This window comes from Myxocyprinus asiaticus, chromosome 34, assembly GCF_019703515.2.
Source record: "Myxocyprinus asiaticus isolate MX2 ecotype Aquarium Trade chromosome 34, UBuf_Myxa_2, whole genome shotgun sequence".
NCBI classification, from domain to species: Eukaryota; Metazoa; Chordata; class Actinopteri; order Cypriniformes; family Catostomidae; genus Myxocyprinus; species Myxocyprinus asiaticus.
The window spans coordinates 14186381-14258469 of NC_059377.1; the positions used below are offsets into that span (position 1 = coordinate 14186381).

Below are 72089 nucleotides of genomic sequence, written 5' to 3' on the forward strand. Positions count from 1 at the left end.
AAGCATACACAAACTGTACCACTTGTATCCGAGGCTGTTTGTTCCTCATCATGGTATGGGGCCTATTCTGCATTTAGTTTTAAAACTGTGAGTGACAGATGTTGGATTATACTGGACTGATAATTTCTCAAAGATGCATTCTTATGATTATTTAAATATAAACTTAAAGCATCTTAAAGGTGCTCTCATTCATCTTTTGTTGCACTGGCCGATGCCTCGGATGTTTGGACTTATACTGAAACCTAATGGCTTGTGTGTAGCATCACACAAAAGCGTAAAAACAAGTTATTCACAATAAGCCACAATTAATATATTTGGCGAATGAAAGTGTCCAATAATAAGCAAGTAATATTCGGCTGGTCATGTGATCTTAATATGTTGGTGCCATGAGGCGACACACTTCATATACAACCCCATTTCCGAAAAAGTTTGGACAATATGAAAAATGCTAATAAAAGCAAAAAGGAGTGATTTGTAAATTATATTCACCCTTTGCTATTTTGAAAGCACGACAACTACACAGTATATTAAGGTTTTCCTTTTGAATTTCATTGTTTTTTTTTTTTAAATGTTCAGTCATTTCAAATCAGATGATTGCAACACACTCCAAAACAGTTGGGATAGTCGAGTATTTACCACTGTGAAACCACCATTTCTTCTAATAACACTTATTAAGCATTTGGGCACTGAAGACATGTTTAAAAAGTGGAATTTTCCCCCATTCATCCATTATGTAAGTATTTAGCTGCACAATTGTATGGGGTCTTCGACTGCAGGCAGGCCAATCTAGCACCCACACTCTCTGCTTACACAGCCATGCACTTGTAATCCAGGCAGTATGTGGTTTGAACTTGTCCTGCTGGAAAATGCAGGGACATCCCTGGAAAAGATGGTGCAGGATATGTTGCTCCCAAATTTTTACATATCTGTCTGCATTCATGGTGTTGTCACAGATGTGCGAGTTACCCATGCCATGGGCACTGACACACCCCTGGCCCATACAGACACTGGCTTTTGGACCTGTTGCTAATAACAGCTTGGATGGTCCTTTTCCTCTTTGTCCTGGATAACACGATGGCTTTGTTTTTCAAAAACTTTTTGAAATGTGGACTCTTCAGACCCAAAAACACAGTTCTACTGTTTTACTTTCCATCTAAGATGAGACCAAGCCCAGAGAAGTCGGCAGCACTTCTGGACAGTGTTGATGTAGGGCTTCTGCTTTCCATAATAAAGTCTTAATTTGCATCTGTGGATGCAGCGGTGAGTGGTGTTAACTAACAAAGGTTTACTGAAGTTATCCCAAATCCATGTTCATGATATCCGTTTCAGACGAATTACGTTTTTTAAGACAGTGACGTCTGAGGGATCAGAGATCACTCACAATCAAATGGTTTTCGTCTTGTCCTTTACGCACAGAGATTTGACCAGATTCCTTGAATCTTTTAACTATATTGTGCACTGTAGAGGGTGAAATGCCCCAAATCCTTCCAATTTGTTTTTGGGGAACATTGTTCTCAAAGTGTTGGATTATTTGCTGAAGCATCTGTTGCCAAATTAACAATTCTTGAACGATCCTTGCTCTTGAAGGACTAGGCTATTTTTGTACAGTACTATGACACAATTGCCTCACTTGTTTAACATCTCCTGTTTCACATCGCCTTGTTATTTCAACTCATCAAACTGTTATTTGTCTTAAATTGCCCCTGTCTCAACTTTTTTGGAGTGCTGCAATCCTCTGATTTGACATTACTGTACATTAAAAAACTAGGAAATTCACAAAGTAAAGCATCATATAATTTGTAGTTGTAGAGCTTTTAATATAGAAAAGGGTGAATATAATTTACAAATCACTCCTTTTTGTTTTTATTAGCTTTTTTCATACTGTCCCAATTTTTTTGGAATTGGGGTTGTAAAAAATAATCAGCTTTTATAAGGCTAAAGATATGACTAAGGGTTCATCTATTTAAAGCATGTTTTGATATTTTTATTCAATTCTTTATATATGTTAGGGACCGTTCAGACCGAAAAAGAAAAAGCTAGGCGCAATGCAATGAATAGAACAGAACACTGGTGTATCAACACATGATTTTAAAAGCTGATGTTCATTTTAACCTAATACAGCTTCTAAATACGCCACACTCAAAGTCGGATGGTCAAAGTCTTCCGTCCGGTGCATGTTTACCAGTCTTGGACAAGTTACTTAAAAAAGTAATCCACTAAAAATTACTAATATTTTCTCTGAAATTTTAATAAGATTACTTTGCCTGTTACTTCATCAAAAAGTAATTATTTAACTAATTACTTTTAAGTTACTTTCTAAAACACTTCACAGAAACGTTTTAGTTTTCCCCCTTAAATAAAAAAAAAAAGATATATTTCCTCCTTGTTCATTCACCCTTCAGCTATCACAGAAATGCAAACAATCATACATATGAACGTATTAATACATGTTTTAAATATATTTTACATAAATAATATTTTAGAAAAATTAAAGAATTACTTGTAACCACTGATCTATAACTGTAACCCAAGTAATGTACTTAAAATGAATTACCTTACTTGAAAGTCAGTAACTAATCTGTTTACAAGAATTTAAAATGTAATGTTACACTACTTTTTTACTTAAAAGTAATTTGATTACAGTAACGTATTACTTTGTTATCAGATTACACCCAACACTGATGTTTACAAAAACAACAGCGCAGACAAATGTATAAATTAAATTGGTGTGAACGACCTCTTAATTGTTCTTAATGTGGAAAAAATTACTGAGTGCATCTTTAAGTAACTTAAATCTAATGATTGATAGGTCTTGATAATACTCCAAATAAATATCTAATTTATATTTGTTGGCTATTAAATCCTGATGGTCATTATATTCTTATGCTTTCAACTCCAAAATGGGAGAAATCCTGTCTTAAGTTTTGAACCAGTGACAGATCTTGGATCATTACTTTTTACTCTTCAAGAATGCATACTTGTTGCTTCAATTATAAACTTGTAGCTTATGTCTTAATGTCTTAAGACATTTTCCATGATCACAAACTTTAGTTTCCTTAGTTTTCCAAGAATGAGCATGCTAATGGTTGATACATCTTAATAATACTCCAACAAATTCACAATTTCGGTTTGCTAGGTATTATTTTACTTTTCTACTCCACAATGAGAGAAAATATTATGCTCTTTTAAGCATTTAGACATAGTTTTTGACTACCTTTGGTTCTTAAAATAACAAGCTTCTTTTCTTCAAATTAGTTTAGCTAACCATGTTGCTGTGTTCATGTCTGTTTTAGTCTACATCATAAAACAAGCATCAGAACCCCGTCCAGCACTTTCTAACACATAACACAAATGCGAGAGCACAAAATGTGATTACACATTTCCTAAATCTCTCCAACTGTGTGGCTTGCAAAAGCCATCCCAAGTGCCACTAAGAGGAGAATTATGCTCTTCAATAAGCAGCAAATGAGCTGCGTCTCTGAAATCCAGACGTTTTGCTCTCTTTCTTTGGAGATTTCACTTTGAAAGGACTGAAAAAGAGGATAAGCTTGGATTGCGGGAGGGGAGTACATTGCTCATTTTGAAATGTGAAATTGGGATCCTGATTGCATTACGCTCTTTAATAAGGGTCGACTGCTGGCTTTCAATTTTTGAGGGCACCATATTAGCAGATTTTTAGATTATGTTCGGAATGGCGTACTACCATACTACTTTTACTATTTCTGCAGTATTCAGTATGCACTGTACAAAAAAATAAAAATAAAAAGCCTATATTAGGACTATTAAAATATTTTGCATTGTGAAATTATTTCCATGACAATTAAGCACATAATGCATTTTATTTTTTTGGATTTTCCAAAAAAAGTCACCCTTCTACATTTTCCAAAATGTGCTGTATACAACAAAGCACACTACGTGTATGAATGAATCAGAATAATATTATTTAATGCAGCTGAGACACTGAAACAAACAAAATAATTAAAAAAAAAGGCAAAGTAACTATATTTATTTCTGAGATAACTAGATACCTGTTGCTAAATTAAGCATGCAATGCAATGAAGTCACACGACAATGGTATAACATACTAACGGTAGAAACATCATTGCATACCTTCTGCTTCGAATACGATTTTTTTTAAAAAAATAGGCCAAGTATGCAGTATACGATGTATGCTAATATTCCATTCCAAACATAGCCCATATCTCTTCAACGTGGTACTTGTGTCTATTTCTTATGAAATAGTCTTTGTTTCAAGTGGAAGTGCTTCCAGTTAACTGAATAGAAAACACCTTGCTGGTCCTCTCTGGTACAAGCCAGTACTCAGACCCAACCTCCTTCCTTGCCTTCTGTTCTTTTATGTAAGCTGCTTAGACAGAATATTGATATCAGCCATTTTTCACCCAGCAGTCTGCCTGCTCTCTCCCCCATGCCCAAGGTTAATTAGCAGTCATTAAAGAAGAAATATCGCTTTCCTCCGCTGATAAGAATGAAAAATGAGGGTGCAGATGATGACTTAGATGGCTGCAGAATGAGAGGACAGTCCGTTAGGGTGTCACCATGGTGATAGAGATGAGGAGCTAATGGTTACCAATGCAGTATGTTTAATTGTGCTGAGATTCCTTCAGGTTGCTCTCAACACGGTTAATCAGGGCCGCATTAAAGCACGGGCTAACCTGGGCTTAAGATCAGGGCCCCAAACTCATAGGGGGCCCTCATTCGTGATGTCCACCGCCACCATATTCTCCACCCTCGAACATCACAGGAGGAGTGCATATAAGGCTTTCAGTGGAAATTCTGATAAGGATGCAGAGACATTGCGCAACAGCAGCTGGCACGCAGAGGGGTAATTACTGGCACGCGAGCAATATGAGAGAGAGGAGTATGTCCCTCACGCACCTGCATGCCCATCCACCTCTTGATGTAATCCCTCCTTGTGATCACCTAGCATGTTTATGAGGCTATGTAATGAATGAAATGCCAAACTATAAAAGTGTGACGAGACTAACCAAAAGACGCTCTAATCAACAGACGAGTGCAGCGCTTGCAAAGAATTCGCGCATCATAAGCCGGTGATAGGCTATTGAAAACGCACTATCAGTGTTTGAGATTTTAAATTCATATTCACACTTTTTAAACCACAATGATAGGGACTCTAAAAAATGCATTGGCTTATTAAGGGAAAGAAGCAAACACAAACACACAAAGTGGGGAATCTGATTCAAAATCTAAATCAAACATAGAAATACATTTTCAGGATATTGAAAAATTAAACATTAAATGAATTAGAAATATTTAGGATTCCACAATTTGTAGATCACTAAAATCAAGCAAATTTATGATATTAACAGTCTTAACAGGTCAGGTTTTCTTGCTTTGAAGAAGCACACAAGATCCTCTGTGGAACATTCATACATCATGCTTGTATAACATGAATAATCGGGTTTTCCACAAACTTTTACTCAAACTGTTATGCTTATAATGTAATTTGGAATAAAAATAAACAGAATTAAATTAGAAAAATACAAATAAAAAATAAAAAAGCATTTTCATGGGAGTACTCAAACATGTGGATTATGGGGCGAGGGTCGGCACAATGATTAACAAGGGGAAAAAATGGCATTAACAGGGAAAGGACAATTAAAAATGGACAAGAATTGTAAAAATTGTAAAATTCTAAATTGTAACAAAATCAAAATGGATGTTATTCCCTGGTCTAACACAAGTTCAAATAATAACGGTCTGTCAACTGATACAGTACCTTAATGCGGCCCTGCGGTTGATTAACAGTGCAATCCATCTAAACAATGAGTATATAAGCGGCGACCTAACCTGGGTAGGGTTGCACCAGCTGTGCGTAAGTTCTCACGTAAGTTCACACTAAGGGCTTAGTAACTACTAGTTAGTTTGTAACTAAGTCAGCGCTTAATTTGGTTGCACCACCTGTTCTTAATGCAAGACTTAACTAGTAGGTTGTAAGCTCTCCGTAAAGTAATGCGTAGTTGCATAATATGACGTTACCTGTATTGATCCAATCAGCAGCCTTCAAATTTGTACACAGAAGTGTTAAAAAGCCATGCATTTCAGTTTGATCTTGTTACGGTTGATGTTTAAACCTTGTTTGCTCACGTAACTGTCAGCTGTAATAAATTCTATCCCCATTGAAATACGATACATAATAAAACAAGATTTCATTAATGGTATATGTAGCCTATGTAAATAACAATATTTAATTATGTATCTAAAACGAATAAGGGACAATAAATAAATAATTACTTACACAACAGGCTGGAAAAACAGACATTTATTCATTTAACTATCTTATATTAATATATATCGTAAATATTGAAACTTGACACCGTCTCCACTGCTCATTGTGTACTTATATAGGTTGGTTTTAAGATGAATGGGAGAGGCTTTATTCTTATGATAAAATACTTTAACAGTCTTATACACATCCTGGAGAAATGCGTACGGTCTGTAATGGGCTGTTGCAATGTCACTGTGGCTAATGTATTGAACTCAGATCATGTAGAGTCCCAAATGACCAATGGCTGTCACATGCGGAAATCAATGCTTTCTGGACCTCTGACCTGCATTCCCCCAATTCTTTTTTCTTGACACCTGTGAACTAATTCAGTTTGCCCTAGAGTATAGCTGATAAGGACACTAGTCCCTTTCACATCAGCACTCTAATGGACAAGCTCATCTGACAGACAGTTTGCTGTCAAACAGTTCCCTTGATTTAACGTACTGTTTGCTTAAACTGTCAAAAATAAAATTTGCATGCTCAGAACAACCCATTTTACTTCCCAATGTGACGAATGCAATACAGGACTTGAATTTATCTGTAAGGAATTGATTGGATTGTGAACAGTGGTATCTGAGATCAACATATTGATTTTTATGACCACTAAAGATTATTTTTGTTTTAGTATAACTGATATTCTGAACTGATTTTTGATTATCATTTTACTTCTGCCTTTTGACACAGTAGTAACTAAATAATTATTAGACTACAGCAATAATTTTTTTTTAAAAAACAACATAAAATGCATTATGAGTTTATTATTATTATTATTATTATGCTAACACTTTACAATAAGTTTTTATTTTCTGTTTGTTAACATAGTAAATACATTAGGTTTTATGAACTAACAATGAATAATATATTTTTATACAGCATTTATTTAATTATTTATTTTATGAATCTTGGTTATGTTAATTAATTAAAATTGTTAATTAATGTTAGTCCATAATGCATTAACTAATGTTAAAATAACATGTGTTCAATAAAAACAAAAAGTGGATGTATATGTTGAAAATAACATTAACCAAGATTAATAAGTGCTGTAAATGTATTGATCAACTTTAGTTAATGTGTAGATCATTAATGTAAATGAATATAACCTTATTGTAAAGTGTTACCGTTATTAATAATTTCACTTAAAATGCTATGTTTCAACTTTGAACTTGATTTTATTTGTGAACAATTGATTGGACCAAGAAAGTTAGTCTCTATATGACAGGTGGCTTATGGGGATGAGTTGAAAAAAATATATGGTTTGTAAAGTCAGCTGAAAAGGAAAGTCTTTTTAGAGGCACAGCAGTTTATTACATTTTGAGAAGAAATTATGAAAAAACACATTTTTATTCTTTGAAATAACCGATTAATTGTTCATGATAAGACCAGGTTTTAAGAAAGTAAATAGGGTTGATTTTGATTTCATGTTGACTTGTAAGATTAAGGGTTTTAGAGTAGAAAAAGGCACCCAACTCTACTTTGTAGCAACACATTAAAGCGATAAATAGAATAGTCATACTCATAAAGAATATGCAAATGAATGTAATATGAGGACAAGAACCATCACTGTACAGTAATGTGCTCAGTAGAGACGGCAAGCTGTTGAATCACTTGAGACACACAAGCGATTAAACACATTTTCTATCACTATTATAATATGAAGATCTTCATCAACCAATGAGTTTGCAGTTCAGTCTGAGCGGTGTGATTTGGCCGCAGGTGGGTAAATGAGACGCGGCCAGTGTGGTCCATCGTTTGTTCTGTTAATGTTTTCCTGAATGCCCTGAGAGCGAAAGTGCTTAGAAGAAAGATTCCACTGCACCAATTAAACAACACCAAAGTGTCTGGACAGTTTCTGATTGGCTGGATATTGGATTAAAAAGGGAAGGGACTGCATAACCAGTGTTGGGTGGTAAATTACTCAAAAGTTGAGTCCACTATGAATTACTATTCTTTAAAATTATAATCAGATTACACTACTCATTACTTCATGGAAAATAATCACATTACTAATTACTTTTACTTTACGTTACTTTCTAAAACCCCTAACACTTTTCACAGAAAAGTGTTTTTTATGCTCAACGAATTCAAAATAATGCATTTTTTTATTTTTCCTCTTCGTCTATTGTTGTAGGCAAGCAAAAGACTCAGCACCACACTGTCACAGAAACAGAAACGATGCACATACTAACATAGTTATGTTTTTAATGTATTACACGTAAATATTATTATAGAAATGGGTTACGTATGTACAGTAATGTAATTGTAACATAATTGAAAGTAAATGTAATCTGATTACAAGAATTTAAAATGTTTAAATTCTTTCCAATAGTTTTTGACTTAAAAGTATTTAGATAACAGTAAATAATTACTTTGTAATCATGTTACACCCAACACTGTGCATAATATTTTGAAGAACCACATAGTGGAAAGAAATCAAAACTGGAGGTATGGTGAAAGTGGGAACCAAATAAAAGAGAAAGAGATAAGGGGTATGGAGAGAAGGTATGAAACAGATGGAACGATAGTGGAATGAAATGTAGTATCGTCGTCCCTGTCAGTGACAGAGGTTCAATGATAGTCCTGATCCTGTTTCAGAGCTGATTACGGTGGTGAGCTCAGAAAAGCACTACCCCCCCCACCCCCTCTACCCCCCAAAACACACCATTCTGCTTTATTTAGGACATGCCATATTGGGGTGACAGGTTTCTCCTTATCTCTGTGAAGCTACACAGGAGCCAAAGACACCCCAGGTGGCAAGTTGCCTCTGGTCTTCCACCTCACAGTGGAGTTTGAGTCCTTTAGCTGAGGTACACTTTCAAGGCTGGAGCTGTGGATCGAAACGCAATGACTCGCTTTAAACTTCTAAAACTTCCAGTGTGGCAGCTCTGGAGTTCATTTGTCCACTTTGTCCTCAAGTTTGTGTCAATGTCCAAAACACACAAGCACCAAAGAGTTCATGTTGGTTGATGGGAGTCCTAAAAGGTCGTTTGATTGAAGATGAAAGGTGGGCTTCATGACTTTGTTATTTGATGGCTTACTTGTTTTGTCTCAGAGCACTTTTGGGAAGACAAAACAAAAAGAGAGTTGAAAGAAAATGTATTTGCATTTCCCGAAGGAAACAGCAGTGCTTGCAAGACAGCAGAAGCTTTTAGACTTTGGTCCAAAAGGTTTCAGACTTTGGTCCTGTGTAAACGAAGTGCAAAACCTAGTGAGCTGCCTTTGTAGACAGCATTTTAAGGTGTTATAGGCGTGCTCCTGGTTTAATTAGCCTCCCTTCCAAGTTATTTTGTTTTGGACGAATTCTAAGGCTGGATCACGAAATCTGACTGCAAAATTACATCTAAGATTGCGGACATAGCAAGGGAAATGTCAATTGTAATTTACTTATATAGAAATTAAAAAGTATCAACAAAAATCATCAATATGAGGTCATGAAAATTATGTGACTGTGGCCACATTTTTGCTAAATGTTATTACGTGGCTTTTTACAAGTATCGCGGCACTTCCAAGGTTAAATGTCCACTGTGTGGCTCTAAAAGCGAGTTAAATGTTCTCCCAAACAGATGAATTTTAAGGTTAATGCTCCATGACAGTGTTTCTCAATCCTTACCTGGAGTACCACTAACGCTACACATTTTGTATGTCTCCCTTATTTGACACACTCAATTCAGATCACTCTACTAATTAGCTAATCAACAGAATCAATTAGACAAAATGGGTAGTGTTAGTGGCAGGTCAGAAATTAAATGTTACAAATAATGTTCAGCGAAATTCAAATAAAGATCGCGATACAGGAAAAACAGGAACTTGTTGTGGGGGCATTTGTTTCCATCTTATTTAGAATTTCGGGTACATTTTTGTCAATTTCGATGGCATTTTTGCCCTGAGCCCCCATTAAATTCCGACCACAGTTAGAGGAAAGGATTACGTAACACTGCTCTATGGAGTTTTAAACCAACAAAACCTACCTCCCTACCCTAAACCTGACCGATAGTGTCATAAAAAGCAAATGTAATTTGAAAAACGCAATTGCTGAAGCAACAAAGTCATTTTGTGGTGCTTCTATGACACTTTAGGCTCATGTGTAGACTCACATTCTCTTCAGGACTCATGCCCCAGTCCTTGCTTCTGAAGTGAAATGCTCTATCAGTTGAGCTTCTGTGCAATTAGGATCACACTCGTATAAGCTTCTGGACATAGCTGATTATGTAATGCAAACAGTAAAGCTCTGTTCACACCGCCAGTGTCATTTCATGGTGCGATACGTACAAGCCACAAAAACAAAAAAAAACAAAAAAAACATTTAGCAAAAATTTAGATATAGTAACGTGGTTCTATGAAACCAGGATGATAAAAAATATTAATTAGTGTATTTCCTTATCACACTCTTATCTTACATGCTAAAGGCAAATTTTTCAGTCTCAGTAAAGTCTTACGTGCTATTCACATGAGGAGTGCTATTTGCATGACACATTTGTTGCTGTCAATGAAGAGCATTCCAAATCAGTCACTTATAAGGCTCTATTTCAGTTATGATGCTGTCATATAAGGCGGTAGGTTTTCAAATAGAGCCAGCATCGCAACAGTGTAAAGAAGGCTATAAAAGCTTACATTTAAATTTAAGTCTGTATGTTAAGCGGTTTGGGCTGGTTTGGGTATTGCACAAGTTTAATACCTTGGGTTAGGGATTTGGAAAAAACCCTTAACAGATTGTTTGAGGAATATCTATACAGTGCTGCCGTGCAAGCAGTGTAATAAAAGTTTTCAGTGTTTAAAGCATTAACAACTTGAGAATAGTGAGTAGGGCGATTTGTTTTACAAATGCAAACAATGCAAAGGAATAGTTCACCCAAAAATTAGAATTCTGTTATGTTTACTCACCCTCATGTCGTTCCAAATCTGTATGGCTTTCTTTCTTATGCGGAACACAATAGGAGAAGTTTTAATGAATGGCTTACACGTTATATTCAAGGCATACGATAGGTATTAGGGAGAAACACCTGAAACTGTAATTTTTCAGTGAAAATATTGACGTCTGTTGCACTTTCATGAGCGTTATTACAGCAGCTTGTGGTGTCATGCAAGAATTTTGTTTAGCACTAAAAACAACTCATGTTCTCAAGCGAACATGCCTGTCCCAAGACAGAAGGCTTTAGTGTTCCAAATTTGACAGAATTTTTATTTTGGGGTGAACTTAACCATACAAATTCTATGAATTCAGCTATCCAGCTTAAAAATAGCCAAATTCATGTATTTTGAACATTTCATTTCAAATAAAACAGGCACATAAAAATGAACATACCTGTCCTGAGGCTAAAGCCTTTTATTGCCGACAGGGGAAGGCGTAATTAGACCTTGCTGCGCAGTAGTCCCCCCGTAGGGTGCTCTGGGGTACTGCACTCTGACGAGTTCTTGGCTTTGTCCTTGTTATTGTTGGGCTCATTGTCTTTGATGATGTCATACTGGCGACAGAAGAGAGCTATCACACCTGTGTGCAAATGGGCGTAAGAAAGTTAGAGAAAGAGGGTTCAGAGAGTTGAAGACAGAAGTAGAGAGAGTGGTAGTGATGGATGGGACAATGTTGGAAGGAAGAGAGGAAAAGGTTTGATGATGGATTGCGCTGTGTTTCTGCCCCAAATAATAACATACCAATTAAAGCTTGGCTAGAACAGTATGATGAGCATCTCTGTGGCCTTGAGTTTAAGCTGTGGTACAACTGTCCTGTTTGATGATTTATTCTCTAGTCTTCTCAAAGGCTAGATGTGGATTATAAAACAGATAAGTAAGACCCCCAAGGCCCAATTCTAACATTAGAAACTCTCGCTTGCTTCCCTTCTCAACTGAACACATCCCTACAAAGATGAAACCTTCAGACCCTCTATATCGGTAAACATTTTATAGTAACTTCCTTTACAAATTTTTACATCAAAAGCAGATCATTGCAAATAGTTAGAAATGTCATGAAACTATTTTTTCATATATACACTCACTTAACACTTTATTAGGAACACCTGTACACCTAAATATTCATGTGATTATCTAATCAGCCAATCATGTGGCAGCAGTGCAATGCATAAAATCATTCAGATACGGGTCAGGAGCTTCAGTTAATGTTCACATCAACCATCAGAATGGGGAAAAATGTGATCTCAGTGATTTTGAACATGGCATGATTGTTGGTGCCAGACGGGCTGGTTTGAATATTTCTGTAACTGCTGATCTCCTGGGATTTTCATGCACAACAGTCTCTAGAGCAGTGGTTCCCAACGCTGTTCCTGGAGGCCCCCCTACACTGCACATTTTGTGTATCTCCCTTATCTGACACACCCAATTTAGGTTGTGGAGTCTCTACTAACAAGCTAATGAGTTGAATCAGGTGTGTTTGATTAGGGAGATATCCAAAATGTGTAGTGTTGGGGGGCCTCCATGAACAGGGTTGGGAACCACTGCTCTAAAGTTTACTCAGAATGGTGACAAAAACAAAAAACATCCAGTGAGCGGCAATCCTGCAGACAGAAATGCCTTGTTGATGAGAGAGGTCAATGGAGAATGGCCAGACTGGTTCGAGCTGACAGCAAGGCTACGGTAACTCAGATAATCACTGTGTACAATTGTAGTGAGCAGAATAGCATATCAGAATGTATAACACGTCGAACCTTGAGGCAGATGGTCTACAAAAGTAGAAGACCACACCGGGCACTTAATTAGGACCATCATGTTCCTATTAAAGTGCTAAGTGAGTGTATATTCATACACTCATACAGTGACCATTGAAAACACCTTTGCCACAGCCTAAGCATAACATAAGCTTAGCAACCACCCAGAATATTTTAGCAACCACATGGCATATTTCAATGTGCACAAACTACTGATGTGTTAAGCATTATAAAAATCTTTGGTAATGACTTATTAAATGTACATTTTTATAAAGTATGAAAAAAAGCAAAGAAACAATATTTTTCCATTAATTTGGTCCAAATTCTTATCATTCCTATCAACTAATCAGACTTTAAGGTTAGCTTTAAGTATAGCCCTAGGGCTGGTGTTGGCGTTGGGGCTTAAACAACATTCTTATCACCCTATCTCGATCTGATTTTAGGGGTATTTAATGGTTTGGGTTGGGGTTAGAGATAAGGTTAGGACTATGTTTGTTGGACAAGAATGTTGTTCCAGGTCCAACAAAATTCAGGAGCCTACATGGCAACATAATGGACATTAGTTAGATACAGTCAGTATCACCTACAAACTGGTCGATCATTAGTCTTTGGTCTTTGCATATAAAATTCTTACCTGCCCACATAACGAGAACCACGACAATGATGATGAGCTCCCCAGCCCTGAGCTGGGCAGCCTGGCCAACCTCCTCCATTGTTACTTCATCTTTGTGGAGCAGAATTGAACAAATACGGTTATAGGCCACATATTTTCAAAGCCAAAAAACATACAGTATAAACTGTGATCCAAAAGTCTGAGACCATATTGAAAATGTGGGACTCAGAATCCAAGTTAAACATGGAAATGGATAGAAACAAAAATGAACAGAAAACAGAAATGAACAGAAAAAAAAACAACAACAACAACAACAACAACAAAAAAAAACACATTATGACAGAAAACAATTACAAATTATTTAAGGTTCTGCATGATTTCTAGGTCATTTATCAAATAAGCACATTTGTGACACTGGCCATGTTAACTCTATTGTACAAATAGTAAGATTTTCTTTGCTCTTTCACAAATGATTCACAAATCATGATAACATGGATCATCAGGTTTGACACAAACTTGTGGAGTCAGCTCGAGTATATGATGCCATTAAAGGGGCACTCAAAAAATTATACTGATAATATAATTTATAATGAAAAGTATTAAATTATATATAAAGCATTTTCACTAGTTGTCTCAGACTTTTGGACCCTACTGTATTTCCAGTACTTCTGCAATTATCAAAGAACAGGCACTATGACAACATACAAACCACACTGAAATTATTCCAGAAATTAAATTAGTGTTTGAATATCTAGTTTTTTTATGAATAACATTTTTATTTAAACACAGAAAATCAAAACATAAATACACAGAATCAACTTTTAACACCCACTACCACCCCTCCACATCCCTAACCCCACCCTGACCCTCAACAAACACCCCTGTGGTCATACATAAGCACATACACAAGAAACAAAACAACTAATAATAATAATAATAATAATAATAATAATAATATATATCACACACACATTAATAACTACCCCTCTCTCTCCACTGATCCACCCCGAGACCCCTCCAAGAACGCCAAGTATCTACCCCAATTCCCAACAAACATCCAAATTCCCCAGACTTCTATATGACCCCTCTTCTAAAGCTGCCACCCTCCCCATCTCCGAGCACCACTCCTGAAATGGGGGCGCTCCAGCCGACTTCCAACGACCATAACACTGGATAGAACTCAATCCTCCACATGTTTATTCCCCACATTGATGACCTCCCCATCTCCCAAAATACAGAGTTTGGGGCAAAACTAAACACTAGTGCCCAAGACGACACATATAAAACTCTGAACCCTCAACCAAAACCCTTGAATCTTTACACACACCCCAAAAACATGGGTTGTGTCTCCATCCTCTGATTGGCATCACCAGCAGGTGGGTGTGTCTTTAAGACCAAGCATATACAATCTAGAGGGGGTCAAATAGAATCTATGTAAAATCTTGAATTGCATAAGGCGAACCCTTGCATCTCTAAATACAAACTTGACATTTTTTAGAATCCTAGCCCACACTCCCTCCTCCAATACCAAGTTTAAATCTTTCTCCCATAATCTCTTGACAGAAGTTAGAGCTCCATCCCCCAGACTCTGAATTAACAGGGAGTAATATGCTGATGTCTCATGACCTTTTCCAAAAGCAGTAATCACCTCTCCCAGAGTATCTGCCGCTTTAGGGGGGTGTATGCAACTACCAAAATCAATACGGATCAGGTGGTGCAGCTGTAAATACCTATAGAACTAAGATCTGGGAATCCCAAAATGTTGAACCAAATTTTCAAAAGATCTCAACACTCCACTCTCATATAGGTCACCAAGTGTAGTAACCCCCCTCACAATCCAATCTGACCAGCAGAACGGGGACTTATCAATACATAATTGGGTTCAGCCATATGCTTGAGGCAACATTAAAATAAATGTCAGAATTAAACACTCTGGACAGTTTAGTCTTTACCGAGTGCAAATGCGAGATAACGGGGTGTGACTTAACTTCTCAGATTAGTTTAATAGAAAGGCTTTGCAATGGCGAAATGGGACAAGAACTTCCTATTCAATACAAAACCAGGGAGGGGCTCTTTCAGGTGGAATCGACCAATGAGTCAAATTTCTGAGACTGAATGCATAATAATAAAACTAAATCTTGGTAGGCCTAGCCCACCTTTGTCATTCGGCCTATGTAACTTATTAAAATGTAATCTAGGATGCTTACCATCCCAAATGAAGGTCTTCCCTATGCTATCAAATTGTTTGAAATAAGACAGGGGCACATCTACAGGGAGAAATTGTAGCAGGTAGTCAAATTTTGGAATACAATTCATTTTAATAACATTAACCTTCCCAATCGTAGATAAATGTAATAAGGCCAACCTGCCCACATAGCTCGAAACATTAACTAACTAAATAAGACAAATTTGCTGGGAATAAAATGCCCAAATACTTAATGCCCTGTTTGGGCCACTGGAAGGCACCCGGCTGGAAAGCTGTTACTGAGCAGTACGCTGTTGCAGCGAAAGCTTCGGATTTAGACCAATTAACTTTGTATCCTGAGAATTTAGAAAAGGAATTCATAATTCTGTGGAGGCAAGACATAGATCTAGTGGGGTCGGAGACGAATAATAAAATATAATCTGCGTAAAGCAAAAACTTATGTGCCACACCTCCCGCCACCACCCCTGGACAATCATCTTCCCTTCTTATTGCGGCTGCTAATGGTTCCAGGGCAAGACAGAACAATAATGGGGAAAGAGGGCAACCCTGCCGAGTGCCCCTATTCAGAGTAAAATAATCTGAATTTAATCCATTTGTTTGTACCGCCGCTACAGGGTGTCTATAAAGTAACATAATCCATCCAATAAAAGTATTCCCGAACCAATTTATTTCCAAAATCTTAAAAAGATAATTCCATTCTACCATACCAAATGCCTTTTCAGCATCAAGTGAGATGGCCATGACCGGAGTCTAATCATTCGCCACTGACCACATGATATTGATGAGATGCCTAATGTTGTCAGAAGAGCTGCGGCCCCGAATAAACTCTACCTGATTTATACGTATAAGAGATGTCATAACTTTAGTTAATCGGTTAGCCAAAATTTTTGACAATATTTTAATGTCTAGCTGTATCAAGGAAATTGGATGATAACTCTTACACTCAATGGGATCTTTGTCTTTTTTAACAATCAGACTGATCTGGGACATAATTCTGTATAAACTTCTAACAAAAATGGAGCCAGTTCCATAGCATAAGATCTAAAAAACTCAGTGGCAAATCCATCTGGCCCCGGAGCCTTGCCTATAGGCAAGGCCTTAATTACCTCACCAAGCTCCTCCAAGTTTATCTCAGAATCAAGAGAATTTTTTTTGCTCAGTCATCAGTTTAGGGAGTTCTAAAGGTTCCACAAAATTTCTAATATCCTCATCAGTAGATGAAGATGTGGAACTATAGAGAGCAAGATAGATCCCTGCTTTGTCCCCCGACTCAAAGTATGACTGTCTTGCCCTGAATAACCAAAACTACACCGTCCATGACAAAATAGTATTATATCTGTATTTCAATTGGGTCAATTCTCTGAGGCCATCAGACGACATACGGCGCTTCAGCTCTGCCTTGGCACTTTTAATATTCCCTTCCAACTCCATGAGTTCTCGTGCTTTGGATTTTTTGATGAATGAGGAATACTGTATGATCCGACTCCTAAGAACCGCCTTAAGTGCCTCCCAAGCCATGCCCACAGAGGATACTGAGGACCAGTTGGTCTCCATATAAACATTGATTTCAGCCTTTAACATTTGTTGGAAATCAGGATTTTGCAAAAGGGATACATTAAAGCACCAACTATATGATTTCTTTTTCTCCATATGTGGCAACACCTCTAAACTCATCAGGGCGTGATCTGAGACTAAGATGTTTCCAATTGAACAATCTACAACTGATGAAATGAGGGACTTATATATAATTTAAAAAAATCTATTCTAGAATAATTCTTATGGACTGATGAAAAAAATGTATAGTCCCTCCCAGATGGGTTTAAAAGTCTCCAAATATCTGTAAGACCAAATTTTTTACACATCCTATGAAGCATCAATGTTGCTCTAGGGGGCTTACACACTTTTGCTTCACTATGATCAAGGATTGAATCCATCAATAGATTAAAGTCTCCTCTCAATATTATATCATGAGGGATGCCAACGGCTTGCAACATCCCTTCAAGATCTATAAAAAAGCCCTGATCATCAGCATTAGGTGCATAAATATTAACCAAAATCAACCTTTGCCCCTGAATTTCTGCTAAAACAATAATGACTCTTCCTAATTTATCTTCAGACTGTTTGAGACATTTAAATTATAGATGTTTACTTATCAATATAATGACTCCCCTGCTCTTACTTGAGCCAGCACTAAAGAAAACATGCCCACCCCATATCTTCCCAAATTTTTCAGCTTCCTGTGGGGAAAGATGCATTTCTTGAAGAAACACAATATCATATTTCTTACGTTTAAGAAAATAAATAACCTTCCTTCTTTTTATGGGTGCCCCAACCCATTCACATTCCATGTGGAAAGCGACAATCCACTCATATTAACATTTGACATTTTGACATATTAGAAATAATAGATTGTGTGTCAAAAATAAAATTATAAAGACCACATTCCAACATTAGTGCAACAGTCAAAACCTGAACTTCCCCCCGAACCAAACAAACAGAAAAAAGAAAAACGTGCGCATTAACCCCATGCACGAGAGTGCCAAACGGCCTCCATCCCTCTAAACTCAAACAGTCCATGTATGCCTAGGAGAGCCTCCGCGACAACTTTGCCATCGGATTGCTCAAGTCCACTGCTTCTATACAAATTTTGTGAGACAGAATTACATAACAGAAAATAATCTATAAAACAAACTCCAGCCAATAGGCGGATTTGGACTCAAGATGGCGCCGAGTATGGCTGCTGCGTTGCGAGCTCCGACACAGCATTGTAGTGTTTTGTTTGTTTTGTTTACAATTCTTATGTTTTTTTGTCTTGGATGTTGCCTGCCTTATTGTCTATGACAGACAAACACTTTTGGACATTGGTTCTGCAATTACACACCATAAACCGGACATCAAATTCCTCAATGCCTACCCGCTGTTTACAAACACACCAGCGGAGCCCTATGTCTGGGCTGCCCGGCTGTGGAAACGCAAAAGAGAAAGGGGAAACAGAGCTGGCGTTCTCATCAGAGTAATACATTGCACAAATCGTCCTCCGCTACCCAGTATTCTACTGGCAAATGTTGTCTCTGGACAACAAGCTCTGCGAGCTGAGAGACGAGAGATGAGAGACTGCTGCATTATCTGCAGCAGTCCCTCGGAAACTTGGATGTCTGCAGAGATTCCAGATTCAGCCATTGAACCTGCGGGGTTCTCCGTGCACCGAGCGGACAGAGCGAAAGACCTCTCAGGTAAAAGCAGAGGAGGTGGTGTATGTTTTATGATCAACAAATCCTGGTGTGATCAGAGGAACGTACATTCTATCAAGTCTTTCTGCTCTCCTGATCTGGAATTTCTCATGCTTCTGTGTCAACCATTCTGGCTACCGAGGGAATTCACAGCGGTCATTATCACTGCTGTGTACATCCCGCCACAAGCCGACACAGACCGGGCACTCAAGGAACTGTATGTGATTATAAGCAAGCAGGAAACCACGCACCCTGAGACAGCGTTCATTGTGATCGGGGACTTTAATAAAGCCAGTTTCAAATCAGTCGCACCAAAATACCACCAACACATTAGTTTTAACACACGAAGGGACTGGATTTTGGACCATTACTACTCTCCCTTCCTGGACGGCTACAAATCCCTCCCCCACCCACCATTTGGCAAATCGGACCACTCTTCCATTCTGCTTCTGCCCGCTTACAGGCAGAAATTGAAACAGGAAGCACCCACCCTCAGAACGATCCAGTGCTGGTCGGACCAATCAGACTTTACGCTACAAGACTTGTTTTGATCACACGGACTGGGAGATGTTCCGGTCCGCCTCTGATGACGACACCGAGCTTTACGCTGATAGCGTAACATGTTTCATCAGAAAGTGCGTAGAGGACGTCGTTCCGACCAGAACAATTCGGATCTACCTGAACCAGAAACCTTGGATTAATAGCAATGTACGTGTGGCACTTGATGCGCAGACCTCCGCTTTTAATTCCGGGAACGCAGAGGAGCATAAACAAGCCAGTTATGCCCTCCGATCAACAAGACTGAAGGACAGTTCAACACCACCAACTCTAGAAGCATGTGGCAAGGATTTAATATCATCATGGACTTAAAAGGAAATAAAAACTCTGCTGTGAACACCGCTGCCTCTCTCCCGGATGAGCTAAATACTTTTTATGCTCATTTCAAGGGAAATAACACCGCCCTCACGGAGAGAGCTTTCGCGGCCGAAGCTACAGAGGTTAGTTCACTCTCTGTCTCTGTAGCGGATGTAATCCGATCCTTCCGACGGTTGAATATCCGCAAAGCTGCAGGTCCAGACGGCATTCCGGGCCGCGTCATCAGAGCATTCGTGAACCAACTGGCTGGTGTTTTTATGGACATTTTCAACCTTTCCCTCTCTTTGTCTGTAGTCCCCACAAGCTTAAAAATGTCCACCATTGTGCCTGTTCCAAAGCAATCCAAAATCACTTGCTTAAATGACTGGTATCTTGTTGCTCTGACCCCCATCATCAGCAAATTCTTTGAGAGACTAATCAGAGATTACATCTGCTCTGTGCTGCCTCCATCACTAGACCCATTGCAGTTTGCTTACCGCAACAACCGCTCCACTGATGATGCCATTGCATCTACACTACACACTGCTCTCTCCAACCTGGAAAAAAAAACACTTATGTGAGAATGTTGTTTGTAGACTACAGCTCAGCATTCAACACCATAGTGCCCTCCAATCTTGATGAGAAACTCCGGTCTTTGGGCTTAAACAGCTCGCTGTGCAGCTGGATCCTGGACTTCATGTCAAGCAGACGCCAGGTAGTTAGAATGGGCAGCAACATCTCATCACTGACCCTCAACACTGGAGCTCCACAGGGCTGTGTTCTCAGCCCACTCCTGTATTCCCTGTACACACATGACTGTGTGGCAACACACAGCTCCAATGCCATCATTAAGTTTGCTGATGATATGACGGTGGTAGGTCTGATCACTGACAATGATGAAACAGCCTACAGAGAGGAGGTGCACACTCTGACACACTGGTGTCAGGAGCACAACCTCTCCCTCAACGTCAGTAAGACAAAGGAGCTTGTGGTGGACTTTAGGAGAAAAGACAGAGAACACAGTCCCATCACCATCAATGGAGCAGCAGTGGAGAGAATCAGCAGATTCAAGTTCCTGGGTGTCCACATCACTGAGGAACTCACATGGTCCATTCACACTGAAGCCATTATGAAGAAGGCTCATCAGCGCCTCTTCTTCCTGAGACAGCTGAGGAAGTTTGGAATGAACCGCCACATCCTCACATGGTTCTACACCTGCACTGTAGAGAGCATCCTGACTGGCTGCATCTCTGCCTGGTACAGCAATAGCACCGCCCACAACCGCAAAGCACTACAAAGGGTGGTGCGAACTGCCAGACACATCATCGGAGGTGAGTTTCCCTTCCTCCAGGACATATATACCAGATGGTGTGTGAAAAAAGCTCGGAAGATCATCAGAGACTCCAGCCACCCGGGCCATGGGCTGTTCTCACTGCTACCATCAGGCAAGTGGTATTGCAGCATCAGGACCCGCACCAGCCGACTTCATGATAGCTTCTTCCCCCAAGCAATCAGACTTTTGAACTCTTGATCTCCCACGATCAAAATACATCAGCACCGCACTTTATTACTCTTACTCTTATATCTCACACCGGACTGTCATAAATTATATTATTATTATATTATATTCTCTCTTAACAACACACTGGCAACATCATGGTTACTGGTGTAACCTCCGTTCCCTGATGGAGGGAACGACACGTTGGTGTCGATGTAGTGACATTAGGGGTCACTCTTGGGAGCCCGAGACACCTCTGGTCTTTGATAAAAGGCCAATGAAAATTGGCGAGTGGTATTTGCATGCCACTCCCCCGGACATATGGGTATAAAAGGAGCTGATATGCAACCACTCATTCAGGTTTTATACTGAGGAGCCGATATAAGGTCCGGCCATTTCAGCGGGTAGTTCAGCGTTGTGGCAGGAGGGACACAACGTCTTGTTCCCTCTATCAGGGAACGGAGGTTACACCAGTAACCATGACATTCCTTATCTGTCACTCTCTCGACATTGGTGTCGATGTAGTGACACTAGGGATCCCTATACAAAACGCCACAAGGCTGAACTGTGTTACGTGTACTGGCGGTGTGTGGTGGGCAGACTTGCTGTGTGCCTCAAAGCCAGCACACCAGGTCGACACGTAACCTCCCCCGACACAGTTATGAGTGTCGAATGGCCCTTTTTGGGGACAAGTCGACTACCCAAAGATAGAGACAGGCTTAACCCAGTCGTGGCCTCTTTTCCCTTTCTCTTTTTCCACTCCCTAAATAGAAGGGGGATTATCCAACTGGGCCACCAGGTCTAGTCGGGGGGTGTCCCTCCCAAGGGGAAGACACCGTGGAGACCACACCTCGCCCAAAGAGAGGGGGGATATTTAAGTGGAAAAATACGTCACATGGTCTTTCCAACCATGTGGAGAGCCTTCAAGGTAGATCCTGCCCAATGGGGGAGGAGTTATTACTAACATGGAGACTGGGGCAGAGGGGCTCTGCCCAAGGAAGATGCAATTTGCCAGCAGGGAAACAAACTAGTGGAAGATATAGATCGCATGGGGTTAGCCTTACAGGGAACCGCCACATGCGGCGCACCTACCCCAGAACAGGGCTCTTAGTTAGCACGTGTACTGGGCCAGCAGCGACTCTCTCCGAAAACTTGACTGCCACAGGGCTTGGAGGAAGTCAACCAGGGAACAAAGTTTGTGAACACTACTGGGAATTAATGGCACATGTCTTCATCTCCAAGGGAGGTGGAAGGCGCTATGTGCAAGCGATACACCTGGCCAGTTATCCCGTGCTTTTCCGCTTGTGTTGCGTGCCACTACCTGGGACGAAACCGGTTCCACCTGGAGGTTGTAGAACCTTGCACAGGTGTTGGGTGTTGCCCAGCCCGCTGCTCTGCAAATGTCTGTTAGAGAGGCACCCCTGGCCAGGGGCCAGGGAGCCATTACACCCCTGGTAGAATGGGCTGGTAGCCCTACCAGGGGCAGCATGTCCTAGGTGACATACGCCATAGTTATGGTGTCAATGAGCCAGTGGGCGATCCTCTGCTTGGAGACAGCGCTTCCTTTCCGCTGTGCACCAAAGCAGACAAAGAGCTGCTCAGAGATTCTAAAGCTCTGCGTTCGGTCCAAATAGATGCGTAAAGCGCGCACCGGACACAGCGACGACAGGGCTGGGTCTGCCTCCTCCTAGGGCAGCACTTGCAGGTTCACCACCTAGTCCCTAAAGGGGTGGTGGGAACCTTGGGCACATAGCCCGGTCAGGGTCTCAGGATCACGTGAGAGTAACCTGGACCGAACTCCAGGCACGTTGACAGAGAATGCTTGCAGGTCACCTACCCTCTTGATGGAAGTGAGTGCAGTCAGAAGGGCAGTCTTCAAGGAGAGTGCCTTAAGCTCGGCTGACTGCAAAGGCTCAAAGGGGGCTCTCTGTAGACCCTGAAGAACTACATAGGTCCGATGAGGGAACGAGGCATGGTCTGGAGGGATTCAGCCTCCTGGCGCCTCTTAGGAACCTGATGATCAGGTCGTGCTTCCCTAAGGACTTACCGTCGACTGCGTCGTGGGGTGCTGCTATGGCAGCAATGTACACCTTCAAGGTGGAAGGGGACAGCCTCCCTTCCAATCTCTCTTGCAGGAAGGAAAGCACTGATCCGACTGCGCATCTCTGGGGGTCTTCCCGACGGGAAGAACACCACTTAGCGAACAGACGCCACTTAAAGGCATACAGGTGCCTCGTAGAGGGGGCCCTAGCCTGAGTGATCGTGTCTACCACCACAGGTGGGAGGCAGCTTAGGTCTTCCACGTCCCGTCCAGGGGCCAGGCATGGAGATTCCAGAGGTCTGGGCATGGGTGCCAGATGGTGCCCCTTCCCTGAGAAAGAAGGTCCTTTCTCAGGAGAATTCGCCAGGGGGAGCTGTCGCGAGGAGCGTGAGGTCCGAGCACCACCTCTAGGCGGGCCAGTAGGGTGCTACCAGGATGACCTGCTCCTCGTCCTCCCTAACCTTGCACATGGTCTGTGCAAGCAGGCTCACTGGGGGAAACGCATATTTGCGCATGCCAGGGGGCCAGCTGTGTGCCAGCGCGTCTATGCTGAGGGGGCCTCGGTCAGGGCGTACTAGAGCGGGCAGTGGGGAGGATTCTTGGGAGGCAAACAGGTGCACCTGTGCCTGTCAAATCGACTCCAAATCAGCTGGACCACCTGAAGGTGGAGTCTCCACTCTCCCCTGAGGGTAACCTGTTGTGACAGCGCGTCTGCTGTAGTGTTGAGGTTGCCCGGGATGTGAGTGGCTTGCAGCGACTTGAAGTGCTGCTGACTCCAGAGGAGGAGATGGCAGGTGAGTTATGACATACAACGAGAGCGCAAACCACCTTGGCGGTTGACATATGCTACCGTTGTCGTGTTGTCTGTCTGAACTAACACGTGCTTGCCCTGGATCAATGGCCGAAACTTCCGCAGGGCAAGCAGAATTGCCAACAACTTGAGGCAGTTGATGTGCCAATGCAGTTGCGGACCCATCCAGAGGCCGGCGGCTGCGTGCTTGTTGCAAACAGTGCCCCAGCCCGTTTTGGAGGCGTCTGTTGTGACCACGACGCGCCTGGGGACCAGTTCTATAGGAACATCTGCCCATAGGAACGAGAGGTCGGTCCAAGGGCTGAAAAGACGGTGACAGACCGACGTAATGGCCACGCGGTGTGTCCCGTGGTGCCATGGCCGTCTCGGGACTCGAGTCGGGAGCCAGTGCTGAAGCGGCCTCATATGCATCAACCCGAGCGGGGTGGCCACCACCGAGGATGCCATATGCCCCAGGAGCCTCTGAAAAATTTTCAGTGGAACCGCTGTTCCCTGTTTGAATGCCTTCAAACAGGCCAGCACCGATTGGGCGCGTTCGTTCATAAGGCGTGCCGTCAAGGAGACTGAGTCCAACTCCAAACCGAGAAAAGAGATGCTCTGAACCGGGAGGAGCTTGCTCTTTTCTCAGTTGACCCGAAGCCCTAGTCAGCTGAGGTGTGAGAGCAACAGGTCCCTGTGTGCGCACAACACATCTCGAGAGTGAACTAGGGAGAGCCAGTCATCAAGATAGTTGAGAATGCGAATGACCACCTCCCTTAACGGGGCAAGGGCAGCCTCTGCGACCTTCATAAAGACGCGAAGAGACAGGGACAGGCCTAAAGGGAGGACTTTGTACTGATACGCCTGACCCTCGAACGCAAACCGCAGGAAGGGTCTGTGTTGAGGAAGGATCGAGGCATGGAAGTACGCATCCTTCAGGTCTACCACTGCGAACCAATCTTAATGCCGGACGCTCGCCAGAATGCGTTTTTGTGTCAGCATCTTGAACAGGAGTCTGTTTAAAGCCTAGATCAGAACTCACAGGTCCAAGATTGGCCTCAACCCACCGCCTTTTTTCGGTACGATGAAGTAGGGGCTGAAAAACCCCTTCTTCATCTCGGCTGGAGGGACAGGTTCTATCACGCCCTTCCGTAGGAGGGTAGCGATCTCTGCGCAAGGTAGCAGCGTTTTTGTCTTTCACCAAGGTGAAGTGGACACCGCTGAACCTGGGCGGATGCGTGGCGAAGTGAATCGCGCAGCCGAGTCGGACAGTCCGGACCAGCCCTCGTGATGGATTGGAAATCACAAGCCATGCGTCCAAGTTCCGCGCAAGGGGGACCAAAGGGACAACGTCATTGGACGTACTGGCAGGTGGGGCCTCGCGGCGGGGTGGAGCTCGAGGTGCCACACCACGTCATGGCCGTGCTGAGTCTAAGGACATCGAAGCACTTACCTGGCTTCTTGTGACCACCCCTGGAACAGCCTGGGACCGGGGAGGAAGAGGCCTGTCCTCGTGACCCGTGGAGACTGTCACATCCGGGGCGGATTTGTGCCACAGCTGGGCGCTCAGGGGCGGGAGACCGCTGCTGGAGCGCCAAACCTGCCAAATAGAGTGGTGGACGGTGGTCGTGATGACAGCCGTACACACCGGATATGTGACCCAGGGAACAAGGAAACCACTCTTGCTGAGCTCTTAAGTACTGCAGCCACTTGGGCATGCAGCACAATTAAATGCAAAAGGTAACAAAAAGATGGAGATCTGCTTACCAGCTCCAGAGCAGCGGGTTTCGTTGTCCCCGGGTCGCCCATCTCAAGGGCGCTTTGAAGCCTTCCACGGGTTCTGGGCGGCCGCGAGACGGGTGGCGTCTGCTTCCTGCGGTGGGCTCCACGCCGTGGCGGGGGCTGTGGCGGGGGCTGTGGCGTCACCGCAGGGGGATGCCCTTGGCAATGAGTAGATGTTAATCAGTGAACTCGCATAACACGAGATCTTTATTGGATGATCTCAGAAATTTGGCCAGAATTGATCAGGGCCTGTCTCCCTCAGCCGATCTCCAATCTGGGACTCCTCACTCGATTTCCAGCTTATGGCCTGTTATGTCGAGGAATACATACTCGGGAAGAGCTCGTCTAGGAATTTTACCATATCTCGGCCTTCCTCATGCTCAGGAATTCCAACAATTCAGATGTTGTTTTGCTGATTACGATTCTCAAGGTCTTCAAATTTTTCTCAAACTCGTTCCAAATCTACTTTGGTCACTAGCAGATTAGCAGCTAACTCCCTCTCCGATAACTCCAGATAACTGATCCATTTCTCAACATCCCCAATTCTTGTGACCAACTCAGAGAATTTCGCATCCATGGAAGTGATCGATCAACGTATTACTGCAAGATCCTCCAAGTCCGCCACAACCTTCCCCAGCATTACAGACAAGCTCGCCAGTTGACGTTGAATTTCTCCTGTCACATCGTCCAAACTGAGTCCCTGGTCTGCTGCCCTGTCTGGGGTATCAGCTTGAACGTAAGTGTCTTTTAATATCTCAAGAGCCCGAGGATTTTGAGTTCTTTGGCATGTTGACTTTTTAGATTAGTTATGTAGCAGGGTGTATCGAATCTCACTGGTATAAGACACAGAAATAATTAAAAACTAGCAAAGAGCGCAGAGAGTTCGTCGTTCACACGTCCGACCCCCACATGGTGCCACACGACTCCGAATATCTAGATAATTATGACCATTAATTAGTCTCAAGTGGATGTAGCCTGAAGATCTTCTTATGAGGACTTTTGCAATGCCCAGTCAACATTAGAACATTGATCAGAGTCTGTAGCTCTGAAGATCCCCACCATGTTGAGGTCTCCTAAGCCTGATGTCTCACATCACAAGAAGAAGACCTCAGGGGTCAATTTCTTGGCAGCACATTTAACACATCTGGTAATTAAGGCCTTGTTAACTAAAAGAAATGTAGCGTTCTGGTCTGTGTTCACTGATTAACCACAGAGGTAAAAAAAAGGCTTTTGAGTGTGGGGAAAAAGTTGGAGCATTTTTTAGCACACCCTAGACATCAATACATGCCATGAGTCCTGTAGAGACAATTGAGAGGGGAGGCCCACAGAGAGAAAAATTAACTGTCTGTGTTCATTAGCTGCTCTAATATTTAGTGAAGTGTAATGGTGCTTGGTGGATTATTTATAGTGAAACACGAGCACTAATGTCTCATGATTAAACTTTTTTGTGTGTGTGTAAATGCTCTTGTGATCTAACGGACACACACATCAGCTAAGAGCCAGCCATCCATTAACCACTATCTGCTATGCCTAAGAACATTTCTACCAGTCCTTGAGTCATCAAAAATATTTTTGAAAGTCGCATTTGATAAAAGCATCAATATGCTAAATGAATCAATGTAAATATTATTTAAACATTAGCTCAGTAATTTCAATCATTAATATATCTTGTAAAATGGAGCTTAAGGATTTCGGAGGTGAAGTGTGTAATTTTTACAATGTTTAAATTCTTTCTTGTATCCCAGAGACATCTACTGTAAGTGTAACACGGCTTCACAACAGAAGGGAAGGAGGACACAGGAAAGCGGGTTCCAGGCTCAGGTAAGACTTTTTAATCGGCCACTTCAATACTTTACAACTTCACAAACTCATCAGCTTCACAGGCACCTAGTCACTTAAACATATTAGCTTCACAGACATCATAGTTTAAACACAAAAGTTTCTCGAGCACTGTGGGCTTTCTTGTGCCAGACTCTCTCTCTCTCTCTGCTGGTAGCGTGGCCACTTATATGCCGCTCTCCCCATGCTTACTGGAATTAGAGACAGGTGTTAGACATAATTTAGCTCAGGTGTCAACGCCCTTACCAATTTCTCTCTCTCCAGACGGATGCTCGACCATGCCCCCACTGCCACATATTCCCACCACCCGACTCAGGCCGGGGTGCCATCCGGCCTATCTACCACTCCCCCCCATTTCTGGAAAGGAAGTCGGCAACAGCCATCTGCGCCTCCGGCCTTAAATTTAAAGATCAAAACGTTTTGAATTTTATTCTTACTGTTTGAAGGTCCCTCCTCCCAAGCTTTGCGTATGACGTCAAGCATGCCACGCAGGAACCACCCATACGGCAGCTCGAATGGGGAAAACACAGTGGAGGCTTGTGGGACCTCTCGTACTGTGAATAACAGGTGATCGAGCCATTTGTCCCAATTTCTAGCATCCTTGTGCACAAATTTTCGAATCATATTTTTAAGGGTTTTATTAAATCGCTCCACCAGGCCATCTGTTTGTGGATGGTAAATGCTGGTGCGAATTGACTTAATGCCCAATAATTCGTAAAGCTCACGTAGTGTCCGTGACATAAAGGTTGTGCCCTGATCGGTGAGGATTTATTTTGGAATCCCCACCCGGGAGATTATTTTGAAGAGTGCTTCCGCAACACTACATGCTGAGATGTTGCGCAGGGGAACTGCTTCCGGATATTGCGTTGAATAGTCCACTAGGACCAATACAAAGCGATGTCCACGTGTTGACTGCTCTAATGGCCCAACGAGGTCCATGCCAATTCTCTCGAGGGGACCTTGATCAGTGGAAGGGGGCACAAAGGCGCTTTTGGGGTGGCTGGTGGATTCACCAGCTGACATTCACGGCAAGCCACACACCACCTGCGAACATCACCGCCAATGCCCGACCAATAGAAACAGGCTATTAGTTGGTTCAGTGTTTTTATTTCCCCTAGATGCCATGCCATGGGATTATAATGAGCCGCCAGGAACACCATTTCCCAGCGGCTCCGCGGTATTAAGAGCTGGGTTGTATCTTCCTTTGTTTGAGCGTCCTGTGTCACTCTATACAATCGCTCATTTATAATTGTGAAATAGGGATATGAAAGTGTGACATTCGGCTGGAGTTGTTGACCATCGATCACTCTCACTTGGTCGAAGACGTGCTTAAGGGTTTCGTATCATGACTGCTCCAAAGGGAAATCCCCTTCGGGAAATCCCCTGAGGATGGGAGGGGCTGCAGCCTCTCCCCCTCACGTCATCCTGATGTGGAGCTGACAAAGACGGCCCCGACTCTGCCTCCACTGCCAGAGCAAAGCACATTTCACATCTCATCACTTTTGTGCAGGACCCATCCGCGCATATTCCCTTTAATGCATTTTTAAATTCAGGCCAATTAGTCCCCGAAATCAGCAAATGGGTGAGGTGGGAACTAACCGCGGCCTCCACTCTATGTTTTGTTCCCTGGAATTTAATCACAAGTGTCACCACAGGGTAGTTGTGAATATCCCCCAATGCACACACTTCACCCTCACCATTTTAGCTGTGCCTAAAGCCTCGTGTTGAACCAAGCGTTGGTGGATAGTGGTTTGATTACAACCCGTGTCCACCAATGCTTGGCGAGTACCCCCCTTGACACTTACTGGTATCCAGTACGCTCTGGCCTGGTCGGGGGCAGCCTGCGGAGTGTCAGGGATCCGGACCACCGTCCCCAGCTCCATCATAGGGCACTGATCCCGGAAATGTCCCTGATCTCCGCAACTCCAGCAGGCTGGCCCAGGTGCTACGCCCGCACCTGCATCGGCGGGCACCTCCACCTGAGGGGGAGAACGGCGGGGCACCATAGATGTTTGGTGTACCAACCCCTGCGCACGGGGAACTGGCCTTGGTGGCGGGACTCCTCGCCTCCGCGGGGCAGGAACGGGCTCTGGGGGGAGAGCAGAGTTAGAGGGAAGAGGGGAGGGGGAAGACAAAGGGGAAACACAGGGGGAGAGGAGAGTATGAGGGCTCTTCCGCCCTCGGGTACGCTGCCATATGGTCCTCCGCCAGTCTGACAGCTTCCTCCAGCGATGCTGGGTGGTGGCACTGGACCCACTCCGCCATTCCTTTTGGCAGTCGATGGATTAGCTGCTCCAGCACCACCTGGTCGATCACTCCCACGATGTCGCGATCCCCCGCCAGCAACCATTTCTGGCAGGCGTCTCGGAGTCGTTAGGTGAAGGCAAACGGGCGGCCAGTCTTCTCCAGCTTCATGGACCAGAAGAGCTGGCGGTACTGCTCTGGACTGCAGCCAACCCGCTGCAGGATGGACTTCTTCAGGTCTTCATAAGCCAGGAGGTTAGCCGCCGGCAGTTGTCAACACATCAGCTTCACAGGCACGTAGTCACTTAAACACATTAGCTTCACAGACACCACAGGTTAAACACAACAGCTTCTTGAGCACCGTGGGCTTTCTTGTGCCAGACTCTCTCTCTCTCTGTCTGCTGGTAGCGTGGCCGCTTATATGCCGCTCTCCCCATGCTCACTGGAATTAGAGACAGGTGTTAGACATAATTTAGCTCAGGTGTCAGCGCCCTTACCGCTTTCTCTCTCTCCGGATGGACGCTCGACCACGCCCCTGCTGCCACAGTAAGCCATTTGTAGGTTGACTTCCCGAAGAATGTAATTGCTGTAATTAGTTCCATAGCTCTTTCAACATAGCTCTGTTTGAGTGGTCTAACATGTCCACCTGCAAAACTCTAGCATCCACCAACCCTTACAAAAAAATCTAAACTAGCTGCAAAGGTCCCCAAAATTTGCAGCTCGTTATTTTCACATGCAAATGAGCTTTTGATTTGCACAAATGTTTGCCAGAAGTTTGAAGCTCTTTGCTGGTAGTGGTGAACCTCTGGCAAACCTTTGGCAACAATGGACAATTAATGGACAACAAAGCCCATTTGCATGTGAAAATGATCAGTTCAGCAGCAAATTTGCCATGAACTCTCGATTTTCGTAAAGGAAGTGACCATTAAAAAAACACCTTCACAACAGCCTAAGCATAACATAAGCTTAGCAACCAGACAGAATATTTTAGCAACTGCACAGCAACCACCTAAACACCAGGTTGCTATTCTGTTGCTGAAGTATTTTGGGTAGCTACTAAGCTAATGCTAGACTTAGGCTTTTGCTATTTTCAGTTGTTACTAGGTGGTAGCTAGGTGGTTGATGAAGCAAACCTTTGGCAACAATGGACTATTTGCCGCTACTGGCAGACACTTCAAAGGCAAACCTGTTTCAACATTTGCATGTTAAATTACAAACCCCCACAGGGGTTTGCCAGAACTCTAGATTTTTGTAAGAGAATAGCAATCACACAGAATACTCCAGCAACCGTTTAACAACCAACCACTGAAAACACCGGCAAACACCCTAAGCCTAGCAACAGCTTAGCGACCACCAAGAATACTTCAGCAACCGCTTAACAACTTAGTTTTTCTTGTACTTTACTTTTCTAGTTATGTAATATTTAGTGGCACAGACATTACACACTTTGCCTTTTTTGATTATGTGAAACCTGATTATGACCTTTAAATACAATAACTGACAAATGTACAGATCAATATTGTAATTATCTTTGAAAACCATTATTTACTGGCACTGTGGTAATGTAAACCCAGAGCACTCTTTTTTTAATGTAAAGACTTTTTCTTGGACATCCTATGAAACTAGAACATTGGGTAGTTCCCTGTTCCTCAAAAACATGGATGTGTGAGACAAAGGTGTATCATGTACTGAATGCTTGACATTTCACTGATGTTTGAGGTAAAACCTCAATCAAAACACTGTGTGGAACCTGCCCTGACTCTCAGCTGCATAACTGAGGGTTTGACACAAAATGTCAACAACACTGTCCAGAGCCAAGGACTGACGTTCATCCATTAAAAAGGCAAGTGCTTCTGGAGCATAAGACCCTGCAAATGTTTGTCCAAGTAAGCGGGTCATCAAAAGGGATTATAAAACATATAATTGACTGTACTGTGGGTTGTTCTTAATAAGTCAAGCTCTTTAGAAACAGATAATTTAATGGGAAAACACACTCAAAAAAGCACTTTATGCCCTGAATTATGACAGTGTGATTGTTATAGTAGTTGTAAAACTGCCAGCACACTGTGAGTCTTTTTCCCTCTGTTGACAGTGATTTTGCTGTTAGTTATCATTCAGATGAAATCTACCTTTTAAAAACTGAACAAACCTTGAATGATGTGTTTTATTTGTATTTTATCTCTGCAATTAGGTCCAGAAATAGATACAATAAACATAATTTTCTATTTAAATGGGTGTATGTTCTCAGAGTGCACTTTCTTACAAAAAAATAATGTACTGGTTCCATTGTGATACCAGTGAAGGTAACAGATAGTAATACCATGGTACTTTGATATATGCACTGTAAAAAGTGGTAACCAGCAATTGTTACCTTAAGGAGCTAACCTGATATAAACATTAACATTGGTTTTGCTGGTAACCTAATGAAGTTAGGTTTATTAGACATCAAATCATATTTTTGACTTGAATAAAACAAGTATATTTAGATGTTACCACATGAAGCACCTTTTTTTAAGTGATATCTTTTTCAGTGAGGGTATTTGATGTATAACAATGAGCTTTTTTTGTTTTGACCAACAAGATTTTAAGTTAAAATTTATATTAATGTTATAGAGAAAGTGTATATTTTAGGTGCTACAAATGGTCACCATTAGTTTGTTCCATTTTAGTTCCCTTTTAGTCCTCACTAGCTCTTCTTAAATGGTTCTGTTGTGTAATAAAAGGTCATAAAAGCTGCATGCATAATAATAAAATAGAAATAGCAATGCTGTTTAAAAGTTTTAGATGGAATACAGAATCATATAGTTGGCCTTCCAAAGGTATATCATGTCAACTATCCAATGGTACTGAATAACTACCAATTAAATGTACCATAGTATTTACATAGCACTCCAAGGTACTTCAAAGAATGTATTAACATTATAGTGGTACATGTTTAAAAAAAAAAAAAGACGGTAGTACCATGGTAAATTTTGTTAGTGCTGGCTTACCTGGGCTTTTGGAGGCCAGTTTCTCAGACTCTTTTGGTGTGCGGAACAGAACAGGTTCACTGGGAGGGCTGGTGCCGCTCATGCTAATGGACTGCACATGGACAATGTACTCTGTGTCTTCCTCCAAATCCCATAATGCACATGAACGAGTGGTGGTGTTCACTTCTTGGATGAATCGCAACATGCGAACGTCCTTCTTCTGTAATCATCAGAACAAAATAAATCTGAGAGATGAGAGGCTCGTACTGTGTAAAGAAGGATAAATGTACATGTGATTAGTCAACATGACATCAAAATTTACATGGTTTACTTTCTTAATACATTATTCAACGGTGCACATTATTCCAAGAAAAAAAGTTTGTCTTCAGAATCTTTCATCATGATGTAATAACTTGCACAGCATCTAAAATGACTTCCGTTTCTGGCTGACATCACCAAGCCCTTCTAATTTTTCAAGCCCTCACCTGCAACCACCTGTCATATAAGACCAGTTTTAATGTTCCAATCTATTCACCGATAAAATCCATTCCTGCCTAACATTTTTTTCTTGTCCTTGAATATCTCATTTAATATCTTACTTGTCATTTCCCATTGCATGGCACTAGTAACACCAAGCCATGCATTTGATTCTGGGATCACATACTGACGAAAGGTATACCTTGAATGCAGTGTAAGTCACTTAGGATAAGTGTCATCCAAATGTGTACATGTAAATGTATATACTATAACACTCACAAATACATTAAATAACATATGTAAAATGGGTTGCAAGTTGTTTCATGTTGACTTTAAATGCACACTGCAGAAACTCTGTTTTGGTCTTGCTTGGTTTGGTGACAAGCTGTAATGGCTTTGTACTCTAGCAGATGGTCAATGCAGTCCTTGTTACTGCTTTCCTCAAATCTGCTCACACCCACACAGGCACCCACTAATATATGCGTGCATAAAAAATTTAAAGAAAGCTGAAGGCCACCTTAAATATAAACAGACTGTACCCTCCATGAGAAAGTAGATCACTCTATATCGACCCATAACTAACATGCTTATGCAAGCATTCACCCACGGCATTCCAACATTAAACTTGAATTACGAGGTGATTTTCCTGTGTTTTTCACATGTAAGGACTCTAAATGGACCATAAACTTCTTCAGTACCTGCTGGGTGATGGCAAACCCAATGACTGGGTCTCCCTCCAGAATGTCCCATGTCACTATCGCTGAGTTCCCCTCCAGTGCTTTGATGGTCACATTGAGTGGAGCAGATAAACTATCTGATGAGGACAAAAAAAAAAAAAAAAAAAAAAAACACAACAAAAAAGAAAACAGTAAACACAGTTAGAACCATTTCTCTATTAACACTGTGTCCTAACCAGGTGACAGATGTGACAAGTTTCCAGAGAGAAAAAATTCTGTCCACACTGAGCGGGAAACTGTTGCGCAACATGACACAATCACAGCCAATCAGAAGATACTTTATGTTTAATACATTTATGAGGAGCTGGATTTTGACCAATAAGATTTCATAGTGGGCGGGGCTACCCAGAAAAATGCTGCAGAGAATAGAAGCCAATCGCTCAACAAAATGTCCTGTCACTGTCACTTTGGCGAAAGCAAACTAGAACCTAGAATATTTGAAATTCCTTCTATGCAGATTTCTTGACCATTTTATGGTTCGCCAGCAGAAAAAAAAAAAAAAAAAAAAACTACGAAAAATGTTGCATTCACACTGACAGCATTTTCCAGTGAAAAGCGACCTGAAGTCACTTGATTTCAAATACAGTTGGTGATTTGTAGTGACAGCAATTTCCGAAGCAAGGAATTCTGGGCCCCCTGACTGATCTGGGCCCCTTTAATATAAAAAAATGCAAAATTGGCTGTGGGACATTAGAATCATTACCACCTTTCACACCATTAGCTACAGCCCTGACAGTGACCAATAGAACAGAACGATGGTGTCTTGAGGTGCATTTTTAAAAGTTGGAGTTCTATTAACTTCACACAACTTCTACAAATGCAGCGCTCCAGCACTAGACACTGAAAAAACAGTGAGACATGGCGCAATGGTCAAAAACTTCTGTCAAATTGCGTTTACATAGAAAAACAATAGAAAATCACTGTGGGCAGAAGCAAAAATGTGTGTTGGGCCTCATGTATTCAGATAGAAGACAAAGGCAGGCCTAACACAGTCGTAAAACCTAACTCAGGCCCACATACCAAGTCATAAATTTTACTGATAAAAATCACGCCAAAATCAAACAAAGGGAGTCCAAAACAGACTACAAATCCCATGAAGCCTTGCTCACTAAAGGATCGAACTCTAACTCCTATTGGATGAGGCACACGACAGAACGCACCTCAACCATGACATCATCAGGAGTAGAAATACCTCTGAAATGCTTCCGGGATTTGCTTCCAGCAACTTTGCTCACCATGCATAGACGCAGCTCATCGTTGCTCTCAGGTGTAGCCTCGTGGCACAAGGAAGTAACGTCCGACTTGAAACACCGAACACTCTAACGGATCCGAAGGAGACCGCCAAGCAATCCGCATCTTCATCCATTTGCCTACAGAAGTGAAGAGATTAAAGATTTCTCTTCCATCTTCAATCAAGTCGACGTCGCTGATTTCTCCGCCAGCCCGCCGAGAATCGGCAGCCATACCGCACGCCGACAGAGCGAGAAATGGCCTCCCGTCATCACCCGAGCCTCGAGGAACCGAGTCTGAGTTAAAGGACGGATGAACACACATTCTATGTCCTCATGCGATTCAAGTAAGAGGTTTACGTCTGGGCAGAGATAGAATATTATAGTGTGTTATTCTTGTGTATCAAGGTTATTGCTTGTACAGTTTACGGACTGCCGTGTCCACTCATTATTAATACTCAGGGTATTAATTATCATGAATGAGATTTGCTGTATTGTAGTCCAACCACATTGGACTGTTGTGCATTTCCGCCATCGCGGGTGAGACCGGCAAACTGAGTTTATCCATTAAAGAATCAAAGACCGCGGGACGGTTTACGAGCCGTCCACCGCGTCTCTGAGTGATAAACAGCTGCTTTCTCTCCCACGATCGCGAAACCGGCTTTGGGGCTGTCACTTAATTCTCTCTCTCTCTCTTACTAACCACACACACGTGACCCCTCACAAACATTCTCACACACATTTTTGGCTAGTAGATAGCTTCGTGATAAAGCTCAGCTTTGTCCCTAAGCTATCGTACAAGCAGATACATGCGGTAAACTGGTAGACACCATTGACTGGTTTCTCTCCGCCCACATTCGCGGCCATATTCTCTGGTCATAAGTCTCGCATGACATACTCTCCACGAGAGTCACGTCCGCCATTTTGTGCACATCCCTCCTTACACACACACACACACACACACACACACACACACACTTTATGTGTTATAGGATTATTTTGGTTTCCATATCTAATCATATCACTGTTTAGTTTGTAGTTGTAAGTCGGAAGTTTATTGACTGCATTGTATTAATTATTAATTGATATTACTGCATAAACAAACTTTGTTATATTACAAAGAGATGTGTTTTGGTTTGTTTTGCATACACCTGTGTCATGCTGACGGGATGTCAGTGCTCGGATTCAAGCCTTCATTCATTGTTTTTTCCCGAAAATCGATATTCTTTGGATGTCGATTTTCCTAAGAAAACAATCTAATATTGAGACTCTTATACTATCTGGTTATTAGTCCCTGATTCCAGGGTGGTGCCCCATCAATATGAATCCTTATTAATATTCTATTGATTTTTGATAATTGATAATTATCTTTGATGATTGTTGAATTTGAATGATCAATAAGCTAGTGTTAATTTTAATTAATGTTTCATCGATGTTAATGATTAGTGATTATCTTTGATAATAGTTGATTTAAAGGATTTAAAAAAGCTAACATTTATTCTCATCAATGTTCTATTGATTTTAATAATTAATAATTATCTTTGATAATTATTGATTATTGCTAATAACCAAACCAGCTCCTAAACGTAGCGCACTACATTTACTGGAGCCCCATATGAGGTTTTAATGAGTTAGATTCAATTAATTAATTTAAATATTAATTAATAACTAAAGAAATAATTATTAATTATTTCTGATAGTAACACTGATCTAAACAACCAGGAAAGCCCTACATGTGTTAGGTGTGAACGGCCCCTTAGACATTCATGTAGATATTCTTATATGTCTGTGAAATGACCAGATAAAGATAGCACAAAATGAGTTTCAAGTTCTCAGTCTTGTCTCAGTCTCTAGCTCTTTTTCTGATGCCAAAAAGGACAGCATAGTTTGGCTGCTGGAAATGCCCTGATGCTCAACTCTGTCTATGCTTGCTCTAGATCAATATTTCCACTGCTCTTTACTTTATTTACTGTGTGGGAATTCTTAAATTGTTATCTGAACCAGCCTCTTTGTCTTTGAAAGTCATCAAACAAAGAAAATGGCCTGAAACAAAAGCCAGCTGCCATTTGGCCATTGGCTATTTTCTTCATGATTTTAATGGAAATGCTGTGCAGTGACTTCAGGAGACTCCATGAGTTGTGTTGTGTGTCATCACTTGTCAGGATGATAATGTGCCATCACATAAATCGGTGCCATGAAGATCTAATCATCAGTAATGTTTGTTGACTACAAAGTGAAATGGTTGTCTACTTAACGTCGTCCATCACAATGTAACAAATTCACACCCTGCAGATGGGGAAATTATGTATTTAAAGGGGATGACAGACAGAGAGAGCCAGTCATCCCTGAGGACACAATATGTCTCCCACTATGAGGGTTGTGTTTATAACAGTCATACATTGCACTTTAAATAGAGGAGTAATGTAACTAGTGCCCGACCGCTATATCTAATCGATATCGATATATATAATGATATTATATATTAGCCTTTCACCGATATATCGGTATCGGCATATATTTTACCGATATGCGCAGATATGAAAACTTTTTTCAGAACATATAATGCAGAAAACAATGCTTTAGAATTGGTGTCATAGCATAGTTTGTCCAGCAGAGCGTGCTCTGACTCCATTGTTTACAGAGCTGACTCTGAGCTGACGGTGGCTCTACAGACAGGGCGGAGTTAAACGGTGCGGATTTTAACGGTCTCTTCTCATTAAATTGCTAACTAATTTGTGAAATACACACTGGAAAGTTAATAAAAAATGACCCCATCATTTTATATAACTAATATAACGTTAACCCTGTCCCTGACAACCATGTCACTCATGTTTATTGAGTTAGCTAGCTATAGTTTGTCAGTGAAGCTTTTTGCAGCTCAGCAGACAACGGTGCGGTGGTGGATTGTGTGTGGTGAGTGTTGATTTCACGCTTCGCTGTTATCTAGTTGGTGAGACACAATGCTGGAAAGTAATAAAGTCCATCTTTTACTCTCTGTGGCAATGAGCTTACAGCTAACTAGCTAACCACATAGCTACTTTCATACCTTGTCAGCGTGTAAACATGTTTTCACCAAACTGTTTTGTTCAGAATTCACAGTTTGGTACCCCCTTCAACCGAACAATTCCAGTCATTGCATTTATAAAATGTAATATTTAAAAGTCTGGTTTTCCAGACATTAAAATAGGATGTGTAATAAAAGTAGATTTAATAAATAGTATATTTGCCCTGTGTAAATAATAATATATAGGAACTGTATCTAAAATAAATGAGGGGTGATAAATGCTAATACAACAGGCTGGAAAAATAGACATTTATTCATTTTAATATCCTATATATATATTTTAAATGTGTTGAAACTTGACACCGGGTGACGCACCCTAAAAACAGCACCGTTAGATCGGTTTCATGCTGAAGAGCCGCTTAAAAGTACTTTTTCTTTCTCTCTCGTAAATGTAAATGAGTGTAAATGCCAGAATCATCATATATGTCTAAAGGACTGAAGCCTGTCAACCAAAACATGAGCTCATTGATGTCATTAAATGAGTCTGCTTTTTTATTCCATCAGTTACTCCTGGTTGGAGGCTGCCGTAAATATTTAGTTTATACGTAGGTTTACGTTCTACTAAGTTTGATGGTGCAACGGTCAAATATTTAGTAGAGCATAAATTGTGACTTAGTGCCCATTTATGCTACAACTAGGCTAAGCTGTAATGTGCGCATAGCTGGTGCAACCAGCCCCTGATGTTTATTTATCTATTTATTGTATTTTTATTTATTCTTTATTTAAATGGTCAGCAATTGACATACTAAACAGAATACTGATGTTAATTAAGCTATTTATTTTATTTTTATTTATTCTTTATTTTAATGGTGGGCAATTGACTTATACTAAACATACAGTAATTATTTTTATTTTATTTATTCTTTATTTAAGTGGTCAGCAATTGACATACTAACAGTACTGATGTTTATTAAGCTATTTATTGTATTTTTATTTATTCTTTATTTTCTCAGTGTTCATTTCTAGAATTTGTTGACAATGTATAATAATAATGTCAAATGTTCTTTGATAAAAAATGTTTAAGAAAGCAGCCTTCTGAGAACCTTTGCATAGTCATATCAGTGCTAAATCTGTGCACAGTCCACATAGAAAAGGTCTGTTTTCATTCCAGCTCAAAAATTAGCTATATCAGTCACCATATCGGTGAATTTTCCCTCTCTAAAATCGGTATTGGTCTCAAAAATCCCATATCGGTCGGGCTCTAAATGTAACATGCATTTAGACCACTTGCAACTAGTTTAATGACGCCTATAGTGGTGTTCTTTTGAAATTCAAGTTTCATGGATTTCAAAGTTAAAATACTTTCTCCTATGCCAGTTTAATATGCAGAGACAACTGTAAGTAAACCATTTGTAGGTTGATTTCCCGACGGATGCAAACACTCTTTCAAAAAATTGCTCTGTTTGTTTAAGCAGCCTATCATGTCAACTTTTAGCAGTGGCGATCTTAGTTAACGTAGCCTTTCTGTCAGCTCGAACCAGTCTGGCCATTCTCCATTGGTCTCTCTCATCAATAAGGCATTTCTGCCCTCTGGATATTTTTTTGTTTTTGGCACCATTCTGAGTAAACTCTAGAGACTGTTATGCATGGAATCCCATAAGATCAGCAGTTACAGAAATACTCAAACCAGCCCATCTGGCACCAACAAGCATGCTACAGTCGAAATCACTGAGATCACATTTTTTCCCTTTCTTATGGTTGATGTGAACATTAACAGAAGCTCCTGACCCATATCTGCATGATTTTATGCACTGCACTTCTGCCACACTATTGCATGATTAGATAATCGCATGAATAAGTAGGTGTACATGTGTTCTTAATAAAGTGCTCAGTGAGTGTACATTACATATTACTCTTTGTGCATTTAAATATTTTTGCGAATAAAAGTGCATAATATCACATATCTATCATGCGATTCATTCAAGTAACATGGTCTGCTTTCTTCTACATGAAAATGTGCATAGAAGTCAGTGGACACACGGCCCACAGAGCCCTTCTGAAGCCGTGCTTCAATGGAAGTCTATGGCAGAAATCTGTATAACTGAAATCAATGGTGCAAAAGATTGATGTTCATTGGACAAGAGGCTCTAAACACATAATTTTGGGTCCCGCCTGGAAGCCGAGCTACTTTAGGAGTCGATGGGAGTTTTAAGATTACTATTTGCATTGGATCTGCATCTGATTGCCTACTGGGCTTTCAATCAACGTATTTTTGTCCCACCTGTAAGCTTGGCTTCTCTATATATGATGACTGGTCAAGCTTTCAAATGGCCAGTACTTCAAATGGTGATTTACAGTGTATGAGATGTTAAAGCACAGCTGTCAAGCGCATATTGTTCAGCCATTCGGAGATACACATGCATCTAAATTTAACATTTCCGCTTTCATAATCTGATATCTTGTTATTTTGTATATTTCTGATATTTCTTTAAAACATAGTTTTGAGCTTAATTTCTTTCATGAGTTTGGTTGATGGGGGAAGGTTTGGAGACAATCACTATTGTTGCATTTTCATTTGGTGCTACCGGTGGCACAAAAATTGCACATTTACCAAATGAGATGACGTGGCTTATCATTCACCACCCACTGGAAAAATGTGTCCTGCTTAGTGCCTGACAGGCTGTTGAGGCCTTAACCCTTACAAGCCTTTAATAAAAATTCCTACATATTTTGTCCAATAAATTACCATGTCAGGAATTAGTAAGGGGAAAGAAAGAGAAGCTTAATGAGAAGCTCACCCAAGCATAGTTTCTGGGCCGCATTGAGAAGAGCATGGGCACACGCCCTAATGGGCCGACAACCCTGGGAGCGGTCCAAAAACATGACGAGATGGGAGTTGGGCAGAGAAACAGACCCATACTTTGAGAGCTGATGTCTGCTGGGTTCAAAAATTGACTGGATTCTTCTGTCAGGAATTATTAAGGGGAACCCAAGCACAGACAGTTTTCAGACTACTTTATATATATATATATATATATATATATAAAAAAAAATAAAAATATACAAAAAGGGCAGAAAACAAAAAAACCGCAAAGAAGAACTGGATAGAAACTATGTTTCCAAACTAGGAAAACAAACAGAAAACAAACAAAAACATGAACTAACCAGACCAATGGGAAACACATGGCAGACCATGAGGAAAACACGAAGAAGAATCCAGCACAAGACAAGAGACACAAGGAGAATATAAAGGGGGAAAAATCAGGAGGGCAAACGAGGAGGGCAGATGGAGCAAATGAACAAATGATCAAGGAAATGAGGGGGCTGGGCTATGAAAGAGACAGGGAACAGAAACAAGCAGGGTAACACATGGAGAAAACTACAGAAAGTGCAAAACATAATATAACAAGAGTGTCAGAATACTGCCCCCACCCCCAACATACAAGTACCCCACCGAAGATCTGATCCTTGTACCGGCCCTGCCTTCTTCTGATTTTGATAAAACCGCCTCGCAGTCACGATCATCAGAGCGCTCTCTGCGTTAAAAATCTGCGGTGAGTTTAAAAACACTAAGCTGCGCAGTCAACCGCATTCAGTGGTCAGTTAGCGCACAGATCCGGACCAGAGAGTGCATGTTTAAGTTTTTCTGGCCTTAGTTCAGTCACACTGCTTTATAAAACATGAACCAGCACAGTTTAGGCAAGCGTATTTTTGACTACATCATCTTATTTATTTAAAAAAAAAAAAAAAGATTTTCTCCCCAATTTGGAATGCCCAAATCCCAATGCACTCTAGGTCCTCGTGGTGGTTTAGTGACTCGCCTCAATCCGGGTGGCAGAGGATGAATCTCAGTTACCTCCGCGTCTGAGACCATCAATCCACGCATCTTATCACGTGGCTTGTTGAGCACATTACCGTGGAGACATAGTGCATGTGGAGGCCCACGCTATTCTCTGCGGCATCCACGCACAACTCACCACGTGCCACAACGAGAGCAAGAATCACATTATAGCGACCACGAGGAGGTTACCCCATGTGACCCTACCGTCCCTAGCAACTGGGCCAATTTGGTTGCTTAGGAGACCTGGCTGAAGTCACTCAGCACATCCTGGATTTGAACTCGTGACTCCAGGGGTGGTAGTCAGCGTCAATACTCGCTGAGCTACCCAGGCCCCCTTCGTCATCTTATTTAATCAAATGTATTTATGCAAATTATTTAGCTGTGGTGTGTGGTCAAATCTACAGTTTTAAAAATATTTTACCACAACAATTGTTACAAAAGTGGTGTCTGCTCTTAAAAACCATCTTTTTAAACAAAAGAGATATCGATGATAAAAAGCGAAACTCCACAGAAAAGTTTGCTTTTATTCTCCACTCTTCACATGCTAAACGGGCATGTCTAATCAGTTTAGGGTCTGTACATGTAAGTTATAACATGAAGAACCACTGAACATGCATACATCCTGACTGTGTTTGGTTCTATATACAGATGTGTGTCAGCGTTCTCAATCCCCAACCAACATGATTACACTGAAAGTCGGCCTGTTATTTCCAAGACTTCCAGTACCCTAGGATCGGCCCCATTCATAAAAACATTTGCATCAGCTCATTGCGGTCATCCATTGGAGACTCAGGTTTGGAGCCTGTGTTGAAACCAAGAAGTAATCGTGTTTGCATAATCGGTGACAAGCACGATTATTTTGCTGCATTTTCCCTCCAACATAACATTTTTACTCCACTGATGGTTAGGTGGAGTAAAACATTACACTAGAAAAATGGAGCTCACATTTGCCCATATGCCCAACAACACTTACCACTTTGGCCACTGGGTGGCATGTTTCAAAACTGTAAAGGAGAAGACTGATTTTAGCTTAAGAAAAATCCACCTCCTGTTTCCGATTTCACAATGAGATCAGTCTGCCCCAACATCCTCAAATCAGTATGTTCTCTGTTTACCAATGATTATCTGGCTCCTGTGTACAAATGCACTAAATTTGTAGGACAAGGAAAGGCTCATTTTCCTCTCATTGTTTGGAAGGAAAATATTTTTCAGTTTTATATGTAATCTTATGTAAAATTATGATTAAAAATTATATTAGATATGGGCTTTAGCAGATCTAAATGTTCCTCTTATTTTTCATAGTTTGTAAATGATATGTTAAAATAATTATGTTTTTATTTTCAAAGTAAAGTTGATCCAAACCTATTTGTTAGTAAAGGTTAAGAAGTCATGTTTGTGGGAGTACGGTGACGCCATGCGAAGGCAGACGTGTGAGAGACAGCTCTGCGCACTTTGCTAATTTTGTTTATTATTTTCATGATATAATCCGGTGAAATTCGATACACCCAGTTACACATTTGCTGTTTGAGGTAAACATGGCAAATAAGTCAAAATCATCAGGCTCTGGAGACATTAAAAGACACTTACGGTTTCAAGATGAAAGCCCAGATAGGCCTGTGGACCGGGGACTCGATTTGGATGGCGCGGTGGGAGAAGGAATCCAGCGTCAACTGTCCAACATGTCGGTGATGTTGACGAAGGTACTTGTGGACTTGGAGGACCTCGCTGTATTACGTCAATTGATTACGGCGATGGAAAAAAATTCTCTGAGCTAGTCACAAGAGTGACAGATGTTGAAAAACCAATCGATTATTTGGAGTCATCAGAGAGGGAATTAGCCGCTAATCCAAAATTGATTTGGAACATGTTCTTGAAAAGCTTGAAGATCTTGAGAATAGAAGCCGCAGGAATAACATTCAAATTGTTGGAATTCCTGAGCATGAGGAGGGCAGAGATATGGTGAAATTCTTAGATGAGCTTTTCCCGAGTCTGCTCGACATAACAGGCCATAAGCTGGAAATCGAGCGAGCTCACAGAGTCCCGGCTCACAGATCCGCTGAGGGAGGAAGGCCCCGATCGATTCTGGCCAAATTTTTGAAATCATCCGATAAAGATCTTGTGTTGCGCCAGGCGAGGAGCAAAGGAAAGCTTTCTTAGAAGAATTACAATACTTTCTTGTTCCCGGACTTTGCGAACTTGACAAGAGAGAAACGCGATCGGTTTAAGGAATGCAAGAAACTCTTACATCAGCGGAAGATCAATTTTGCTCTGATGTTTCCAGCCAGACTGAGAATAAACACCAAGGACGGCAGCAAATATTTACATGTCCCAATCAGGCAATGTCTTTTATTGAAACAATGGGTGAGTAACCATTGGGTGTTTTTCTTGTGAGTGGATTGACTCACTGTACATACTCTGGCTTTTGGAGGAAGCTGGGCGCCATTTTTGTTTCTTTTGCGTTGGCTACGCCGAGTGGTTGGAGTTTGTTTTGTTTTGAGGATTAACACTTTTCCTTAAAGAAACTTTTGCATTGACGGAAGATCACTTTTACAATGAAGTTCCCGGGCAGATTGAGAATAGTCACTACGGATGACCGCAGAATATCTACATGCCCACACAAAGGATGTCTTTTATAAAGTTGGTGGACTGTGTAAATCATGGGACATACTTTTATGCGGCCTCCGAGTGAATTGACTCTTGACCATCTGAGGAACCGGGATGCGTGTTTCGTTTAGTTTTGTGCTGGTCCCGCCTAGCGGTTGGAGCTTGTTTTGTTAAATAACATTACTTCGGGACAGTTATGGATGAATCTGTCAGTTCCTTGTGCTTATGCCTCCTGTTGGCTGGAGTATGATTTGTGGAGTATTTTCGTGGGACATTGGAATGATAATGTCAAATGCTGCACTCATCAGCTGGCTCACTGAAGATTCGTTTGTTTGACCGAGGAAACTGAACGGCTTTATATCGGCTGGAATTTGTTATGTGAAGGAACACAACTTTGAGACAGTTCTGTGAATGAGTCTACACGTTCTTTGTGTTTATTCTGCCTATTGGCTGGGGTTTGTTTAACAAAATATTTGATGTTATGTAATTTTGCCTTACAAATTTGTTAGGCAAAATTGAGCAATCCAATGGCAAAGTTGTCACGGGGGCTCTCGTTGGCGTACATGGACTCTTTGAGTTTTAAGGGATTGACGCCGGTTGGTGCTTTCGTGCGTGGGGTTAATGCGCACATTTTTCTTTTTTCTGTTTGTTTTGTTCGGGGAGAAGTTCGGGGTTTTACTGTTGCATTGATGTTGAAATTTGATCTTCATAATTTTGTTTTTGGCACACAATTTATTTTTTCTATTATATCAAAATGTCAAATGTTGGTATGAGTGTACTATCTCTCTCCATGTGGAATGTGAATGGGTTGGGGCACCCCATAAAAAGAAGGAAAGTTATTTAATTTCTTAAACGTAAGAAATGTGATATAGTGTTTTTTCAAGAAACACATCTTTCCCCGCAGGAAGCTGAAAAATTTGGGAAGATATGGGGTGGACATGTTTTCTTTAGTGTTGGTTCAATTAAGAGCAAGGGAGTCATTATATTGGTAAATAAACATTTACAATTCAAATTTCTCAAACAGTTTAATGATAAATTAGGAAGAGTCGTTATTGTTTTATCAGATATTCATGGGCAAAGTCTGATTTTGGCTAATATTTACACACCTAATGCTGATGATCAGAGCTTTTTTATAGATCTTGAAGGGATGTTGCAAGCCGCTGGCACCCCTCATGATATAATTTTGGGAGGAGACTTTCATCTCTTGATGGACTCAGTCCATGATCATAGTGAAGCAAAAGTGTGCAAGCCTCCTAGAGCAACATTGACGCTTCACAGGATGTGTAAAAATATTGGTCTTACAGATATTGGAGACTTTTGAACCCATCTGGTAGGGACTAAAATTTTTTTTCATCAGTCCATAAGATTTATTCTAGAATAGATTTTTTTTGGATATCCAAATCCCTCATTTCATCTGTTGTTGACTGCTCAATTGAAAATATCTTAGTCTCGGATCACGCCCTGGTGAGTTTGGAGGTGTTGCCACATATAGAGAAAAATAAATCATATAGTTGGCGCCTTAATGTATCCCTTTTGCAAAGTCCTGAATTCCAACAAATGTTAAAGACTGAAATCAGTGTTTATATAGAGACCAACTGGTCCTCGGTATCCTCTGTGGGCGTGGCTTGGGAGGCACTTAAGGCGGTTCTTAGGGGTCGGATCATACAGTATGCCTCATTCATCAAAAAATCCAAAGCATGAGAACTCGTGGAGTTGGAAGGAAATATTAAAAGTGCAGAGGCAGAGCTGAAGCGCACGTATGTCATCTGATGGCCTCAGAGAATTGACCCAATTGAAATACAGATATTATACTATTTTGTCGCAGAAAGTGGAGTTTTGGTTATTCAGGGAAAGACAGTCATACTCAGAGTCAGGGGACAAAGCAGGGAAGCTTTTGGCTAGATATATAAAGCAGAGAGAGTCTTTTTCTACCATTCCCTCAGTGAAATCTGCTGGTGGTGAAATTTTTACCTCGGTCATTGATATTAATAATGCCTTTAAAGAATTCTATCTTGATCTTTATAGTTCCACATCTTCGTCTACTGATGAAGATATTAGAAATTTTGTGGAACCATTAGATCTTCCTAAACTGAAGACTAAGCAAAAAAACTCTCTTGATTCTGAGATAACCTTGGAGGAGCTTGACGAGGTAATTAAGTCCCTACCTACTGGCAAGGCTCCGGGGCCAGATGGTTTTGCAGCAGAATTTTTTAGATCCTATGCTACAGAACTGGCTCCACTTTTGTTAGAAGTTTATACTGAATCATTAAAGAAGGGAAAGCTTCCTCCAACCATGACACAAGCCCGGATCAGTCTGATTCTTAAAAAGGACAAAGATCCAAACGAGTATTAAAGTTACCATACAATCTCCATGATCCAACTAGATGTAAAAATGTTGTAAGGTTATGACATCTCTTATACATATAGATCAGGTGGGGTTTATTCGGGGCCGCAGCTCTTCTGATAACATTAGGCATTTCATCAATATCATGTGGTCAGTAGCGAAAGATCAGTCTCCGGTCACTGCCATCTCACTTGACGCTGAAAAGGCGTTTGATATGGTAGAATGGGATCATCTTTTTAAGATTTTGGAAATGTATGGGTTCGGGAGTACATTTATTGGTTGGATTAAGTTACTTTATAAACACCCCGTAGCAGTGGTACAAACAAATGGATTAATTTCAGATTATTTTACTCTGAATAGGGGCACTCGGCAGGGTTGCCCTCTTTCCCCATTATTGTTCTGTCTTGCCCTGGAACCATTAGCAGCCGTGATAAGAAAGGAGGATGATTTTCCAGGGGTGACGGCGGGAGGTGTGGTGCATAAGCTTCTGCTTTAAGCAGATTATATTTTATTATTCGTCTCTGACCCCACTAGATCTATGCCTTGCCTCCACAGAATTATTAATTCCTTTTCCAATTTCGCAGGATACAAAGTCAATTGGTCTAAATCCGAAGCTTTGGCTTTGACAGTGTACTGTCCAGCAACGGCCTTCCAGCCGGGCGCCTTCCAGTGGCCCAAACAGGGCATTAAGTATTTGGGAATTTTATTCCCAGCAAATTTGTCTGATTTAGTCAGAGTTAATTTTGATCCCTTAATAAAAAGGTTTTCGAATGATGTGGACAGGTGGGCTTCATTACACTTATCAATGATTGGGAAGTTTAATGTAATTAAAATGAATTGTATTCCAAAATTCAACTACCTGTTACAATCTCTCCCTATAGATGTCCCTCTCTCTTATTTCAAGCAGTTTGATAGCATAGCGAAGTCCTTCATTTGGAATGGTAAGCGTGCCAGGTTAAATTTCAATAAGTTACATAGGCCGATTGACAAAGGTGGGTTAGGCCTACCCAAGAGTTTGTTTTATTATTATGCATTCGGTCTCAGACATTTGGCTCATTGGTTGCTTCCACCTGAGAGAGCCCCTCCCTGGTTTTGTATTGAAAAGGAAGCTCTTGCCCCTATCTCGCCTCTGCATAGCCTTTCGATCAAATTAATTGGAGAAGTTAAGTCACACCCCGTTATTTTGCATTTACACTCGATATGGACAAAAGTGTCCAGAGTGTTTAATTCACATATTTATTTAAACGTAGCCTCGAGCATTTGGCAGAACCCTAAACTATGCATTAATAAGTCCCCTTTCTGTTGGTCAGATTGGATTGTGAGGGGGGTTAATACTCTCGGTGACCTATATGAGAGTGGAGTATTGAGACCTTTTGAAAATTTGGTCCAAAATTTGGAATTCCCAGATCTCAATTTTGTAAGTATTTACAGCTGCGCCACCTACTCTGCACTGTTTTTGGGAGTGGCATGCACCCCCCTAGTGCGGCAGATACTCTGGTAGTGGTGATTACTGCTTTTGGAAAAGGTCATGAGGCATCAGTGTATTACTCCCTGCTAATTCAGAGTCTGGGGGACGGAGCTTTAAATTCCCTCAAAAGATTATGGGAGGAAGATTTAAATTTGTTTTTGGAGGAGGGAGTGTGGGCTAGTATTCTTAAAAATGTCAAGTCTGCATCTAGAGATGCAAGGGTGCGCCTTATGCAATTTAAGATTCTACATAGATTTTATTGGACCCCTTCTAAATTGTATAGACTTGGTCTTAAGGACACACCCACCTGCTGGCGATGCCATTTAGAAGATGGAGACACCACCCAGGTTTTTTGGGGGTGTCGTAAGATACAGGAGTTTTGGTTGAGGGTCCAGAATATTATGGCCGACGTATTGGGTACTCAGATCTCCTTTTGCCCCAGGCTCTGTATTTTGGGTGACGGGGTGGTCATTGATGTAGGAGATAAGTACATGAAGAATTGGATCCTGGCCGGTGTTATGGTGGGCAGACAGGTTATCCTTAGAGGATGGAAGTCAGCTGGAGCCCCCTCGTTTCGTGAGTGGTGCGAGGAGATGTGCAGGGTGGCAGCTTGGTAAGAGTTGTCATATAGAAGGCTAGGCAACATGGATATGTTCATCAGGAGGTGGGGCAGCTATTTGGCCTTTTTGGAGGGCTCTCGGGGAGGGACAGTGGAGGGAGACGTGTTGTTTTAAATGTGTATGTTGTAGCCTTTTTGTTTTTGAGCATATACTTTTTTTAAATGTATTTCTAAATATTTTCTTCTGTTTTATTTTTTGTTTGTGTGTCTTTGTCAATTTTATTTGACCACTGGGGTATCTGTTTGTGTTGGGTGGTGGGGTGGGGTGGTTAATGTTCGGGAGGAAGGATTGTAAATAATCTAATGTGACTCCAAATACTCTGTTATTTTTTTATATATATTTGTTTTTTTATATGTTATAAGGAATCAATAAAAACTTTTCATAACAAATAAAGAAGTCATGTTTGTTCTTCAGTCAGATCTAAAGAAGGAATGGCTAGACCTTAAAAACATTTTATTGGCATATACCCCTGACTATTTTAATGCAAAACACACACAGTATTAACAGTAGTTAGATTTATGTCATAACTTGTTCTTCCGCTGATATGAATGACTCTTCTGTACTGACATGTGCAGGGCTGCCTGGCAGTTAAGCCGTGACGCCAATTTGTAGGCTAATTCGCCATGGGTTTCCTCAGGAATTTGCTATGGGTTTTTAGAATGGGGGTTTTCAATTTATGATGAAATAAGGTCTGTGGTAAACATTAATTGGAGATACAGTACTTGGACGTTTTGTTCTACAACATAAATTACACACAGTCATATCTTAAACTTGAATGCTGAAGCCGCTGTGTTTTAAAAAAAAAAAAACTTATGATGCTAATGTAAGTGACAAGATAAGGACTACAAATACCACAAGCATCTGAGTGAATGTGCCTGATGAGACTGAAAACCATAGTAGTTCTTAGCTAGCAACTTCTTAACAACATACTTTTTTTTTTAAAACACAGCGGCTTCAAAATTTACATTTGCGGTATGACTGTGTGTAATTTATGATGTAGAACAAAACATCCAAGTATCTTTAAGTAATGTTTACCAAAGACCTTATTTTACTCATAAATCAAAAACTGCAATTATAAAAACCCAAAGGAAAATCCAGAGGCAACCCATAGCTGGAAAATGGTAGTTCTCTTCTGGGTTTTTTGACCACAACCTGAACAGCTTTGTTGTCAAAAGTTTTTTGTCCGTTTTATCCCCGCCCTTCAAGAACCTGTCATGTACACAAACCTAGCTGCAGAGTTAGAGAAGAGGTGTATTTGCCTAGCTTTTTACACTCCTGAACTGTTCAGTCAGTCTTTCTGGATCCCATTGCTTAGTAATGACTGCTCTCCTGGGATTCATGCTATATGCTATAGCATGTTCTATTGTTCCTTGGCTTGCAGCCAGAAACCATACCAAAAGTATATTAATCTGTCAGCAAAGACAAACATTTTTCAGAATGTCACAGTGACCTAACAATCATATTTGCTAGTCACCCTTGTAGAAAGCATGAGTGTTGTAGCCTGGTTCTGTCATGCCTGAGAAGTGCACCTGTCCAGTGATAGTCATTAAGTAGAGCTGCAGTGGTGATTTAGGGAGCCCAGGCTATGAGGTGAATCTCCTGACTTGGCTTGACTGCATCTTCAGTCCTTGGCCATGGCAGGCGACATAAATATGTACCTTAGCTTAACACCACTGTCTATTGGGGTCAATTTTGGTCAAGAACCTGCACCAAAACCTGGGGCAGAGTTTGGGGTTCTATTACTTTATAAATAGAAACCTGAAGCTCATAAGATGGAGAGAAGTTGGGCTGTTTAAGCTGAAGTGTGTAATTTCTATGCCAATAGCTTCACAAAACAGAATTGCAGAAATATTGGTTGTTTTCAAAGAGCTTTTTCCAAATAATGTCCTCATCTGAATTTGGTTTGGTCAAACAGATAGTCCCGCCCCAAACTTATGCCACTGACCAAGCCAAGTTACACACATCAGCTTTGCAAAATCAGACCACTGGTCTGAATTCAAACAACATCAAAAAGCAACATGGTGCAGGTCCAGCCCAAGTAAATTGCACATTACTTATTTTACAGTATCACTTTGCTCATATGCTAATAGCTTATTTTTATTTTTTTTTTTCTACAAATATAGTGCAAAAAGAATCGGTGAGACTTAAACCTGCTCCAGCTGCATGAGCACCAAGGCTTAATGTGTCAAGACGACATACATCAACCACAGCTCTGACCACATGATATTGCATTAAAACAGTCAAGAAAAGTGTAAACAAAATCTAAATAAAAAAATAGAAAATTGTATTTTGCAATATTATTCCATTCCTATAGTGCACAAAAAAAAAAAAAAAAAAAAAAAATATATATATATATATATATGACATTTATAAAGTACAATTGTAAGTGTACAAATTTAAGTGCCAGAATTTGTTGTATTGATTCTATTTTATTTAATAAATAAAAAAATCATGGAATGAGGATCTGAATTTCATTATTGTATTACAACAATTAGATTTAATTTATTTGTTTTTTTGCATTACATTACTTATTGCAATTTTACATTCATTTTTTGCATTACAGTCATGACAATCTGGGGAAGAAATGTGCTTAAAGGAATATTCCGGGTTCAATAAAAGTTAAGCTCAATTGACAGCATTTGTGGCATAGAACTGAATGCCACAAACATTTATTTTGACTTGCCCCTCCTTTTCTTTAAAAAAAAAAAAAGCAAAAATCTGGGTTCCAATGAGGCACGTACAATGGAAGTGAATGGTGCCAATCAGTAAATGTTAAAATACTCACTGTTTCAAAAGTATAGCCACAAGGCATAAACAATATACGTGTTAACATGATTTTAGTGTTATAAAATTGCTTACTAACCTTTTCTGTGTAAAGTTATAGCCAATTTTTCAACTTCATTGCCATGACGATGTAATGTCAACAAACCCTAAAATGACTGTAAAAATACCGATTTAAACAACTTTACAGCTCAAATAATACGTATGTAATAGAATTAATGTAAGTGCTTTTATAAGCTTCACATTTTTGCTTTTAAACCCTCCAAAAATTGGCCCCATTCACTTCCATTGTAAGTGCCTCACTGTAACCTCGATTTTTGCTTTTTTTTTAAAGGGGCGAGTCTAAATAATATTTTTTATGATAATCAACATTATGCAACAAATGCTGTCGATTGAGCGTAACTTGTATTTAATCCGGAATATTCCTTTCATTTTCATGAAAATAATGTCACAATGCAAAAATCGTCCCAAAATAGGCTTAATTTTTAAGGCTTTTTTATGCTAAATATAATTCCATATTTTTTTCTTTTGGTTTTATGGTGAAATATGGTCTGAACATTTCTTGTGAGATTCACCCTGTAGCCACTTATTAGATCAGATTCCTCATATTACAATATGGACTCTCTCATCCACAGCTAAGTCTGACCTCTAGACTGAGAATATTACACCCTTGAGATTCAAATCCCAGCCTCTGATCCACAGATCCATGACCTCCCTTGAACTCATGGGAAGTGAGCCCTCCAGCATCTAATAACATTTTAGATTGGAGCTTACTGTTGACCTGATCATCTCTTATTTTTGGATTCGTTTAATATCAATTTTGTGTGAGAGTAATATCATTGTCCAGTATTTATCTACCACTTCTGCACCTTTGATTGATAAACTGGTAGGTTTGCTCTAATATTTAATGCACACAGTTGATTTCCACCCAGAACATCACTAAACAACATCAGACTCATAAAATATTCGCAATGTCCTCGCGTAGCTTTGATGAGACGCCTGACACTGTCAGATGAAACAAACATGTGAGATCTCAGAGCGAGGAACTTCACATTTCACGTAACGGGGGCATCTCTGCTTTTCATCACAGGCTGCGTCATAACAAAACACAACAGGCCTGTAAAAAGACAAAGCCCAGCGTACAACCTCTGAAGCTGTTCAATTATTTTCTGCCATTTTTGATTTACCTCCATCCTCTGTTGTCTATTTAATAAACAGGTTGTTTTCAAACTGTTAATGCCATAATAACACAGAAATGTTGCTTGCTCAGTGCATTAATATTCCTGTGCCTGCATCACTGCTTCTGCCTGAGTAAAAAGATGTATAGACAGAGGCTTTGTTGCATCTCTACTTCACATGAAAGAGAAAACCAGAGTGAAATAGTTTAGTGGGCTGGATTCTGTTAGTCTTAAACCACATATGCTCACACGTGTATCCTCTTCCTCATAGATATCTATTACAATTAATCTGTACACAATAAGAAGCACAGAACAGTCACTAAATTACACTGCACATGCTGTACTCTAGTAGTTCAACACTCAGATGCATTGTGTCTACTACAATGAACAGATCTTTAAAAGGCATTTTTTAACCATTCAAGGTGCAATGTTACTGTATATGCTATGTTATAACCACCAGGGGTGATTAACTTTGACACTTACTCATAATTCTATATGACTGTCCTGTCCTCTTTATATATCACTGTGTTTTTAATTTTACTTATGACACCATAACATCAACATGGCTGGTAAAAAAAAGTGTTGATGCACCAAGTAACTGTTGATAGGCATGCTTTGAAATAAAACTAAACAAAAAATACAAAAAACAAAAACAACGATAAATTAAGATATTTCTTTTGTGATTTACTAAACTATGCATCAGAGTCTCCAGATCTCAAATTTAATGTTTTGCAGATACAGTACATGGAAATGCCATATCATTTCACTTTTACTGCTATAATAAAAAATGCTCTGTTGTATATTTGTAGTCTAGTATAGTGGTATGTAATTTTCATAACAGGTGCTTCTGAAGTAAAATAGTAGGCTGCCCTCCCTCACCAAACAACTGTAATAGAATTAAATCACAGGTGACTTCCTAAGGAAACTATACATTTATCTCTACAAGGTTTCTTACTAGCTAGCATTTTGCAGTTTGTAAAAAAATATCATTATGCTCTAGTTATCCTATATCTAAGCCAGAGAAATATATAGGCTACAATAAAATCACCTGTATTAAATGATATTGCTTTGTAAGTTTACAATTAATGCATAAAAAAAAAAAAAAAAAAAAAATGCAAATGGACTGAAGATGCATTCATTAGGCTACACTGATAACCACAGCAGTTAACCATTATACTGTATTTATTTAGCTATAGTAATTGTCTGATTGTTTATCATTTAGCAGAAGCATTCTTATGACAGTAGACTACTATATTGTTTTGTGTCTCAATGCAGGCAAATTCCCTAAATCCCAAAATGTCGATAAATCGGGTTTTGCCCGATGACCAGGTTTATATTAGCTCTATTAATCTCTGTTCACAGAATCAATTATGATCAAAAGAATTGCTCGCAGCATTTACATACAGTCTGAATGAATAGTGGAAACGCACGAGCGTCTTCGGCTTCCCAATGGAGGGCTGAACAGGTAGTAGCGCATCATTTATTCATCTGATAGCCGCAACTGTCTGTTCTATGCCCATACCAATATGTCAGAATGCATTTCATTGTGCATGTTGTTCGCAGATAAAAGACAAAACCCTTGACATCATCTGTTCATTCGTGCAAATTCAGCGCAAGAAGGGTTGATGTCTTTTTTCACCGGCTTCGGTGCGCGAGAGCTTAAATAATGACCATTACAACAATGACCATAAATAATAACGGCATTACCGAACAAAACGAATAAATTCACGCAAACTTACCGGCATTAACCGAGGACACGGAGATATAAGCCATAAACAACAATAACAGCGCAGAGCATGAGCCTTTAATTCCCCACATCCTTCAAGGAATTCTTTACATTCTGTTCGGCAGACGTTGAATCCCATTTACTCGCAACGATCTTTAACACTTTAAGTCGGCGACTATGTGTTTAACATTCAAGCCTGGCTGCGTCCGTTATTCCTGCATCAGTCAAGAACAGCGCTGGATCTAAACTCCTTACTTGCCGCAGAAAGTCCACATGAGAGGACTGCATGTTGCCCATTGGGCGGCATATGTCACTATATCCAAAGGGACATACAGCTATTTTTCTCTAGGGGGCGCTCGGAGGCTCAATGCGCCGAATCCTGCTGTTATCCGCATTCAAATCGCTGGGCGTTTTGGAGGTGTATTTGTTCACTAGAAAAATGTATTTATTTATTTATTTTAATTTTGATTCCAATTATTCGTGTTATCGTTAAAACAGAAAACCAGCGCAGAAATCTGTGTAAAATGACTAAATTAAGTGCGTTATCCTGTAATCATAAACGTCTGTTATTGGTCCATTCTGACCAGCGCTGAGAAAAGTGGACGATAATTTACAACTGAATAGCGACTTTACGAAATATTAATATCTGTTGCATTGAAAATACACGAAGAAGAGTTAAAGTAGGTTAATTATTACTCAGACAACGTCTGGGCCTATAAGTCCCACCCATTTTAGTAAACTGTTTCATGCTATTTACCGTTCTACCTGCTTATTCTATTTCTATGGTGTAACGCTACCTGGGACATGACAACATCAGCTTTAGTACGCATTGACGTTTTCGGTGTATAACTTGGTGTGTATAGCCACAAATCAGCTCAAGATGCGCTGACTAAATGCTGAACGGTCAGTTCAATCATTGCTTCTCAATAGCGAAGCACTGCTGGCCGTTCAGTCTCAATACTGCAGAGTGAAAAGAGCTGGCACTGTCTTAAATCTAATTCATACTGTACATTCATCCCCCCCCACCCCCCACCCTCTCTCTCTCTCTCTCTCTCTCTCTCTCTCTCTCTCTCTCTCTCTCTCTCTCTCTCTCTCTCTCTCTCTCTCTCTCTCTCTGTGTTCATGCCAGGTTGCTCACTGAGAGGAACCACACTTTCAGGGGCCTTTCCAGCTCTATCATTTGTGTATCTGTGCCAAATGCCGAGGACAGGAAATAAGCCTCTGCATACTGAAAGATCTTCCCACAATGAATTCCCACAATGCACTTTCCATTAATACTGTCTGACACATTTACACTATTCTAAATAGAATAATGTTGTCAGCAGTCCCAATGCAATATATGAATACCAGATTTATAGGACATTTTTGCTCTAGTGTAGCCAAAGTGTGTATTTGTAAAGGTTGTGCCAGCCCTCCGCATAGAAAGATCTGTTCTAACCTTTCAAACTAGCTGACCTTAGCTTCCTCTGAAGAACAAGTTCAGTGCTTTCTAGTTATAATGACAGAATGAGATGTAATGAGAAAAAGATATGAAAAGACAGCAAGTCCCTGAACATACAGTGCTGTCGTCTGTTTGGGAACTCTTTGTCCATGTACTGTACCCCTGAGACTGGAACAATTGTAGGACATTTCAGGTACAATTGGCAGTTTTCAATTTCCAGTCTCCAGTGTTATCACTCTCATCGGCATATATTCTTAATGGTAATGTAATGTTTAAGGTATTACATTTGTAAAAATGGTCAAAAAACATGTGGCTGTATAGTGCCGATACTTTACAGAGTCGAGATGACCGTTTTTAATGACAGTGCCTCACCTGAGTGTGTAGATGACATGAAGCGACGGTCTGAGGTTAGTTAGGTTGATATCATTAACTACTTTGAGTTGTAATGACAACCAACAACAGCACAAATGAATTTTTACTCCGAAAAAACTTAAATGGTTGTTGCTCTCCATCTGGATCTCTCGTTTTTATAGTTTTTAAAGTGCGTCTTGAGACCAGAAACAGAAAACAGGCAACTAGAATCATCATGGTGCCACCCATTGGTTGCTCAGGAAAACTGTGGATAGTCTGTATATTCAAATTGTCATGCTGCGTTCAATTACGACACATGAGAACCATATGAAGCGTGACATCAAACCTGGTGCCATACATCGAGGAGCCATTTTTTAAGTCAGTATGCGGAAACTTCAGCGGAGGGTAAGATTATCATTGAACAACTTTACTGAAAGAGTTTTGTGGAGATTCTTCAAAAAAAATTTCCTTTTGAGTTCCTCTGAAAAGGATGAGTAAATAATAACAGAATATTCATTTTTGGAGAGAGAGATTACTTTAATCTCTCTCTCTCTCTCTCTCTCTCTCTCTCTCTCTCTCTCTCTCTCCCCCTCTCTCTCTTTCTTTATCCCTTCCTTTGCCTTTTGATCCATTGCTTCTCATCTTACACTATACCGATCCCTTTTTGAAGACAAAAAGAGAAACTGGGGCACAGTCGTGCTATACACAGTTCAAGGCAGTGAATTTGTGTCTCGCTTTATTGGGGCTGATCCTGAGGGATGAGTACAAATTTTTGTTTCTCTGAGACTGGAAGTGGGGTCTGACTGATGTGTACAGTAGACATACAGCACCTCCCTTTTGGTACCTGCTAAAAAGACCAGCATTGCTGGTCACCAGCTTATGTTGCATTTTGGGTGCTGGTCCCACAGCATGGGATGCTGGTGTGCTGGTGTGTTGGTATCCCCACCAGACTTTTAAACTAGCTTAACCAGCTTCATCAGAAAGACCATGCTGGACAACAAGCTTCACCATCAAGGTTTAGCTGGTTAAAAAGTATGGCTATGCTGGTCAACCATCTAGACCAGCACCAAACCAGCACTAACCAGCTTGTTTTAACACTAAAGACAAGTATTTTAAATATCATTTTATTTCGAAAGAGCACCACCTATTGTATATTTCAATGTGGTACTATTCTTTTACAGTAGTTATACAGTAAACCCTTATTTGAGTAAAACGCAGACTGATCTTAAAGTAAAATCGGAAACAGTATGTTGACTTTTCTTTAGGTAATATCGGTCTGTGCTTACCAAAATTCAACACACTGCCCCCAGTGGCCAAAGCGGTAAGTGTTGCTGGGTGAATGGTCATGTGTGAGCTCCATTTTCCGGGTGAAATGTCCACGGAGGGTCACCAAAAGCAAGTGAAGCTAGTTGTTTTCTGCTGCACAAGATGTAATACAGTGAAGAGGAATGTCTGTTTTATAAAATGTATCCCCCCAAACCAATCCCCAAACCTAAAATTAACCATCAGAGGAGTAAAAATGTAATATTAGAGGGACAATGCACCACTCATCACTGGTTATGTGAATGCAATTACTTCCTGGTTTCAATGCTGGATCCGAACCCAAGTCTCCCACACTGCGGACACAACACGTTTCTGGTCATGCCACAAGGAAAGATATACACACTGGAGCCAATGAAAAAATGTCTGATGTGAGATGGCCCTTGTTAGAGAGTCGGCATAAAGTGGCCGATCATAGGGTACCAGAACTCTTGGAAACAACATGCCGACTTACCGTGTGATCATGCTGCAAAACAAGAGGATATTAGAATACTTATCTGTTTGAAATAAATACAGAATTATGGTTTTTATTCTAAATCTTTTTATTTATTTATTTATTTTTGTAGATTAGCTGCCTAGCAGCCGAAAAATGAGAGAAAATCCCATAAATGTCCATTGAAGGTCTTCACACACATCCAGGGAGGGATCTGGATGTCATGGAGACCTGCGGATGATCTGCATGCCTGTAAGGAACCATTTAGTAATGCCCTAGCAGTAATTGATGAAAACACCCTAATATTGCATAAATACAAGTCTCATAAAAATGTAATACAATCTTTTTCTACGTATTAACTTATTGCTGTGTACAATCCAAAGGCATTTTGACCAAATGCGAGATTAAATCTGCACTATGTAAGATATTTTGGTTGAAAATGAACAAATTGCCATTATTGATTGAGTACATAAACAATCAGTGTTCAAAACAATGTCCTTACCATACCCCGAATCACTACGGTTAGCCTATAAAAATGATTTGTATTTTGAGCTGTCGAGTTTGATTTGGTGGAAAAGCACTAGTTTATGATGTTTAACCTTGTGTCATTATGTCATGTCCGCACACACAGGAAAGAAGTGCTGGCTGTCTCATGTTCCACTGGAGAAACTAACTACGCTGTTCAACTCAGATCAGTAACACTCACACTGTTCAGGACATCATCATTGCAGTCTAGAAGGATGTTTATCAGTTAGCCGTTCGGCAAAGTTGTTTACCTGCTATAATGGATATGTTTTCTGGTAGGGTTGTTGAAGCTTATATTGCATGTCATGCTTCTATGAATCGAACAATTCTCGTGTGTTAACCGATCGCGATGTATCTATGTTGTCCGGTGTAGTTACTGTGACATGTTTAATACGTATGACTTCTGCATATTTAAGCATATTATTTTTACATTTAATAAAGCATATTTTATCCCCATCATTATTGAATCCTTGTTTTATTTTTTTAGATTACAGTGTTATTGTGTGCATTGCGTAGACATACTATTGTAGTAACTGAAGCTAGACAATACAGTATAAAAATAATAAAGTCTACTATTGAATTCGGATCAGCCATTTCATCCTGGTTACTTGTGTAACCTCCGTTCCCTGATGGAGGGAACGAGACGTTGTGTCGATATAGTGACACTAGGGGTCACTCTTGGGAGCCCGAAACACCTCTGGTCTTTGAAAAAAGGCCAAAGAAAATTGCCGAGTGGTATTTGCATACCACTCCCCCGGACATACGGGTATAAAAGGAGCTGGGGGGGGGGGGTGTCCCTCCCAAGGGGAAGACACTGTGGAGACCACACCCCACCCAGAAAGGGGGAGGGGGTATTTAAGTGGAAATATGTCACATGGTCTTGCCGAGCTAGTCGGAAGTATGCCATGTGTGGAAGTCCCATGGTAGGTCCTACCCAATAGGGGAGGAGTTACTACAAGCATGGTGACTGGGGCAGAGGGGCCATAGTTATGGCGTCAATGAGCCAGTGGGTGATCCTCTGCTTGGAGACAGCACTTCCTTTCCGCTGTCCACCAAAGCAGACAAAGAGCTGCTCAGAGACTCTAAAGCTCTGCGTGCGATCCAAATAGATGCGTAAAGCACGCACCGGATACAGCAACGTCAGGGCTTGGTCTGCCTCCTCCTGGGGCAGCACTTGCAGGTTCACCACCTGGTCCCTAAAAGGGGTCGTGGGAACCTTGGGCACATAGCCTGGTCGGGGTCTCAGGATCACGTGAGAGTAGCCCGGACCGACTCCAGGCATGTTTCGCTGACAGAGAACACTTGCAGGTCTCCTACCCTCTTGATGGAAGTGAGCGCAGTCAGGAGGGCAGTCTTCAAAGAGAATGCCTTAAGCTCAGCTGAATGCAAGGGCTCAAAAGTCTTTGCATCGGGAAGAACACCACTTAGTGAACAGACACCACTTAAAGGCATACAGGTGCCTCGTAGACGGGGCCCTAGCCTGAGTGATCGTGTCTACCACTGTGGGTGGTATACCGCTTAAGTCTTCCACGTCCCTTCCAGGGGCCAGACATGGAGATACCAGAAGTCTGGTCGCGGGTGCCAGATGGTGCCCCGTCCCTGAGAAAGAAGAAGGCTGTCGCGAGGAGCGTGAGGTCCGAGAACCAATTCTGGGTGGGCCAGTAGGGTGCTACCAGGATGACCTGCTCCTCATCCTCCCTGACCTTGCACAGGGTTTGTGCAAGTAGGCTCACTGGGGGAAATGCATATTTGCGAAGTACAGGGGGCCAGCTGTGTGCCAGTGCATCTGTACCAAGAGGTGCTTCAGTCAGGGCGAACCAGAGCGGGCAGTGGGCGGTTTCTTGGGAGGCGAACAGGTCTACCTGTGCCTGCCCGAATCGACTCCAGATCAGCTGGACCACCTGAGGGTGGAGTCTCCACTCTCCCCTGAGGGTAACCTGCCATGACAGCGCATGGTCTGCAGTGTTGAGGTCGCCCAGGACATGAGTGGCTCGCAGCGACTTGAGGTGCTGCTGACTCCAGAGAAGGAGACGGCGGGCGAGTTGTGACATACAACGGGAGCGCAGACCACCTTGACGGTTGACATATGTTACCGTTGCCATGTTGTCTGTCCGAACTAACACATGCTTGCCCTGGATCAACGGCCAGAACCTCCGCAGGGCGAGCAGAATTGCCAGCAACTCGAGGCAGTTGATGTGCCAACGCAGCCGCGGGCCCGTCCATAAGCCGGTGGCTGCATGCCCGTTGCATACAGTGCCCCAGCCCGTATTGGAGGCGTCTGTCATAACTACGATGCACCTGGAGACCTGCTCTAGGGGAACGCCTGCCCGTAGAAACGTGAGGTCGGTCCAAGGGCTGAAGAGGCGGCGACAGATCGGCGTGATGGCCACGCGATGTGTTCCGTGGCTCCATGCCCATCTCGGGACTTGAGTCTGAAGCCAGTGCTGAAGCGGTCTCATATGCATCAACCTGAGTGGAGTGGCCACCACTGAGGATGCCATATGCCCCAGGAGCCTCTGAAAGAGTTTCAGTGGAACCGCTGTTTTCAGTCTGAACGCCTTCAAACAGGTCAGCACCGACTGTGTGCACTCGTTCGTGAGACGCGCCATCAACAAGACTGAGTCCAACTCCAAACCGAGAAAAGAGATGCTCTGAACCGGGAGGAGCTTGCTCTTTTCCCAGTTGACCCGAAGCCCTAGTCGGCTGAGGTGCGAGAGCACCAGGTCCCTGTGTGCACACAACACATCCAGAGAGTGAGCTAGGTTTAGCCAATCATCGAGATCGTTGAGGATGCGAATGCCCACTTCCCTTAGCGGGGCAGGGGCTGCCTCTGCAACCTTCGTGAAGACATGAGGGGACAAGGACAGACCGAAAGAGAGGACCTTGTACTGATATGCCTGACCCTCAAAAGCAAACCGCAGGAAGGGTCTGTGTCGAGGTAGAATCGAGACGTGGAAGTACGCATCCTTCAGGTCTACCGCTGCGAACCAATCTTGATGCCGGACGCTTGCTAGAGTGCGTCTTTGCATCAGCATCTTGAATGGGAGTCTGTGTAAAGCCCAGTTCAGTACTTGCAGGTCCAAGATTGGCTGCAACCCACCGCCTTTTTTTGGTACAACGAAGTAGGGGCTGTAAAACCCCTTCTTCATCTCGGCTGGAGGGACAATCACGTCGGCCGCACCTGAAGGGAGGAGCCCAGCTGAGGCTTCCGCGTCCGACAGCACGAGCCCGCTCTCCGATGCTGCGCTCGAGAGCTCATCACCTTCGCGGGCTCTGAATACGAGGTTGAACTCGCCGTGAGACGAGCCGGCGGACTCATCCGGAAGCCCGATCGGGGCAGACGAGCCATGGACATGTTCTCGCAATGAGTACATGACCCATCCACGAACGCTGTCTCCGTGTGTGCAGCGCCCAGACACGAAAGACAGTGATCGTGGCCGTCAGAGGGTGAGAGATAACGAGCGCAACCAGGAATAACACACAAACGGAAAGGCATCTTTAAAAAGACTCATCTTTAAAAAGATGTTCCGTGTGTGTCGCTCTTTTAGAGAAATATACTCTTTTAGAGAAATATACTCTTTTAGAGAAATACATTCTTTTATTTCTGCCGAAGCACCCAGGGGCATTCTCTGCAGTGCACCAGTGCAGAGGGGGGAGAAGCTGCTGAAATGCGCCGTCAGATCCAGCAGAGGTGAATGAACAGCCGTGGGAATTCAGCTCAGTGAGCATCGACCGTTCGGCTCCGACGAGAAAATCTGAATGAGTGGTTGCATACCAGCTCCTTTTATACCCGTATGTCCGGGGGAGTGGTATGCAAATTTTCATTGGCCTTTTATCAAAGATAAGAGGTGTCTCGGGCTCCCAAGAGTGACCCCTAGTGTCACTACATCGACACAATGTCGAGTGAGTGACAGATAGGGAACACATGTTTAACCTCTTAAATTGAAAACTTAGTACAATTCAAACATTATTAGTAGATAAAACACTTGAATAATCATATTAAGATATACTCGTGCTGGCTGAGGAGAGCCCCCTCTTCTCTTTTTAAAAGTGCTTTAAGTGTAGTGTCAGAAAAGTGATTTAAGTATAAACTTCAATCAAATATGTAAATAAGAGTGTAGTTTATCTTAATCAAAGCAAGTAATATGTTTAATCGTATAACATAATATCATGAAAATAGCACGTTATGACTCCGGCTCCAGTCATGATCACACACAGGTGATGTCCAGGTATGCTCAAATTAGGAGATTCATCCGCCAGAAGAGCAGTACCAGAGCACGACTGATGTAATGTATTCTTCCGCAAATTGCTTGCAATTTTAAGTTTCAAACACAGATGTCACTAGAGAGCACAAAGTAACGTAGTGCAGCTTTAAGATTAGTTTTTCACTGTTTTTAACTCCTAAACGGGCCAAAAATGACCTGAACATAACAGGAGGGTTAAGGGTAGTTTTAGATAGATTAGGTTATACCATAATAATGGTAGGGGGAAAACATTTATTTAAATAATGGTAATAGTCTCCACGAACAATTGTACAGATAACACACATAAAAACAGCAGACAATGTGTAGTACAAAAAATAACAGTAACAGTAACTAAGAAAACAAAGCAAATATACAAATATACAGTTCAGCCCATGGATATCTAGTTAACTGCCTCAAACAAAACTAAAAAAAATCTTTAAAAGATTTGATGTCACTAACCTGACAAACTTTGGCAAATTCAGTAATAAGTTCATCCTCAAAGTGCTCATTGTATCTACACAGTACCCCATGAACACAACTTAGTTTCCAAACAGATTTAAAAAAAAAAAAAAAAAAAAAATATCCTATGTGCCCTTACTCAGAAGTTGCATCCACCAGCCAATCAGATGAGAGCTTACTAGACCGAGAAAGTGTTTTCCGTTTTTTGTGCAATATACAACAGACGGTCAGTGAACAGTTGGCTGTTGGCAGTCCATGGGCAGGGTTGGGAAGGTTACTTTTAAAAAGTATTCCGCTACAGATTAGAGAACACATGCTGTAAAATGTTATTTGTAACGTATTCCATTAGATTACTCAAGGTCAGTAAGGTAATCTAAATACTTTAGATTACTTCTTCAGCACTGACAGATTTTTTCACTTGTTTTGAATACAAACAAGTAAATAAAGTATGAAAATACACTTCAGTGTAAAAATACATTCTCTGAAAAAAGCCAAAATATTTTATGCAGTTTTGCTACTCAAGTAAATGTATCTTGTTTTAAGGATTTTTAGATATTTTTACAGGAAAAAATATTTAAATTCTCATTAAGAATAAATTTTTTGCGGTACATCTTTGACCTAATATCAAAAATCTTACTAGAGAAAAAAGTTTATATATAACGTGAATTGTCTTCATAAAATTCATTATATGATATAATCGTGCCGGCTAACAGATGCGTGTAGAGGTAAGAAATAGCCTTTTAGCTTAGCATAAAGCTAAATGTTCACTTTACACAAGGTTAGAGGTCGTATTTATGAAACAAATCTTAAGAAAGTGTTTCACCGCTTTTCAAAAGCTACTCGGATCGCATCATTTATATAGATAAATGTTTTCCAACTGAATAGACTAAATATTAAATAAAATATTTTACAATAAAAGTCAAAGTAATCTCTTCAGTAATCAAAATACTTATAAATGTAACTGTATTTAGATTACCAACTATTTAAATTGTAACTGTAGTGGAATACAGTTACTAATATCTAGTATTTTAAATACGTAATCCCGCAACATGTATTCCGTTGCTCCCCAACCCTGTCCGTGGGTGTCCCGTGTGAAATTGAGACTAGTCCTGCAGGGCTGAAGCTTACTGATATATTATTGTCAGTATGGTTAAATACATGCTTATGTTTTATGTGCCTTAGAATACATGACTGTGTTCGTGTATTTTGTTTAATTTTTTTCTACTTCAACAAAAATGCTAAAGTAGATGAGTGAAATGTTTGTTTTTGATGTCTGGACTCATTCTAGACCTCCCATACTGATCTCTCATCAACAAATCATCGAACAGGTTTACAAGATGCCGTTTGCTTTATGTTGCATAAGGCCATGCTGAATCACTGAGCTGCAGTGTAATGTTGTGGTGACAGGACATGGAATGATTGATAGGCAGAGGTGGCACTTTACTCTGCATGCAAATGAATAATTTTCTCCTCCTTTTTTCTCTCTCTGGCCTCATATATCTCTCTTCTGTTCCTTCTGGAAGTGTTTCAGATTATTCATGCACTTTAGAGGAGTTCACACATTTTAGAAGCTTTAATTGACTGCTCCAAAGAGCATTATAAATATTGAATGGTGGTCTGGTGGTCCTTATATTTCATAATTAAGCTTCAAGTCAGAAAGTTCACTGTCATCCACTACGAAGCACATTGCTCATTGCAACATAATACCAAAGACTTGGATCATGGGATTCTGCTTTGTCTGAATGTTTTTCCTATAAATGATTCAAAGAATGCATTGGATCCAATTTTCTACTTTAGCAGAATAATAGAATAAGAATGACCATAATGTGTAATGCAAAACTGATGTCAGTACAGAAGAGTTAGACTAGATGCAGACACAACGCACTATTTGCTAAATGACAGTTATTCAGATAGCTAGTATATCTAAAAACCTTCTGAAGAAAATCAGCAAAACTCACCATCACAATGCTAGCATATGAGGAATAGTAACAGAGATATATGCCTTAGCAAGCACCACTGACTAGTACAGCACAATCAAGCACTACCTCTTCTAAAATGATCCTAATATGACCATAATATGAAACTGTAATAATCTCCCATTAATTTGTCTCTAGCAGGCTTCAGTGAACAACATCCAAAAGAACATTTAGTCCAACAGTGTGCACATTAGGGGAGGCTACTGTTATAATTTGTCATGCCAAATATATACATTTGAAGAAGTTATTACATCATGCATACCTCACATGCTGGTCAAATGACAGTGACTTTCACACACCATGCCATTACGATGTTATCCTTATAACCTTCGTAAGCATAAAAATATTGTTTTGACTGATGAAACATGTAGGCTAGTAAATACATACATTATTATGCCAATTCCTGGTTTCTCTATATTTCCCAGTCTTTTTCAGTTTTATGTTTATATGTTTTATAGAAAAGAGAAAGCTGTCACAGCATCTGTTGTTTGTTCCACACTGCATATTCTATCAATAATATGCTTTCTGCCTCATTCTATAATTGGAATATTAGATCAGTAAAAGAAACTGTTGTTACCACCCGATGATGGTTAATAGTTAAATATACTGTATGCAGTATATCATGTGTAATTTGCAATGTTTACATTCTGCATTCATGGCAAAGATTCACTGTGCTAATGCTACACATGGCTATAATATACACCTGTTACCCTGTGTTTGTTGTATGATGAATTTTGTGAAATGAATGCTAAGATCATGAAAAAGTTTTTTTCTCCCTCTCTTGCTCACTCACAGCCACACACACAAATCTTTTATACTCCAATAACTGAATTAACGGAGGCTTGGGCTGTTTCTGTGCAGGATTCTTAAACAGTAGTGTGAGAAAGTAGTTCTACACACAAAAGTCACTAAAAACTCACAGCACAGCAATTACTTACCTTACATTCTCTTCTTTTTAAAGAAGGACAAAAGATTTCCTTTAACTGTTCTTTTGGCCTTTTTCTAAACTTCCCAAACCTTTGTTTTGAACTCTATTGAGAGGCATACTGTATCACACTTTGGGCAGATGTGTGAATGGCTTTCGCCTGCAGACGGCAAACATGTATGAAACGTATCAAACAACAGAGTAATAGGGCACTTTAGAGTATTTGAAAATATTTGATTCCTTTTGTAGGCTAATTAAACAAACAAACAAAGAAAAAAACAAAACAATCAAGTGACTGTTCTTGAAAAATGTCTCTACGGCAAAGATAGGTTTAAAAATTGAAGTTACAAAGTTGGGAGTCTAGAGGACCTAATTTTATCATAGTGCTGTTGCTGCCTCCGCATTGTACCTAACAACACTCTTTAACCATGATGCAGTAATGCACAACCTTTCATGGCTTGTTGGTTTATGAATATAATCACACAAACATTATTAGTTTTGGACAAATTTCTCAAATCAACAAACACATGAGTCATATATACAACAAAAGCCTAATCCTTGCTTTGCCTATGTTCCGTTTCATAAAGCTGGGCAGTTTGAAGGCACAGGCTGGGCGGACAGACCTTCCACACAGATGGAGCCAGATCTCCGTTTGATTGGTAAATATTTACCCAGCCTGTCAGTGAGTGCTACAGCTTGCAGACGACAGTCAGTCTTGCTCAAGGACAGTGTATACATGTTTTTGCTACATTGTGGGGACCAAATGTACCCACAAGGACAGTAAAACCTGAGATCACCTACACTGTGGGGCCCAGCAAGTTTTTTTGAAAATGTAAAAATACAAAAAGGTTTCTGAGAGGGTTAGGTTTAGGGGTAGGGTTAGGGGATAGAAATTATCGTTAGATCTGTATAAAATCCATAAAATGCATGGAAGTCTATGGGGAGTCCCCCCAATGATATAAAAACAAGTTTGTGTATGCAGAGCTTGGCCACCTGTGTGTGTGTGTGTGTGTGTGTGTGTGTGTGTGTGTGTGTGCGTGTGTGTGTGTGTGTGTGTACTATGTTTATATTGTGCGGACCAAATGTCCCCACAAGGATAGTAAAACCTGAGATCACCTACATTGTGGGACCCAGCCAGCAGTCCCCATGAGGGAAATGGCTTATTAAACATACTAAACAATTTTTTTTTTTTAAATGTAAAAATTCAAAAAAGTTTCTGTGAGGGTTAGGTTTAGGCGTAGGGTTAAGATTAGGGGATATAAATTATCGTTAGATCTGTATAAAATCCATAAAATGCATGGAAGTCTATGGAGAGTCCCCACAATGATATAAAAAGTTTGTCTGTGTGTGTGTGTGTGTGTGTGTGTGTGTGTGTGTGTGGGCGGGTTTGGGTGGTTTATAAGGACTCTTTTTTTAGGTTACAATCTGGTAATTACAAGGGTATTATGCTATAAATGTGGTTTATGAGGACATTTCTAATGTCCCCATAATTCAAATAGCTTCAAAAACATACTAAACTATGTTTTTTTGAAAATGTAAAAATGCACAAAGTTTTATGTGTGGGTTAGGTTTAGGGGTAGGGTTAGGGGATAGAATCTATAATTTGTAAAAATTATTATGTCTATGAAGAGTCCTCATAAGGATAGCCGCACCAGCATGTGTGTGTGTGTGTTTCTTCCTGTGCACATAGCCCTGCATCCCTGCGGAGAGATTTAGAGAATTGACTCTCCACTCTTGTCCATTCAACACTGTAAATCTAATTTTCCAAAGACCCATAGGAAGCACACACACACACACACACACACACACACACACACACACACACACACACACACACACACACACACACACACGCTTACATTTACAGTAGAGTCCAAAAGTCTGAGACCACTAGTCCAGTGGTTTAATCAATGTCTTTTGAAGCGATCCAGTTGGTTTTGGGTGAACAGACCAAAATATAACTCCTTTTTCACTTTACATTTTGCTTTTGCAAGCTTGATTTCACTTCCTAGACTGCTGTCAAGATGTACAGTGAAAAAGGAGTTACATTTTGGTCTATTTTCAACCAAACCAAACCGGATCGCTTCAGAAGGCATTGATTAAACCACTGGAGTCTGATGGATTATGTTTATGCTGACTTTATCTCCTTTTTGGAGCTTCATAGGCCTGATCACCATTCACTTGCCTTGTATGGACCTACAGAGCTGAGATATTCTTCTAAAAATCATCGTTTGTGTTCTGCAGAAGAAAGAATGTCGTACACATCTGGGATGGCGTGAGGGTGAGTAAATGTTGAGAGAATTAAAATTTTGGGGGGAACTATTCCTTCAAGAGTGGAAAGTGGGACAGAAGGCGGAATTGAACCCAACTTGTCCACAATAAGGAAAGCACATCCTCACAGTCGTTACACCACGCCACTGCAGCGACACTAGGGTTGCAGTTTGTCTTCAATGTCTGTGTTTTCACCAGACATTGGATAGTGGTTAGCGGCGATGTGTGGCAGGTGCTATTTACACCTAGTGCAAATAGTCAATCCGTAAAATAACATATTTGATCAACCGATTAGGTAACAGCTACCGGCAGCTATATTACAGCCATGTACAGTTTCTATCTACTTGAATGCAGAAAGATCGATATCTCCAAAATTGGTAGTCAGGATTATGTTCAAATAACATTTAAATCAGCAATAAAATCAACAGTGGTATCATAAATTGTGCATTTTTAAGCCTGGCCCACTTAATGTGCAGGGGTGTTCTTGACTAAACAAACAATGGCTTTATCAAAAAGATGAATGGCACCATTTCTAAAGTACAGTCGCCATACTTTGCAATATGATTTGTTCCATTGATATGTATGCAAATGGCCTCTCCCTTACTTGCAATGTCTACAGTGTGAGAAGATCACATTGAGTTCCACTCTGGACACAGTCCAAATGGACCAGTAAGTGGAAAATAAAAGACCGGAGAAACATTGCCTGACAGCATGCAGATAGGTAGGGTCATAATTGGACCTAAACAGCATCTCAACAGCCATCCTGCCTTCTGTCAATGGTTCAGACTGGTGGTAATGGTGTTATGGAGTGTCACTGACATCACACATGGCACAACATGTCTTAATGTGCCTAGATTGAATATGCCCAATGGAATAAGATTTGAAGGAGGGCAACATTTTAAGTGAATAATGACATAATTTCCAGTCTGTTCCTCACACAGGAACACAAGCCTTTTTATGGCCTGAGAAACTTTGGAATATAACGCAAAGTCATGTGGCCCTGCTTTAAAGATAAAATAAAAAAAAAAAATTGTAGCTGGTGCTTTGAATATTGGTCTATAACATGGGTGCTGTACTGGTGTTTCAACAAGGAGTTTTGACTAATGTAACCATCAAGACTCCCTTGGTTAACCAGCATTACCAGAAAAACCACAGTCATTGCTTTTCACCAAATGATTGTGTATGGGAAACTGCAGAGCGAACATTCTTCTATCTTCTATCTTTTAAAATGGCAGTGGGCAGGACTGATGCATTGGTAGTGGCTCTCATCTATGCATTCTTCATAAACTTTTATGATGCTGGAGATTTATGTGAACAGAACTTATTGATCCAAATAAGCAATCACACATCACAAAAACACTTTGGACTTGGTCGAAGTATTTTGCTCAGCACTTTCATCTGGCCTGGTAGGGAAAATAGGACTACCTACAAACAACATCTCTCATATCATGTAAAGAGATTCATTGCTCTGTTGAGAATGATCTAGAATGTATTTATCTTAAAGTCACACTGTCAGCACAAATGTCTTTATCCTCATTGGAGTGGACAGACCACCCTCTGCAAAATCTGTATTTCTTGAGAAATTAGATGCTATCCTTAGAGAATGCAATTCAGGGAAGGAGGTAATTATTGTGGGTGATTTTAATATCAACTGGGATGACAAGTTAGGTAAAAAGGCACTGAAACAAATCACAAATAAATTTGATCTCACACAGCTAGTAAAGGACATACTAGGATAACTTCATCTAGAACTCAAGTTGACCTGGTATTCAGTAGGGGTGTAAATCAGACGTTTCATCACGATGCGATCTTATATTGATTATCTTGGCCTGCGATCCGATATTTGCAGATACTTCAATCTCTGCCGCAATATGATTTCGATTTGTTCAATTCAGGGCCCTGCAATCGATATTCAGATATTATGTGCCTATTTTACACAATCAATTCAATTTTTTTTGCCCTCAAATGCAACCAAAATATAATTTGAATATTTTATTGAGCTCTCTGAAAAGTGCAAATTTAGTATCCACATTGGGACATCAACAACAAAATAAGATACTTCAGATGTTGAAAAAAATTATACAGATAATAATATACAAAATAATGTCATCAATCATTTGATTACAGCTTATTTTTCAGTTTAATCCAGTTCAAAGTACTTACCCATGACTTGTTTCCAACTATCCATGCCATCCACGGTTTTCTTGGCTACAACTTCCACAGTTGTAATGAAAAATTCTGTTACAGTTAACTGGGATAAATGTTAGTAAGGGTGTTGATGTGTAGATGTGTAAAGTCTTATAACTGATGCTAGTGCTGAGCAGGTGTTTCTTTCCCTCGTTAGTGCTGTTCAGAATGTTGGCATTGTCAAGACGTTTCACATGATGGTTGAACTGCTGACATGAGAGTATTAAAATAAAGGTAGATCTTTTAAAAAATGTCTATATCGATATTTACGTGTCGTATTGATAACACTGGATCATTGGTTATTGGATCAATGCATTGATACAGATCGATGAATAGTTACACCCCTAGTATTCATTAACAAACCTGAGAGGGTAATTAAATCTTTCAACATGATTACAGGCCTGTCTGATCATAATCTAATCCTCACAGCCAGAAAGTTCACAAAGAATTGATCCTACCTGTCTTCTAACACAAAGCATTGTCAACTCAGAATACCCAAGAGTGATTTATGTGAATTTGAAAATGCAATCAAGAATATTAACTGGAATTAATTACTATATGGTACAAATGTGGATGATGTTTCTATCCACAATTCAAAATACAACAAAACTATTTCTCAAAAACAGAAAATCTAAAGGTAAGAGTAAATATATTCTCCCCTAGATCAATGGTGGCATACGGAGATTAATGAAGAAGAGAGATCATGCCCTGCAAACTTTTCTTAAGACTAAGTCATTGACTGACAGACACATTTTCACCTCTCTAAGAAATAGGGTAACAGACACTAAAGCAAACTTCTTTGTTAGTCTGATAGGTGAAGCCAAGGGAAATCACAAACAAATCTGGGACAACCTAAAGAAGTTAACAGGGAAATGGCACAATAATACAATAAAGCAGTTGGAGATTAGTGACAACAGATCC

The 72089-nt window shown here is 40.8% G+C and overlaps 1 protein-coding gene across 4 annotated transcripts; it reads right to left on the reverse strand.

Moving 5' to 3' along the window:
* Positions 1 to 8969: 8969 nt before the first annotated feature.
* Positions 8970 to 55318, reverse strand: LOC127425200 (fibronectin type III domain-containing protein 5). 4 transcript variants are annotated; one of them, XM_051670916.1, is made up of 6 exons: positions 55050 to 55318; positions 34203 to 34318; positions 33049 to 33247; positions 13595 to 13684; positions 11607 to 11792; positions 8970 to 9360 (listed from the first exon to the last, which is right to left on the reverse strand). In XM_051670916.1, the coding sequence occupies exons 1-5, from the start codon at positions 55126 to 55128 to the stop codon at positions 11653 to 11655; spliced, it is 624 nt and encodes a 207-aa protein (XP_051526876.1). In that variant the 5' UTR covers positions 55129 to 55318; the 3' UTR covers positions 8970 to 9360; positions 11607 to 11652. The 4 variants fall into 4 exon arrangements, 1 of the variants encoding a protein (XP_051526876.1); XR_007894588.1 differs by lacking the exon at positions 8970 to 9360 and adding an exon at positions 11954 to 12060 and having other exon boundaries at positions 11661 to 11792; XR_007894586.1 differs by lacking the exon at positions 8970 to 9360 and adding an exon at positions 29620 to 30500 and having other exon boundaries at positions 11743 to 11792.
* Positions 55319 to 72089: the final 16771 nt, after the last annotated feature.

Bases quoted from the DNA above. Each gene is read 5' to 3' on its own strand.
- LOC127425200 (XM_051670916.1), bottom strand. From the start codon at position 55,128: ATGTGGGGAATTAAAGGCTCATGCTCTGCGCTGTTATTGTTGTTTATG. The intron at 34,319-55,049 runs GTAAGTTTGCGT...TGTCCTCATCAG, and splicing joins CGTGTCCTCGGTTAATGCCG to ATAGTTTATCTGCTCCACTC. The intron at 33,248-34,202 runs GTACTGAAGAAG...TGATGATTACAG, and splicing joins GGTTTGCCATCACCCAGCAG to AAGAAGGACGTTCGCATGTT.